The following is a 70,251-nucleotide window of genomic DNA, read 5'->3' on the forward strand; positions in this document are numbered from 1 at the left end:
GACTGAGTAAAAGGGAGCCCTGTGTCCCCAAGATTCCCTGCTTCATGTGGCCTCCCAATGGCTGCGGGCAGAGGAGGGTCAGGGACAGCTGCTGGGTGCCCCTGCCTGCCCCAAACATCCTTTTCCATGTGGGAACCTGCCCCTGGTTGGCATTGAGGCCTGTCTGAGCCCTGCACCCTGACCCGTCACGCAGGGTCTGCCGCAGAAGAAGCGGGGTTAGACCAAGAGGAAGTGGAGGTGGGGGTCCCCTCTTTCCCAGGACTGGGAGAGAGAGTCCTTTTCTCCCTCCTCCCCACTCTCCAGGCTAGTGATCGGGACACTTCTAGCTCAGCTTTGGGAGGGTGGTGGTTCAGCTGAGACCCGGTCTCTCACTGAGGGTGGGTGGATAGGCTTCCATCTAAAGGGGGCCCTTCAGCCTGTCATGAAGCGTGGCTACAGGTTGCCAAGTGGAGAGCTGACCATGTGGGGTAACTTGAGATCATCCCCACCCCACCCCACGCCTGCATCCCTGACCTCCTTGGCCTTGGTAGACAGCGCAGTCCCTGTGCTGGGGGATGGGGCCAGGCTGGGGTCTCAGCTTCCCGTCATTGCAGGCAGGCCTGGCAGCTGCCCGGTTGCAGATGGCTCTCCCGCCAGTCTGGCGGCCAGTATAAATACCTTACAGCTGTACCTCTATCAACTTGCCCGCAGAGCCCAGAGGTGGGGGGTGGTCTGGGAGCCACATGGAGGCAGGGGACAGGCCAACACAGCTGCCCGGCTAAGCCAGGTCGCTGAAAGAATGGGTGACAAGGAAAGCTGATGCTCTGAGAAAACTGCCTAGCTTACAAGGGGTTGGAGTGGGGGCCTCCTGAAGCAGGCTGGTCCGGTGGGGGCAGGGTGCTGCCGGGAAAGGCTGGGAATAGGGGTGCCTGTACGAGAGCGTGTGTTCTCTCTCTCTCTTTCTCTCTCACACACACGCACACACACGCACACACATGCACACACACGCACACACACGCACACACACGCACACGCACCCCGGGGCCTGGGCTGTAGGCAGAGCCAGAAACTTCTCAGCTTAAGCAGCAGCAGCAGGCAGGAGGCAAGCCTAGCTGAGTTCCCTACCCGGGGGAAACTGGATCCTACTGCTCAGGAAATGCACTGAATTTTCCAGGAACATGGAAGGCTAGTTGGACAATAGAGGTTGTTTTTTTTTTTTTTTTTCTTTCCCCTCATCACATAAAAAAAAGAAGAGGGAGAAAACAAAACAAAACAACCATTTGCCTTTGGCTGAGCTGTTTCCCAATTTCTCAGCCTCTGTTCAAGGCTTCTCATTGAAATGACATGTGACTGTTCAGTGACCCTGGCCTGAGAGGCCAGCCCTGCAAGGGGTCAGGCCAGGCCAACCCAGAGCCCAGAGCTCCCAGGTCCTTGACTACCCCCACCCCCAAAGCCTTCAGGGGTCCTTCCCAGAGGCAAGGCCCTCTCTGGCCGCCCCGCAGGGAGGAGCAGGGGTGGTGGTGGTGGAAGCTACAGACCCTCCCCACAAAGGGATTGCAAATTTAGGAGCCAGTGATTCCTAAATCCCAGGCAACTCGCCCAGAAGGGTTTATAAGAATATGTAAACTGCGGCCTGAAAAATGTCCTCATTAGCAGTATTATTATTGTGAGTCGGTGTGTGTGTGTGTGTGTGTGTGTGTGTGTTTCCCCAGAGTGTGGGGAGCTTGCCTTTAAAATGCAACTGGGCCTTGTAAACCCCATGCCAGAGGGTGCCCAGGCTGTGGGCGGGCTCTGAAGACTCCAGCGGTGGTCTCTTGAGGGACTCTGACTGGGCAGGGGAGGGAGGGAGAGAGAGCTCTGTTCAAAGTGGAGGGAGGGGGCTGAGAAGAGGTTGCCAGCAGGCTGAGAGGTTCTGGAGTAGAGGCAGGAAGCCCGGCAGGGTTCAGGCTGGAGTGGCTCTGACTGGGCAGGGTGTGTGTCCAGGGAGGGAAGGGCTGACTCTCAAGGAGGGCCGGACTGGGAAAGAATTGCACATCCTCCCCTCCAGCCCACCCACTGCACAGATGGGAACACCAAGGCCTGGATGAGTCTGTGTATCCCTGAATTGAAGAGGCACACAGCAAACCCGGGGCAGATGCAGACTGAAACTCAGTGCCCTGCTCCTAACCCAACACCCACCTCTCTTTATGTGGGTGGGGTGGCGGAGGTCCTTCAGCTGCCAGAAAGGTAGAGCTATGGAAGGGAGGGTGCTTTCTGGGCAGAAGAGCCCTGCTGAGCTGAGGGGCTGGGGCTCTTCCCAGTGAGCACCACACCCCCCAGGTTGGGTGACCTTCCCTTTGGGAGACAGGGGACTGAGGAAGCCAGCAGACCCTGGCATCTATCTCCACACATCCTGGCTTAGGGACCTGCCATCTAATGCCTTGAATTTGCCGACGTAGGGCTTGCAGCCTGGCTGTGCCCATCTCCAGCTTTCTCACTGGGTTGCGCTCCAGTCCGATGGCCTTTGCACGGAATCCCATTTGCCCCTCCTCTCCACAAGGCTGGATCCTCTTCACCCCTCAAGCCTCAGACCCTCAGCGGCCTCCTCTGAGAGCCCCTCCCCTGACTTTTCTGTCACACCTGCTTGTTGCCTGAATTATATTTCTCATCATCAGTTAAAGTACCCACAGGCTCCATGCCTCTCATGTAATTCCAGGTGAGTCCTCCGAGGCCCTGGGCACTGAGTAGGTGTTTGCTGACTGACCGCATGTGAATGTAAAAGGCGCCAGGAAGCAGCTGGGGGGAAGCAGTCCTTGGTGGGTGTTAGGACCTAAGGCTTCTCTCCCGGTACTGCTTTTCTCCTCTCTGTGCTGGAGGACCCCTGCTGGCATCGTGGTTACATGTTGTCTGGCTAACCCGCAAGGTTAGCAGTTGAAAACCACCAGCCGCTCCTTGAGAAAAAAAAGGTAGTTTATTTATTTATTTATGAACACCTTAAAGAGTGAGAGTCTTAGAAACCCACTGGGGAAGTTCCACCCTGTCCCATAGGGTCCCCATGAGTCGGCCTCAACTCCAGGGCAGGGAGTTGAGTTGTGGTGTTGTCTTGGCCCTGCAGGGCCTGAAGGAAGGCCTCTGGGCCAGTGGTTCTCAAACGTCCTCATGCCACGACCTCATGTGGTAGTGACCCCCCCCAACCAGAAAATGATTTTCGTTGCTACTGCATCACTGTCATTTGGCTACTGCTATGAATCGGGCGACCCCTGTGAATGGGTCGTTCGACCCCAAAGGGGTTACGACCCACAGGTTGAGCGCTGCTTCTCTGGGGGATCTCAGAACTTGGATGCCCTCTCTCTGTCTGTCTTTCTGCAGTTCCATGGCTCGGCTCCTATTCTCTAGCTGGGGTCTCTTGCCCTGGGGCACGTTCTGTTCCCAGCCACACCTCCCCCTTTGCCTTCCCTCTCCTCCGAGTTATTCCATCTGCTGAACAGCTGGGTTTTCTCAAGCCAGGACTCACCACTCAGTGCTGGGTGGCCAGGGCCCCCAGGCTAGACTCCTAGTGTGCGCTGCACTGCCCACAGCAGCAGAATCCTCTGAGATTTGGAAGTGGACCTCTGCCACAGAGCCCATGCTGCCCAGCTTTGGGGAGGAGGGGGAGCGGGGGCAGGCCGTGAGTGAGGTCACAGTGGGAGCTAGCGCTTGGGGCACTGTCAGGGATCTCCAAGCAGATGGCCTGAGCCCCACTCACTTCCCAGGAGGGCAAAGCGGGTGTTGGTTTCACTTCTCCTTCGCCTCCACTGGTTTCCAGTTCAGCACTTTGGAGGGAGACGGACTCCTGGCCCTTTCCGGGTAGAGGATCACAGCGAGGGTCCCTGAGACTCCTGCCCGCACAGGGGAGGGCGAAGGCTGAAGGGTGGGATGTAGGGAGGGCAGAGAGGCGGGGTCTGGACTGGAACTCAGATTGTCATCCTCTCATCCTCACCCCAAGCCTGGGGTCCTCCGTGACCTCGCCCACTTCAGGAAGCGGCTTCACCATCCATGGGCCTGGGGGGCACAGGCCAGAAACCTGGGGCTCCTTTTGGGAATCCCCTTTCCCTCCCTCCTCACACCACTCCACCACCAAGCCCAGTAGATTCTCATGCTAGGTATCTCTCCGCTCACCCACCTCCACCGAAGGCCCCCATGGGCGGGCCTCAGCTTTCACCTTCACCTTGCCTCCCCGGGGTTCTTCTCACAAGAGCACTGAGCTCACCATCGTTCCTGCCTGGCCTGACCCCCACGGGCCTTGCCAGTCTATCTTGCCCCCCAGGTCTCCTGGATCTTTGTGACTGCCAGCCAGAGTCCTTCACGCTCTTGCCTGACCTCTGCTCAGTTCCTACCACAGGGCCTTTGCACCTCTCTTCCCTCTCTCCACAGAGCCCCCATGGGAGTGCTCCCACTGCTCCTCCCTCACCTCTCAGCCCAGCCCTCCGGGTCCTCTCCGTTTAGGGCGATTCTCCCATGTAGTCACTCCCAGAGACCTTGTCCGTCCCCTCCAAACCTGAAACACACCTCCATGGAGTTGATTCTGACTCATTGTAACCCTGTAGAGGGTCTCTGAGACGCTAAGTCTGTATGGGAGACTTTTTCCCTGCAGAAGGGCTGGTGGGTTTGAACTACCAATCTCACTGTTGGCAGCCCAACCCTTAACCCATAGCCCCACCAGGGCTCCTGTGTGTCCTCTCAACACTCACAAATTTGTTGAAGTAGGTGGCCACAGTGCTGTTGTCTCCTGTCCCTTGCTTCTATAAGCCCCAGGAGGTCAGGAGCCAAGGCTGCAGCTTCAGATGGCAGCATAGGGGGTAAAGCATTTGATTGCTAACCTTAACTTTCCCGGTTCAAACCCACCGGTCTCTCTGAGAAAAGGGTGTGGCAGTCTGTAAAGATCACAGCCTCGGGTTCCTAGGGGTCAGTTCTTCTCTGTCCTGTAGGATCACTAATAGGCTGAAGCCACTGGACGGCAGCGGGCTTTAGATCTCCAGGTAGGGTTGCCCAATTAGCAAACAAAAGAAAAGGACATCCAATTGCATTTGGATGTCAGATAAACAAGGAGTAATGTTTTTAGAATATGCAACAATACGCACGTCCCCAATTTTGCACAGCACATGCAATAGCTGCCTTTGATCTGGTAACCCTGTCTCCAAGGCCAGGTACCCAGCAGGCCCTCAGAGGATGCTGGACCATTTACCAAGGGAATGCAGAAAGGACCTTCCTGGCCTGCCTTTTGCCTGGTCTTGCTGTCCATCCAAGCACTCTTCCTGGGCTCCTCCCAGGCACCTAGGGGCCTAATCTTCATTTTGGAAGAGAGAGTCAATTTCCTTGGCTGCTACTCCTGTGTTTGCAGTCTGTTCTGTTTCTGGGTCTCCCCACTTTCTTGTCTGCCTCCCCTCCTGATCTTTTCCTCAGAGCTTGTCAATCCCTGTGATCTTTCATTTCCTCTCCATCTGTTTCCCCACCTTGCCTTCCCTCTGTCCCATCTGCCTGTAAGTAGCTGGAGGCTTTCCTGGGGTTCCCCCATCTTTCCTGTGAAGGCTTCTCAGGTCCCGAAAGGGGCCTTCCAGGAAGAGAATTCTTCCCTGCAAGGGGTGGGCTGCGGGCACTTTGGAAGAAAGTGATTTGCTTGGATCTTTGGTTCTGATCTGATGGAGGCTTCTGGGTAGAAGGTTACAGGGGAAGACGGTGTCAACTTCCAAGAGGAAAGAAGGAAGGGGTCACTTTTCCCACTGCCGGAGCCTCCCGGTGCTTAGGGAGCTGCTCTCTGAGAGGGATAGAGGAGTTTGGCTGAGTCCCCCGACTGGAGACTGAAGGCCCAATCCTGGTGTGCTGAAGGCAGAGGATTTTGCTGTTAAGAATATGAAGGAGCCCCGGTAGTGTAGTGGTTATGCCTTGGGTTCTTGGGTTATGCCTTGCGATCTGCATGGTCGGCAGTTCAAAACCACCATTAGCTCTGTGGGAGAAAGACTGGAACTCACAGGCAGCCTCGACTGGATGACAGTGAAGAATATGCGTAACTCCACCCTTCCTACAGGTACAACACTCGACCCTTCCTGTCCTCCCTGAGTTGTTCAAGGCGTGGTGGTGTAGCGGGTAATTCTTTGGGCTGCTGACTACAAGGTTAGCAGTTCAAGGCCATCAGCTGCTCTGTGGATGAGAGAAGAGGCTTTCTGCTCCCGTAAAGATGCACAGCTTTGGGGCAGCTCTGAGTCAGTCCTCCTCCATTAGCATAAATGCAATGTTCCTTAAGGTTCTAATCTAATGTTTTGAGTTGCTGGTGGACTAGTGTTTATGAGTTTGCCTGCTAATTGCCAGGTTAGCAGTTCAAAAGCACCAGCTGCTTCTTGAGAGAAAGAGGAGGCTTTCTATTCTTGTAAAGAGTCACAGTCTCAGAAGCCCACAGGGGCAGTTCTTGTCTGTCCTATAGGCTTCCTATGAGTTAGCATTGACTTGATGGCAGTGAGTCTGGTTTTGGGTTATTTTTTTGTCGATTGGATGGATCCATGGTTCACCTCTGTACATGTGTTTTATACACAAATCAGGTCAGCAGTTCTACTCAACCAGTAGAACTCTGGGAGAAAGACGGGACTTTGTGTTTCCATAAGGAGGTACAACTTCAGAGGCTACAGAGGCAGCTCGGCTCTGTCCTCGAGGGTCCTCACGAATCAGAGTGGACTTGATGGCAGCGGTGGACCTAGTCTGAGAATGCTGGGAAATCGATTGGGCATGAATTTGGATTCCTGAAGTTGCTCTTCCATCAATGAACTCTGGGAATGTGCGCAAGCCACTGCGCCTCGGTTTTCTAATCTTTAAAATGGGATAAAACTTAGATGAGGGGTAACCAAAAAACCCTGGAATTTTTATTTTCAACGCTTTGTATTTAAATTTTTATTTTTATAAAACAACCTTCTCACCTTCAAAGTACTCTCCATGACGCTAATACATTCGTCAGATCTGCGATTCCACTCTTGGAAACATTTTTCAAACTCATCTGTTTGGATGGCTGATAGCACCTCCCTTGTTTTTTTTTTCTTTCCTTCACCTCATCTACCTTCTCAAATCGCTGACCTTTCATGTCCCTCTTCATTAGTGGAAGCAAAAAGAAGTCGCACAGAAAGAGGTCAGGTAGTAAGGTGTATGGGGCAAGAGAAGCATGTTGTTTTTTGCCAAAAACTGGCACACTGAAATAGCTGCCTGAGCAGGTACATTGTCGTGGTGGCAAAACCAGTGCCCTGCCTGCCACAAATCAGGCCTTTTTTTTGCCACATACTGTTACACAATCTTTTCAGAACCTCTAAATAGAAAGCTGGATTAACAGTCTGAGCCGGTGGAATGAACTCCAAATGCACTATCCCTCTCAAGTCACATCTGGTTTTTTGGGGGTACCCCCTTGTATGATGTTCCTCACTTTGAACTTTGTATACAGGGACTCTCAAAGTTGATTTATTCTCCTGTTTACCTGTCGAACTCCTACTCATTCTTAAAAACCCAGGTCAAATATTACCTTCTCGGTCACATTCGCTCCAAAAGCCTCCGGATTCTATCTTTCCTGCCAGTCCTGCACGGGGCTTACAATTCTGCTCACCCATGTTGTGTTTGTCTGGCTCTCACGTGCAAGCATGCAGCCAGATAACATTTGTTGCACACACCCAGGCACCAGCTTCTGGGCTGGAAGCCTGGACTTCTCACCCCTTCCCTACACGCATCGGCCACACCAGAGCCTTAAGGAAAGAGGCAGTCACAGAGGTGAGCAGCCTCTGCCTCACTGGGAAAAGGAGGTGGGGCCATGGTACGGGTGCTTTTCAGCCAGAGAGAAGGCAGGGTTTGGGGGTCTGCAGTAAGGGGAGGTGCCCTCATCAACTCCACCAGCAGCTGGAGTTTGCTGTGGGCCCAGCCACGTGCGTTCGAAACCAAAAACCACCCAACCAAACTTACTGCCACGGAGTCCTTCCTGACTCAGCATCCTTAGGACAGAGCGGAACGATCTATGTGGGTTCCTGAGACTAACTCCTCACAGGAGTAGAAAGCTTCCACCTGCTGAGAGGCTAGTGGTTTCAAACTGTTGGACTTGCAGTTAGCAGCCCAGTGGTCACCCAGTCGCCCACTATGTGTCTGGGCCAAAGGATGCAGCAAGCCACTGGGTGAAAGAGCAGGAGGTCGGGCAGGCAGGTGTCCCTGCAAGAGTGAGAAGGAAAATTTGGGGGTTGTGGGCAGAGGGAGGCAGGAGAGTGGGGAGGTGTGGGGGGTGAGTGGGAGAAGGCAGATGGATGGTACCTGTAGACGTAGAGGAGGGCAGAGATGGGGAGGGATGAGAATTGGGGAGACAGAAGGAAGGGCACATGGGAAGGAGGGGAAAACCACAAGGTTTCTTGGAGCCCAAACTCCCAGGGCGCATCTGGATGGGAGGCCCCTCTCCTCTTGACTCCAGCCCTGGGGGCTGCCTTTCCTCCCCTCCACCCCTCCCACCCATGGCTAGGCTGGCTGCTCAGCCCTTGGCACAAGTCCAAGGCAAATTCTCTGCTGAGTTTCAGCTGAAGGCAGCCCCTGAGCTGGAGTTCATTCGCTGACTTCCTCTATGGCTCAGTCGAGGGGCCAGGTGGGGGCTGAGGACTCCAGCCTGGAAGGGCTTGAGCAGTGGGAGGGGGAAGCAGGGGACACTTGATGGTGGTTCAGGGCAGGAGGAAGGTCTCTGCAGTCCCTCTAGGCAGCCCCTGCTCTGGAGCTCAGGGCTGGGCCCCAGCGGGAGGGCCTACCTTTCCTAAGGCTCTGTAGGAAAGACCCCCAGTTGCAGGGGTCTGGAGCAGATCTGGGCATTGTTCCAGGACCCATGCCAGGAGGCAGCAACCAGGTGAGAACTCACCAGGCCTGGGGAGGGATGAAGGGGCTCCTGCCTGGTTCTTTGGGAGCATTCTGGCTCAGGAAGTCTGCTGGAGTCCCTGAGTGGCCTATGCTTCATTTGACTCCCTTCTCTGCTCTGGAAGGCCGATTGTGACCACGAATTTCCCTGAGACAGACAGACAGACAGACAGACAGACAGACACACACACACACACACACACACACACACACACACACACACCGCCCCCTGCAGAGTGGGACAGAGGGGAAACCTTAACCCTTCCAATTTTCCGAGGAGGGAAGCCAGAGAGAGGGGTTTTGAAGAAGGAAAACACGGGAGTGTTGGGCATGAGGTGACAGGGAGGGGTTTCACCAGTGCTGCTTTAAGAAGTGGGAGCCAGGTGTTGGGCCCACGGGCGGGCTGGGGTGGGCAAGAGTGTGGCACGTTGTCTGGCCCCCTTCTCCCGCTCAGCCTCTTCCCCTAAGGGGCGGCCCTGAGCATTTTTCAGAACCTGTGGTCATGGGGAAACAGCCGTTGTTTGTTTTCGTGCGGGGGCGGGGGGGGGGGAGCCCACAGCTCCCACGAGTTTCAGGCACGGTGACCTTGGGAGCCTCATCTAGCATTCTGCAGAGCCCTCGAGGTGGGGGCAGGGCCTGACCGCAGGCTGGGTGGGCTGCACTGGCTCAGCCTGGCCCGCCAGCCCAGGGCCTCTCCAGTCTGGTTAGGTTTCCTGGATTGAAATTATAACCTGTCAGACCCAACCTTGGCCAAGGAAAATGATGCTCGGGCTGGGCCCCAGCCAGGAGGGAACAGGCCCTTGTGGAAGCATGAGTAGGCTCCTTCCCTGAGTCTCGCCCTCCACCCCCAGGTGTGGGTCCCCTAGGACCCCAGGTCTGCTGGAGGAACATAGCCAGTCTCTAGGGGGTTGGATGCAGAAAAGGCCTCCCCACTCTCCAAGCATCTTGGGGGTGGTGGCCGGTGCATTCTTGACTCTCTGCTGCCTCCCTGTGGCTGTGGGGCCAGTGGCAGCCACACAGTTGTTCCGGAGTGGTGGTGGGGTATGCAGCAGGGCTGGGGCTGAGGCAGAACACGGAGTGGATTCTACCTGCCCTCAGGCCCATCCCTCAGATGTGGGTGCTCCAAGAACATTGGGTCGGCCGTGATGCCCCAGGTATTGACTTAAAAAAAAAAAAAAGGGTGGTGGGTCCTCATTTATAAGGAGGCTAGACAGCAGGAATGCAAGGCACAGTTGGGGTTGTCACCCACACAGGGTGGTGAGTCCCATTCATACGGAGATTCCCCAACAGCCACAGCGGGGTTGGCCCACAGAATCCTGGGGCCCAGCTATATCCCGGGAATAGCTGCCCAAGGGGCCTCCAGGAAGTGGGAAGGAGGGGGTAGGTAGCATCCACCAAGGCTGGCTTGAGGGTCCCCACAGTCTGCCCTGGCCCAGGTCCAGGCCCAGCTAGCCTCAGTGGTCAAGTGTCCAGGCTGAGGATCCTCAGGGGCTCCTGGCATCCAAGTTTCTCAGAAGTGGGGGTGCCTCAGGACCTTCAAGGTTTGACAGGAAGAGACAGTGCCTTTCCCAGGGCAGGAACGGCAGGCCCTGCCCCGAAGCCCTGGAGGAAGGTCACAGTGGGTCCTTGGGCTTCAGCTGGGCCCTGCTCTCTCCCTCTGGCTCAGCAGACGGGTCTGTAAGCATGGCCGCAAGGCCCCCAATTGGAGGTGAGGGTGGGCTGCCGGGAAAGCGCACAAGCAGCCCCTATGCCGACGTCCTGTCCGCGTCCTGCAGCAGAGCGCCCACCACCTGGATGACCTGGGAAGCCGGCCGCGCAGCGTCGTACTCCGCAAACAAGTGGCACACGTTCTCCTGCGCCTCCGTCTGACTCTTGGCCACGAACCCAAAGATCCTGGTGGGGGACGGTGGGACCCAGGCTCAGGGGATGTGGGGCGATGAGCAGGAGCGCCATTTCCTGCCCTCCCCCAGCCCCCTCCTCTAACTCCCTCTTCTTGTTGGGCAGGGGACCCCCATTACAGCAATGGAGTGGACGGGACATAGCCTGGTGGGGGAGGCCTTACCAAGAGGGCTTGCAATACTTCTGCCACCTGTGGGAAAAGAAAGGGAGCAGGTCCAGCCACCAGGTTTCGCTCTGCTGTGGGGGACAGCCTCTCTCACTGCCTCCCCCTCCCTCCCCAAGCCTGCCCCCATCTTTCACCCTGAACCCCTTAGTGTCCAAGGCTCTCTCTGTGACTTCCACCCCAAAGCCGGTCATCCTGCAGGAAAGCTAGGTGGGACTGTGTGGCCCGTACTTGAACTTGAACTTACTTCCGTTGCTCAGGGTCCATGCCACAGAAGCGGAGGGTGGTGAGGGGGTAATGACGCCGGAAAAACACCCTGGGAGGGGGTGAGAGTCTGTCTCAGTGTCCTGCCCATCTTCCCACCCTCCACCCCCATGTGTCTCTGACGCTCACTCCACCCTGTCTTCCAGAAAGTCTCCCATCTGACCCCCGTCAGCCTGCGGGGACCTTCCCCATGCCGGGCCTCTGACACACCGGGCAGCTCTGCCTCTCACCTGCACCAGAAGGAATCCTGCCAGCTGTGGTTTGAGTCACCAGGCAGGAAGGGAGTGTGGGGATGGGGCGACCACAGTTGGAGGTCAACCCCAGGGACTTTGGGGATTTCAGTTTCTCAGGGCACGAAGAGTGTGGGGGTCACCTCGCTCCTGCTGTCAAGTGCTCAGCCGGGGCCAGACTCCTGCCAGGGCGAGCCCCTGCGCCCTGATCACCCGGCTCACGCTGCCTCTGTGGCCTTGCAAGGGTGTTATGGTCAGGGCAGAGGCCACCTGTGCCCAGTGATCACTGACTGAGTTTCCTCTCCATCAGTCACAATCAAATGGGGGGGGGGGTGAGTCTTCTGAACCAGGCCATTGAACTAAGGTCCAGAGAAGGCAAGGGGCTTACCAGAGTCACCCAGCACGTGGCTGACCAAGTTGGGTTTAGGACCCCATGTCTTCCTCTAGCAAGGCCATCCCCTCTGGCTCCACCCTGCCCAGCCCTGCAGCCCGGGGAAGGCCTTACTTTCTCTGGACATCCGTCAGGGTGATGCCCTGCTCGGTGACTTTGAAGTGGACCACCGTGGGCGTGGGGAGGACATCCCTCTCAAAGGTGGCCGAGATGGCCTTCTGCACTGCCATGGCTCCAGTCAGGGTCTCCACGCCCACAGAGCTCAGGAACAGCACGTGGCAGCCTGTGGGGTGGAAGGCTGTGCTGGGGCTGTGGCCATGCTCTGAGGGGGAGTGCACTCCTCCTTAGGAATCCTACAGGGCTCCCTTTACAGCCCCGTGGCAGGGGGCCAACCCCAGGGGCCTTGCGGGGGAATGGGGTGTCCATAGCTTTCATTGCCCCTGCCCTGATCAGGAGAGGATGGTGGCCTGTGTAGAAGGGCAGAGCTTCCTTCTGTCCTGGCCTTGTACCTCCCTGCCAGGGCTCTGACTGGCTGCGGAGGGCACGGAGCAAAGACAGTAGGCCCGCTCCCTGGGAAGGGCGCTCATCTGTGGCCAGCCTCTCAGGGCACTGGGAAGGGGGACGTTTCCCAGTGAGAAGCCCCCAGGACTCAGACCTGACACCTCCCAGAAGACTAGATGGTGACCACATCCAGGGCAGATGTCTCAGGCCCCAGGAAGTCCCCGCCCCTAGCACGATCCTTTGTGTGCAGGATGGGCTGTCTCCTCAAGCCCCAGCCTCTCCCAGAACAGCCCTGCGGCCTTTCATCTCCCGCTTATGGGGAGGGAAAGGAGAGTGGCACCTTGTTAAAGATGCAGCACTGAACGGGGAGGGGACACACGTGAGCCTGGTGTGTGATGTGCGCAGTGCCAGGCGCCTGCTCGCCCACTCACCCACAGCTGTCTTCAGGCCAGAGGCCAGGCTGTCTGTAGCGAGGTCCAGGGCAGAGGCTCCACCTCCTAGTTCTGAAGCAAAGGGAAGGAAGAGCGCCCCAGGGCGGGGTGGGGTGAGTGGGGCCCTCTCCTGGGACGGGCCTCGTGAATCTCTTGGAACATCCCTGGGTCTGCTCTGCCTCTGGGAAGCATCTGGTCTGAGAAACCAGCTGCGAGGGAAGTAGGGGGCACTCTGGGCTCCCCCCAAACCAGGTTTGAAAGCCTTTGATCCCCTCCCTCTACTTCCCCAGGCCTGACTTACTTACGACCTTCTCTCCTTGGGTCCTGACCTTCCCACTTCTTTCAGAGCCCACCCCAACCTCAGTCCTGCCTTGGCAGAACGTAGGGAGGGTCCCCACATCACTCCCCTGCTCTCGACTACCTTTCCCACACTAGCGCCCTGCGTCTCAGCCCACCCCAGAAATGATCTGCTCTATCTGGGAGCAGGGGTCCTGGGTTGCCCAGCCTGCCTTCCTGGTTTGGCTTTGACCCGCGCTGGGTGTGTGCACCTTTGGGCGAGCAACCTCAAGCTTGAAGCCATTCTTTGCCTGTCTGGAATGAGCACAGTTGTCACAAGCTGGAGTGAGGCAGGAAGGTCCCACCCAGGAGGTTCCTGGGCTCAGGATGTCTTTAAGATAGACGTGTGTGTAAGGTGGGGCAGGTTCAGAAAGAGCCCGGTGGTGCTGTGGTTTAAGTATTGGGTGGCTAGCTGCAAGGTTGACAGTTCAAATCCACCAGTTGCTCTGAGTGAGACAGATGAGGCAGTCTACTTCCAAAAAGTCCAAGCCTTGGAGCCTCTGGGGGCAGCACACCCGGTCTTTACAGGTGCAGTGTGAGTCGGAAGCCACTAGGAGGCAGTAGGTTTGTTTGGGGAGGGCTTGGTTCCAAGCTTCCAAGAGAGGGCACTTTGATATTAACAGGAAAGGGCAATTACGAGTTGTCGGTAAACAGGGACGCTCCGAACCCAGGGACTTTGAGGAAGAGCTGGGCATGGAGAAAAACCAACCAACCAACACAAGCCAATTCATTTCCATCAAATTGGAAGCCACGAGTGGTGCCCACCCCATGTGTCCGAGCTGCAGTGTGCCTCACAGGGTGTTCCTGTGGCTGTGACCAACCACTCAGTTGGAAGTCAGTGCTTAATCCTTTGTGCCACCCAGGGACTCCTGGGGGTGGAGGGCGGGGAGCCCGTGTTCCTTTCATCTTTTTAAACCAAACGGAACACGCTTCCACGGAGTTCATTCTAACTCCTAGCCATCCTGCGAGTTCCCGAGGCCGGACTGTTTACAGGAGCAGATAGCCCCGCCTTTTCTCACATGGGGTGGCTGGTGGGTTTGAACGGCTGACCTTGTGCCAGGTGAACAGCTCAACCTGAAACCGGGGAGGCCTGGCGGCTCTAGGAGACGGTACATCTGGATGGGAGCAGAAAGCCTCATCTTTCTCCAGAGAGAGACTGCTGACCTTGGGGTTAGCAGCCCAATGCAGAGGCACCAGGCCACCTGGGCTCCTAAGGGGCTATCAGACAGCCGCACCCGTGATGGATCATTCCACAGAGAGGAGACTGAGGCTCAGAGCGGCTAACCTCAGAGCCTCACAGCGGGGGAGTGGAGCCACTGACATGCGGCTCAGGCTCACCTTTCTGCGGGATGGTGAGCTTGCAGGGCAGGGCCAGGGCCAGGATGGTGTGCTGGCACACAAAGGCGGAGAGGCTCCCTGCAAGGAGTTGGGGCAGCCCTGCGTCAGCCACTGGGGCGTCCCTCGCCCACCCTCACCGCTCAGACGGGGGTACCCACTCACCAAAGTAGGGCTCCTCCTCTGCTCCTTTGAGATGCACCCCTTTGGCGGAGGACTCGATGAGGAAGTGCCGGATGACGTCACTACTGTCCTCGCCTGGACCCAGAAGGAGGGAAGAGTGGACGGACACGGAGTTAATTAGACATCGGCCACTTCACTCTCTGACTCCCTTCCTTGGGGGGTAATCCTGAGGTGATTATGTCCCTCCCCCTGCCTCTGAGTGGGACTCAGGTGAATCCTATCTTCAAGGCCTCCCACAAAGCCAGCGCTTTGCTCAAAGGCTTCTGGGTCCAAAGCGTCTCCGCCTGCAGACCTTTCCTTAGCCTCAAGAGCTATCGCTACCATGGTCTAAGAGTACCGGGTCCTGATTAGCTTTCCATCCACTTGCACCGCTTACCTCTAATTGCTCTCTCCTTCAGTGACCCACCTCATCCGAGGCTCCTCATTCAACGCCAGCTCCTTTCTGCTGGAGCCAGGCTGGTCCCTGGGACGGGAGCGGTGCCCGGCTGGCTCCCTCTCCCCCAGCCCCTAGCGTCCTCCTTGTTGAGCTCAGTGCCTTAGTAACCAGCCTGCCTCTGAGGTATTTCCCCCTTAGACCGAGAGGCAGTAAGAACCGGGGATGGGGCTTTCTGTCTTCACCATCACGTGCTGCGCTGGGAATTCATTAACTGTGCCTGGGGACTCAGTTACCTCATTGGCCAAGTCGGCGGCACAATCTTTGGGGGTTTAAGCGAGGGACTATATTACCCAGGTCTCTTGTACAGCAACTGTGTGTTACCCTAAGGGGGCTGCACAAAGTTCATGGAAAAAAGCAATGAAAGAGAATAGTCAAGCAGCGGTGGGAATCCCCATTCGATTCTTTTCCGTATCCCTGGTGCCTGATATGGTGTCTGGTACATGGTGGACGTGCCGTGCATGTGTGTCGGGGCACCAAACGAATGTGTGGCCACAGGACAGATAGTGTCCACAGCAGGGTGTTAGGGGGACTCTGGAAGGCAGAGGCAGCTCGGGGTGGTCAAGGGCGCTGCCCCCAGGACCTCCCTGCTGCAGGGTCACTGGGGGAGCTCTGAGCAGGGCCTACCACTGAGGAGTCACTGGAAGACTGGCTCCAGGCAGCCCAGTGAGCTGGGGGCAGAGGCGTGCCTAGAACCCACTACATCCCACTGCCTTGGGGAGCCTTGGGCGAGCAGAGACGGGTGCATACCTGGTCGGGTCTGGGCAGATGCAGGGCCCTCTGGTACCTTCAAGGCAAGGCCGAAGGAACCTCGGTATGAAGAACTGTCCCTCACGACGAAAGTCCCCGGCTCCTCTTTCCTCAGCAGCTCGATTGCTGGAACGATGCTCACGTGAGAGGCAGACCTGCCCCGTTACCTAAGCCAGGTGTCCTCACAGAACAGATGCTAAGGAATCACCCTGTGTTTGCAGGAAGTCCTTCCTACTGTCTAACTGCCACCACAGTTGCTGTCGTTCTTATTTCCTTGGGTCATCAGGCCCGCAGCACACCTCCCCTGCGGGACCCCCATGTCCCAGTCTCTTCTCTACCATGACCCAGGCCCTGCCGGCCTGACACCGAGCACAAAGCCCGTATCGGATTCCTGGTCACTTGTCCGCAGAAACACGGCGCTTCTCTTTACCTTGCTCTCTGCTGATGCTGGGCTTGAACCAGTACTTGGATGTGTCCATCACAAACTTCATGGTGGGCTGCATGTCCCTGGAGGAACCTGAAGACAAACAGAGGGACTTGAAAGGGGCCACCTGAAAAGGCCAGAAACCCTCCCCTCCTCTGCCTGGGGATCCCACCACCCACCTCTCCACCCCGGGCCCCATGAGATCTCAAAGTGGTTACCAGCACCGTCCCACAGGGTTTCAGGACTTGGTGCGCTAGGCTTGCGTGCAAGGTCGTGAATGAGAAATGCCTTCTTGAATCTAGTGGTATCTGGTGGGGACTGAAATGAGGGAACTTCAGACCTCACCATTGCTGCTGGAGTTCACCCTTCCCTCGCCCTTAATATTCCCAAGAATTCCTCACAGAGTATATTCTATTTGGGACTAAAAAGGAAGAACAATAAGGTGGAGGAAAAGAAAACCGTAGATGTGGGCAGGAACTTGGAACCCAGGAGACTGGCTGTTTGACTTGACTCTGATCTGGGCCACTGGTTTCAGATCCTGAACAGCCCCCAACCCAACCCAACCCAACTCAACCCAACCCAACCCAACCGACACCAAGTTGGCTCTGATTCGTGGGGGCCTGTGTGTCTCAGAGTGGAATTGCCAAACCTTTCCCTTTATCCTGAGACACCCCTCCGCCAATCTCACTGCCATTACTCATAGTGACCCTGTAGGGCAGGGCTGAATTGCCCCTGTGGGTTTCTGAGACTAACTCCACCGCCCCCCCCTCACCCCCACCGCTGAGATGAACTCTTTACGGGAGTAGAAAGCCTCGCCTTCTCCTGCAGAGCAGCTGGTGGTTCTGAACTGCTGACCTCGTGGTTGGCAGCCCATCGTAAGCACTGCACCACTAGGGCTCTTAGAGATGCCCACACGCCTTTCCTGGGTCTCAAAGGCCAAGAGCAGTGGGTCTCAGTTTTGGCATCTTGACAAGGTGTGCTGTGGCCAGTTGGGGGAGCAATAATATACCATTTGTACAGAGACGGAGAAATGATTTGTCCAAGGAAAACTATCAGGGAGCTCCACTCCAAGAGCGTCCTCGTTGGGTGTGTGGTTTTCTCTTGCTTGCATTGACGCAGTGGGAGAGGGCGGCACGCCAGAGATGCACTCCTGATGCATCTCGTGATGGGGGCCGTGGTGGTCTGGGTGGGTCACAGCCCAGGGAGGCCTGAGAAGCCTGAGGATGGAGGTGCCTCTGCAGGGTCCCCAGGGAGCCCTGCTCACAAGAGGCACGCGCTGCTGGGTGCCAGGTTAGCCTAGGCTTCCTGGATGCCTGTAGTCACAGACTCTGGGAAGGAGGGTGTTTCCTGTTCTGTGGTTTTAACTGTTGGGAATGGAGTGCATTGTCCCCCGGAGCCTGTCCGCCCCCGCTGGCCAGCTCGTCATCCGTGAGCGTCAGCTGTGCGTACTCTCCCTCTCCCTGGTGAGTCATCGGGGGCCGCTGCTTCTGCACCCCGCAAGTCTCCTGGCTCCATCTTCTCCCCCCACCCCCACTGCCCGGCCCTGGTTCCGGCCCTCATTATGGCTCACTTGGATCTCTTCATGATGAAGACGAGCACAATTAAAACTGCCCAGCCCAGGCCCCTGCCATCCATCTGTTCCACAGCTGCCGGAGGGCTCTATTGAACACGTACCTCCAACCCCACAATTCCCTGCCTGGCCTGAGACTTTCCATTGCCTAAAGGGCAAACTTTGCTCTTCAGCTTGGCGGCCAAGGCCTTTCATAATATGGCCCCAGGTCCTTGGGCTGGTGTCACTCCACACCCAGGACTGTAGTCATCTCCTACATGTGCCGCGCGTTTCCACAGCCTCGTGACTGGGGATTCACTCTTCCCTCTGCACAGAGGGCTCTCCCTCCCTTCGGCCCCAAACCCCGCCCCACGCTCCAGTTCCAGCTCGGAAGGGGATCCATCTCCTTCCAAAGACTCACTGGAAGACCCCTGGAGACCTAGGATGTCTCTTTACCGCTGCGTTTATTCAATTCTACCGGGAGGATTGGGTTTTTGTGATTCCCTAGACTGTGTCCATCTGTGAGTCCCCACTTCCTGGCATAGACACACACACGGTAGGGACTCAGGACCGCCCCACTGGGCTTTGTCTCTTCCCCTCACCTAAGCCTTACGATGCTTGAGGTATTGGTTTCCAACGTACCTTCCAGGGTTGTGGAGAGAGAGACATCTGGCAGGATCGGGCTGGGGTTCTCGGCAGCTGGGCAGGGGTAGTTGGAAAATGCAGCCCCGAGTCGCACAGAGCTCTGGGGTCCTGGGGCTGTCCACTGGGTTGGGGGAGACCCTGGTTCTGGGCAGCCGTTGATCAGCACGATGGGTATGTCCACCATGGAGTTGGTGATGGATGGTGGGCAGCTGCTGGCATGCTGCTTGGCCAGTGATGGGGAGTGGGTTGCCCTGGGTTGGCCCACACTTAGGGTGGGGTTACTGGGGAGGTGGAAGTCGCTGGGTCTCGCACACAGGGATGCCGGGCCGAGGTTGTGAAGGCTGGAGGAGGAACTGGCTGGGCTTTCTAAGGACTGACAAGAGGACTGAAGACTGGCGATGCTGGAGTGGAGGAGGGACTGACTGCTGCAGGAGGAGAGAGCCCCAGAGACGATGTTAGTGCATCAGGGATGGACCGACATTTCGGGGTTGGAGCCAGGCTCTAGAACCTGGCGAGTTGAGTGTCCATAAAACCACACTGCCCCCAAACACAAACAAGCAAACAAAACATACTGCCATCAAGTAGACTCCAATGCATGACCTTGGATCAATAGAAAACTACCTTCCCATTCCCCAGAGTGCAGAGCAAAGGCTTCCCCTTGATCTCTAAGCATGCTGAAGGATACAGGAATGTCCCTGGGCAGTAGGGTCTCAGTTTGTTAAGTCAGTGGGCGAATCTCTTTGGGCCAGGGGGGCTTGTCTGAGAGGATCCCTTCTGCTTTCCCATCCAGGCAGATCGGATACAGCAGGCCTTCTGGTTCTTCCCTATTTATATCCCCCCCAGCCCCCAATCCCCTGCACCCTCATGCGCCTGTAGTCAGGCTGGACTTGAACCTAGGCGGGACCTAGACCTGGGATAGACTGTGTCCACAGCTGCCCCAGCAGGCATTCTCCAGCTGGAGGCGGCCAGCTCCTGTATCCAGTAAGACCGTTCCCTGAGCCCAGAGGCTGTGCCAACGGGCATGGCAGGGGAGTCACCAGCCCCCTTGCCAGGGACGGCCTTGGCACTGCAGCTCTGGGATTGATTTTGGGGGCAGAGGGCATGATTTGGTCTTCTGAGGCAGGGGGGGTGGTGGTGCGTGCGAGGCTTGTAGAGAACTGAGCAGAGCCAGTTATAAATGAAGCTAAGGCAGGCCCTCCTTTCCACTGCGATTCTGCCAGCAGCCAAGGGGAAGGAGGCTGTTTTGTTCATTCCTAAATGGGCCATCTCAGGCCCTAACATGCCACTGACTTGCAGTGTCTCGAGATCTTAAAACAAAAACAAAACCCAACCAACCTCCTTGAGATAGTGGTTGTGGACCGGGAAGGGCACAGGTGAACCTCATTAAAGCAAACCGCACCCCCTGCGGGGGGGGGGTACAACAGAAACCATGGGGGAAGGGAGAAAGCAGTTGGGTGTAAGATATAAAAATAACAATAATTTATAATTTATCAAGGGGTCATGAGGGCGGGGGAGGAGCCGATACCAAGGGTTCAAATGTTTAGAAAATGATGATGGCAACCTATGTACAAATATGCTTGATATAATGGATATATGGATTGTTGTAAGAGCTGTAAGAGCCCCGAAATAAATGATCTTAAAATAAATAAAAAATAGAAACAAAAGGAACAATTTAAAAAACGAATGAAAAAAAAGAAAAGCTTCTTTTCCCAAAGAGGTGGCTGTAACTCAAGATGTGTGTGGGCTTAATCATGTTCCAAATGCTTACTCAGTGGTTCTCAACTGTGGGTCGCGACCCCTTTGGGGGGTGGTGTCTAATGACCGTTTCACAGGGGCCTCCCCATTCATTACAGTAACAAAATGACAGTGATGAAGTAGCAACGACAATGATTGTATGGTTGGGGGTCACCACAGCATGAGGAACTGTATGAGAACCCTGGCTTTAGACAAGCTTGAGACCCACGTGGTTGCCGTGCCCCCTTTACTTTTGGGGTGCCCTCAGACTGCGCTGAGCAAGGCTTTGCTCTGCGAGGTTTAGGCTCCGCGTGTGTGTTTGTGGTCGCCGGCAGTGCCAGAAGCAATGGTGGGAGCGACTTACCTTCCCAACAGGTAGCTGACGTCAGACCCGGGGCTGGCTGACAGCATCGAGGCCCCGCTGCCCCGCTGTGGGCTTGGGCCCCGGTGACCCTTCTCCAGGCCTGGGAAAGCCTCCAGCGGTGAGCCCAAGCCCCGAGGGCCCAGGGCCTTGCTCCCCTGGCAAGGGATGGAGGTGCTAGGGGGATGCGAGGGATGAGGAGACGGAGCCCCAGAGGGAGGACGGGGACGCTGGTATCCCCTGCCCTGGCTCCCGGAGAAGATGAGGCTCTCGCTGCTGCTCCGGGTCTCGCGGGGAACGTCTCTGGAAAGGAGGAGGCCGCCGTTGCGTGGGGAGCCGAAGGGCGGGGTGGCGGATGGGCTGGAGCAGCGCTGGGGACCCTCATGGCACTTCGATCTGCTGGAAGTCACCTCGATGTACTTTATATCTTTGGAGAGGGAGGGAAGCAGAGCGCTGCTGAAGCGGAAGAGCCGGCTCCACCTCAGGAAGCTGAGGCCCGGAGGAGCAGCTTGCTGGAATCGGATGGGCACCCAGTTGCATATTCAGGGTCCAGTCCCCATGTCACCCCCTCTGGGAGTCCTCCCTTGAACAGGGACGGGCGGCGGAGTGAGCACAGGTCGTGCACTCAGGCAGACTGGCCCTGCCCCTGTTTGAACCACTTCAGCCAATGATTTTGCCGCCCAGAACCTCAGTTTCCATGCCTACATCCCCGGGCAACCATTCCCAGGGTCTTGGTGCTACCGTAGAGGAGGTATGGGACAAATGTAAGCAGTCTGGCACCATGCCTGGCACCCAGTAGGTACTTGGTAGTGGAGATGCACCTCGTCTTGGTCTGGGCCCCATTCCCGGGGTGAAATGGCTGCTTCGTTGAGCCCCCGGGGATTACCCCAAGACACCTCTCTTTTGCTCAGGCTGTGAACGCAGCTCCTGCTTCTGCACCTCCCACGAAGGCCAGGGCCCTGCCCCTTGGTGGCACAGGCATCTCCGAGGCTGTACTGATGCCAGTTACATGGGAAGCTCTGGGGGGGGGGGTGGCAGCGGGTGGGGTAAGGGGGGCGGGGGACGTGTGTGGACCCAGGCCTCTGTGTTTTGTTTTTCTCGGTTTGTTCCGTTTCCTGGGTGATGCCAACCTGCAGCCAAGATGGGAAACCCCCCTCTGGAGCCTCAGTGATGTCGCCCCTGACCCCCAGCACCCTTGCCAGAATCTTGGGCACCCCCCCAGGTGGACCGGGCCAGGATCAGCTCTTCTGTGACTCCCTGGGCATCCTGGGGGTCCCTCCACAGTTGAGAAGCTCAGCTTTAGGGTGAGGGCGCCCTGAGGGCAAGACTGGAGCTGGGCTCAGCGGGGGGCCTGGCTGGTGGGTACCGCCTGACTCTCACCCCTGGCTTCTTTCCACTCCATCCCAGGACCCCTCCTCCCTGGAGTGGGGTGCCCTGGGGTTCTCTCCTCTCCACGGTGCAGATCAACACCCCTCCTCCCATCCTGGTGCTGTTCTGGGAGACAGTGGGGCCCCTGAACTGTCGGAGGACAGAAATGGGCAGAGCCACACCCTCATCTCCTGGGCTTCCGCCCACCTCCCCCTCTGGCCCCATCCCTCTGCTGGCCCTGGAGCCTCATCCTGTCCCAGCTTGCACCCAGGGAGGGCCTGCTCATGCACCTGGTCTCTGTCTGAGCCTGCGTGGACCGTGAGGGGTGGTGATAGGTTACATCCCAAGGGGGTAGGGGCAGGCCTGGCTTTGCAGGTGACAAATCTGGGTGTGAGTCTTGCCTTGGCCCCTTTCCAGCCCAGAGGCACGTTGCGAACCTCTCTGAGCCTCAGTTTCCTCACCTGTGAAGCGGGGCCACCTCAAACTTTGCGAGGCTGTAGTGAGGGTGAAAGATGGTCTGCCTGCCTGCCCGTTGCTCTGGGGTGCTGTTGGCCAAATGGTGAAGGTAGGGAACCCTCTGTCGAGGATGAGGGTCAGAGGAGAATATTTGGGGTCAAGGATTGTGGGCTTTGGAGGGGAGTCTTTTCTTGGAAGTGGGGGGGCCGGCCAGGGCAGCTTCTCTTTTTATAGCACGTGCAAGTGTCTGCATCCATCGCCCCCTTGAAACTCACCACAGGCAGGGCGGGTATTGGTTCTCGAGCGGAGGAAACTGAGGCCCAGAGACCAGAGACCCCCACCATGTGCCTGGCTTTGCGCTGGGTGGTTCATCTTTAGCTCAAGCCTATTTGCAGAATCACCCCCATTTAAATACACCCATTTTAAAACACCAAACTCCCTGACTTCGAGTTGAGGCCGAGTCACAGTGACCCTGTAGGACAGGGTGGAACTGCCCCAAGGGGTTTCTGAGACTGTAATCTTTTTGTTTTTGTAGTTAGTTCAAGGACTGTTTGTTGGCCTTTAGGAGTGTTTTCCAGTCCAGTCTATTGGGATACCATGCCCTGGCCCCAAAGTCCACCTTCAGCATTCCCTGGGGACCTTGCCGCTCCATTCCCTTGCCGTTCTGTTGCACCCCCTTAGTGTTTTGCCTCGGGGTGACGGGATCGGATTGGGTGCAATTCCCACACTGTGTCTCAGGTGCTGTCCCCTGTAGGGCCATGGGTGAGTGGGGGGGGGGCATGTCTCATAGTGGGACTGGTCATGTGGTCCTTTCTGTGGACTGGTTGCTTTAATTGGGAACATCGTCCTCAAGGCCTGGTGGGCCAGGATGTGCTCCACTTTCTCCTCCTGAGACTGTAACGTTTTATGGGAGTAGAAAGCCCCGTCTTTTTCCCGCGGAGCCGGAGAAAGTACTTTCGAACTGTCATTTCGAGATGGAGAAAGCAGTTTGAATGGTAGATGGCAGTCTGATTCAAAACCACTACACCAGGGGGCTCGCTGTACTTACTGGGTGGCCTGGGCTGACACCACCCCGACACATTTCCTCTAGTAGCTCCTTGAGCCCCCACCACGGTCTACAGAAGTAGATGTTTGTGCCTCTCAACCATCAGCGGTCCGAGGCACAGAGGTTCCCTGGGCTACCCAGAGTCACACAGCCGGGGGACTGAGGGACAACATGGGACTCCAGCTCCAGGGTGCTTAGGGGCCTGCCTCTTCCTTCTTGCTCTGGTGAAGGTGCTTGGTTGCTGCTCTTGGGGGCTGATTTCCACCTGGTAAAGGTCTAGGTCCCGCCACTCACTGCCTTATCTCAAGACCCAGGGCAGCATGGGGGAGGGTGGAGGCCTGAGCCGTGAGTGAGTCACCCCCACTCCTGAAATGTCTTGAGGTGGATGTGACTGGGGAGGTAGAGGCCCCCGCCCTGTTACCTGGGTGAGGCCACCCGTTTACAGGCCTGTGGGGCAAGTCTGAGCAGCACTGGGTGGATGCAGGCACCGGCAGAGGGAAGGCAGAGGGGTGGAGGGGTTCGCGGGTGGGGGAGCAGGGAGGCAGTTATTAAGCCCTCTTCAGTTTGAATTGGCAAACTGCCTTGCTTGGCAGATATTGCTGGAAAAATTAATGTGGGGCCAGTCCCATAGACTGAGGGGTGGAATAAGGAAAGGGAGAGAGTTTATCCTAGAAGACCCTCCTAGCATCTAAGCAAGGCCCACCCGAGAGCAGGGGCCTGAGCCCAGGGGAAGGGCAGGTGCCTTGGGGAGGCCAAGTCTCCGCCAGCTGCAGACAGACTGACTCTCCACGCCACCACTGCAGGGCCGGTGTTGGGATCATGAATTCCTTGAAGGACTTCAGATAATCTATCTATCTGTCTGTCTGCCTGCTGCCTGCCTGCCTGTCGGCCTGCCTGCAGGAGCCCTGGTGGGATCATGGTTATGCTTTGGGCTGTGATCCACAAGGTCGGCAGTTCAAAGCCACCAGCTGCTCTGAGGGAGAAAGATGAGGCATTCTCCGCCCCCAGGGAATTACAGTCTTGGAAACCCAGGAGGGTAGTTCCAGCCTGCCCGGAAGGGTCATCATGACTGGGTCTCGACTCGATGGCAGCGAGCTCGGCTTTGGTTTTTGGATTCCGGCTTGAGAAATCAACATGTTGCCCAGAGTTTAATTCTGGGTGTTGCCGAGTTAGGCATCAAAGAAACAGTCAACATCGGCTGCCACAGAAATGATGAGGGAATGGATTCCTTCTGACACCCCAAAGTAGGAAAGGATGAGACTGCAAAATAGCCTGGGGAGGGGTGTCCCCCACCAGTATGGTTGCTGTCAGTGTTAATCGAGTAAGATTCTGACTCAGGATGGCTCTGGGTGTGCAGAGTAGAACTGTCCCAGGGGTGTCCAGGCTGGACCCCTGGGAAGCAGATGGCCAGGCTTGTCTGGTGACGTGCCTTTTCGGCTGGTAAACGGGTGCTTTATGGCTTGCAGCACCCGGGGACCCCAGAATATACTTAGCTAGATGAACCCCGCCCCCCCAAGGTGCCCAGAGCTCACTGCATGACTCCACCGTCACCAGGAGCAGATGGAAGAGGACACAGCCGCCGCCTGTCCCCTGCTAGCACTGCGTGAACAGTAGCAGCTTCGTAGTTGCAGGACAGAGCTTCCTAGCGGGGCACCTCACTGGCTGGCTGTCTCAGGAGGCAGTGAGCTTCCAGCACCGTCCGTGTCCACATGGAAGTTATAGGAGAGTAAACAAATAAAGCCAGCACCACTTTTTCCTAAGGGTCTAGGGCAGAGCTGGCCAGTCTCTCCAGCCCCCCCACCCCCACCTCATGTTCCTTGGTGGACAGGTCCTTACAATGGCAGGGTGTGCTCGGGTATCTGAGAACACAGACCATTGCCCTGCGGTCCCTTGGAGGAAAGGTTAGGTCGGCCCCACTTCAGCCTTGGGCACCCTCCCTGCTGGGACTGGTCTGGCCCCCACTGGCTCTGAGTGTTTGAACCCCTTTCCTTGGGCTTTGAACTTAAAGCCAGGGTAATTAGGCTCCAGGCACGCTTCCTGCAGGGATGCGCCCATGATTGGCCCTAAGAAGCAGGAAAGATTCTTGAGGGCTGGAGGTGGTTCCTAAATGGGCTTGGCAGGCAACCTCGGTTGGAGGAGGGAGAGCAATCTGGGGCGCCAGAGAACCTGGGTGCTGGGCTCACCTTCACCCCAGAGCCCAGAGCTACCCTGGGGTGGGCCCTAAACTCAACCCCACTGTTTAACAGCAATCGCCACCATTCATAGTGACTTACACGCGTGCCAGCACGCATGAGAAGCAGCCAGCCAATCTTATTACTTTTAATTCTGTTCAGCGGCCTTTCAAGTAAGAAGTCTTCACTGTCTTTATTTTATAGATGTGGGTGAAGCAAGCAGCTTGTGTAAGATCTGCCTGCCTCCAAGCTCAGATCTTCACCCTGGGGGTGGGTTTAGTGAACTGTAGGCCCCTTCCTCCTATCTATAAAATGCCTAGTCCATCTGGCACCTTGGCTCTGGGGCTCAGGACTGCGGGGCTGTTGCTCCCTGAGCTGCATCCTCAGAGAAGACTGCAGCTCCTTGCTTGGCAAACGGAAGCTGCATGCAGGGATGCTTAGGTACCCTTGGGGGCAGGGGCATGCTGGAACTCGCTTGGGCCAGCTTGTGAGAGCCAGCTGTTGAGTTGTCAGGATTTTTGTCCAGTTGGTGGCTAAGCTCAGCTACGATCACGTTTCTATAACCTTCCTATGACATAACTTACTACTAAAACAAAAGTAGCAGATACTTAAAAGCCAGCGCACGCTAAGTGTTGCATGGCATTTTGTCAGTTGCAGCTGTGCAGTAGAAATACAGAGACGGGCCCTGCTACACCTGCGCATCCGTCTAGCTGTACACGTGGTGGCAGCCTGAAATCAGCCATGGTGAGAGAATTTACACCACGGACATTGGCAAGCACTTCAAATCAGGGCTTCTCTTCCCTCCCCTCCTCTTGTCCTCCTCAGCAAGCCGGCTGTCAACACTCGATAGGAAAGCAACAGAATTCCTGCCCTCAGAGACTGAGTTCTGTGTCTCCAACACCACTGCCTCCACCTTGGGCCCCTCCAGAGGGAGACTGCTCCACAGACACAAGGACTCAGGCCTTGAAATCCCACAAGAATTTCAGGGGTCTAGGTGAGGAGCTACAGATACTGCAGGGTAGTGGAGTCCAGGGCCCCCACTTTTATTGGGCCCTTAAGAGCAGACTTCAGAAAGTTTGTAAAAAAAAAAAAAAAGGGAATGAACAGATACTTTTGGAAGCCGTACAGATGGTGCTGGATAGAATACTTACAGGCCTTAGCTTGTTTAAATTCTCATGAATCCCAAACCCAGGAACCAAACAGAATTGGCTAGTGAGGGAAAGTTGCATCCACCTCTGTTTTACATCCATCAGAGAGGCTACGTTGTTTTTTGAGGGTTGCCCCCAAAACAGTGTCCCCTGCTCCTCTGATTTCATAGGAAAGCCTGTCTTCTCCACGAGCTCTGGTGCCTAGGCCCCCCTCTTGGCCCCGTGCCCCGGCTCCTTACCTAAGACTTCAGGCTCCTCCCTTTTTCTCAAGGCTGTGCTCTGGGCAGGCTCAGCCTGGGGCCCAGCTGCCCGTGGTGGAAGCAGCTGGAAGGTGGGGTCCAGTTCCAGGATCATCTGGTGGAGGCTCTCCAGCGAGAAGTCAATACAGGAGGCAAGATCCTCTGGGTCCCCAGAAGTTTGCAGCCCAGGGGCCTGCAGGAGGTCGTCTGTCTTGCCCCCGGCCTGTGGGGCCGGTTGAGGACTGCTGGGGGGCCCCTTGCAGGGCAGGGGAGCCATTAAAGCCTGGGCTCCCCAGCCTTCCGTGGTGTAGTAAGGGCACTGAGGCGGCAGGCCACGGCTGGGGGCTGGGTGCAGGGTCCTGCGGGGTTCCTCGTGGGGAGCCATGCGGACTGCATGGGCTCCCGCCAGCAGGGGGCTGGACATCACCTGTGACATGGTGGCGGTGAAGACCCCCGGGGTTTACCTCTGCCTTCTAGCCAGCCTCAAGAACATTCCAGCAGTCTTGCTGCCAAAAAGGGGCTCCCAGGACCTGAAAGAACCCGGGAGGCGGGGATGAGTAAGCTCGGCAGTGAAAGCAGGGCCTTCCCACAGACAAAGGCACACATATATTCACTGTCTCAAAAGCAGGGCTTCTCCAGTCAGATTGACCGGATGAGCCTCCTGGTCCGTAGTAGCTATGTACCCTGAGCAAGTGAATTCCGTTTCCCGAGTCTCGCTGACCACCAGTAGTGGAGTTTCTGATGGCTAATGTTCAGCACCAGCTCATGATGATGAGGCTTCCATCATGGGTGACCGGCGTCCAGAATCATAGCAACCTGGAGGTCACCACCATGCGACCTCCTGCCAGACGGGTGGGGGGTGCCCAGGAGCCCTCGCTTCCCTCCCTCTCCTTCCTATCACCAACTAGCTAGCTCACCCACCTTGGTGTGTTGGAGTCCACGCAGACCCATCGTGACTCTATAGGCCGGGTGGCTCGTGGGCTTCTGAGACTGTAACATTTTGTGGGACTAGAAAGCCCTGCCTTTCTCCTGCTATCGATCCCAGAGTTCACTTATAAAAAACCAGCTCCCACCGCGTTGAGGTTTGCTCATGGTGACCCAGTATGTGTGAGAGTGGAAACTGTGTTCTGCAGGTGCCCGTGGCTGACTGCTGGGGTGGATCACTGGGCCCTGCTTCAAGGGACCTCTCTCGGTGGACCCAAGCTTCTCCCCTTTCAGTCAGCAGCCAAGCCTGTTGGCTCTTTGTACCAACCTGGGATTACGAAGCATGTTGGCACTGCTAGTGATACACAAAACTGTTTAAAAATCCTTATAATTGTTTTTTTTCCTTTCACAGGAAAAAAAATACATAAAAATCAAAACAAAACAAAACCAGCAACACAACCCAAAGCGCGCACACACACACACACACAAAACACAACAAAAACCAAACAACTAAAAATCCCTCTCCATATTCCTTACCCTGCAGATCTGAATATTGGTCTGAGAGGCCAAGGAAGGAGGAGAATTAAAATGGAAATGCATTTGGAGTCTTCAGTGACGTACAAGTTCATGTCAGATACATGAAAAAAAATCCTTATAATAACTCTGGGAACTAGGTATTAGCATTATCCCGTTTTACAAGAGAACTTGAGACTTGGAGAGGCAAGTTAACTTTGCTCAAGGGTCACATGGCCAGCAACTGTCAGAGCATCCTTGACCTCAGGCTGCCTGGTGTGGGGTCATGCACTTCACTGCTGCTCCACCTGGTCCTGTCGGTGAAACGGACAAGTCAAGTGCGGAGCGACCATGCAGCGAAGAGGGGCAGTGGAGGGACTCTGGAGGCACTGATAGGGTGGTCAGGGAAGACTTCCTGGAGGAAGGGACAGGTTAAGGGAAACGAGAAGGAGAAACAGGACTAGCTGAGCAGGGCAGGTTAGGGTGGGGATGCAGGCGAGTTCCCAGTAGGGGGTACAGTGTGTGTGTGCAGGCAATGGGGTAATCTAGAGGCATAACAGCCTCCAAGAACAGAGTGCTGAGGGGTTTGGAGCCAGCTGGTGGAGCTTAGGGGTGTGGACTCAACTCAAGGGTGATGTGAGCCTTAGCACAGCACCCTCAGATGATATTTACTCCCCGAGGGTTCGTCCCAACTGTCTCATTTCCCTTACTGTGGAAAGTTCTGCTCATTGTCTAACCTGAAGGCCAGGTGCTGGTTGCTCATAGTGGGGCTAGGAAAGAGGTGTTGCCTGTGCCATCTTAATGTTCTCCACCTCTGCTTCTCCCCTTCCCCAAGACGTCTCCACCAAGACCTGCATCTGATGCAGAGCTCGGTGCTGGAAAAGGCAGTTGAGAGTCACTGCGGGTGGCGGTGGAGGGGGGCAAGTGAGGGACTGAAACTCTGGCATGTGGACCCTTAAACTGTAACCCGGGCTCAAACCGTCTCTTACCATGGGCCTCTGCCCCTCTGTAACCTCACCTACGAGACGGGAAGATGGACTTCTGCCTCCTGCCCTCCCAGAGAGAGGCGCAGAACCAAGGAGACAGTCTTGTGAAAGCAATTGAGCATCTTTCAGCACTACTTAGAAGACTTAAGGAATCTAACACACCCCCATGGCAGGGAGGCTGGTCGGGGCTTAACAATGGAGAAGATCCCCATTTGCTGAGCACTCACTGTGTGCAGACAGCTTCATGGATGGGCTCGAATGGCATCCCCCACATATGTGTCCGCTTGGCTGAGCTGGGATTCCCAGAGCCCTGAGGTTCTGCTCCGTGCTGTGATGGGCTGTAATCCTCACCTCTGCCCCCAGTAAGGAGTCAGTCCGGATTGGATTACTTTGTGTGATAGAGGATTAGGTTGTTTGCTATGCTAATGGGGCAGGACTGGGGTGAGCTGCACATCACCCTTAGTACAGTCACCACCTTTACATGGATCATGGCCTTAGTGCTGTGTAAGGGGAGCTCCCCTGGGCGTGGTCTGCAGCACCCTTTTCTTACAAGTGAGAAACGGAAAGAGGGAGAGGGAGGGAGTTCAGTACCACCGAGAAAGAACAGAGTGGTGGGCCACCTTTGGAGGTGGGGGTCCCTGTGCTGAGAACCTCCTAGACCCAGAGGAAGACTGATGACAAGAGACAGGCGTATCTCTGAGGGATGCTGGGAGACAAAGACCTTGGTCCAGATCTGAGAGAAGGATAAAGGCCTTCCCCTGGAGCTGGCACCTGTACTTCCAGGCCTGTACACTGTGGGGGGTAGATTTCTGTTTCCTAAAGCCTTCCACTGTGAGCTAGATAAGGCAGACCTATGGCATCTCATTGAATTCCTTCACAACCCTAGGGGCTGCTGACCCTCTGTTTTCAGTCTATGTTACAGACAAAGATACTAAGACTCGGGTTTAAGAAACCTGTGCCAGCCACACAGTGAGCAAAATGGTGGAGCTGGGATTCAAACCCATGCTGTGGGGCTTTGGACCACGGAATTCAATACGGAGGGACACCTGAAGCCCAGAGAGGGGATGGGAGTCGACCAAGGCCACACAGTAAGCTAAGTCGGCCCCCTCCACCCCCCACCAAAGCTTCTGGAGGCCTGCTGCCAGGCTTCTCCCTGCAGGTCCCAGGGAAGGAGGAGCATCCTGGGCATCAAGGAGCTTGCCTATAAATGGCCGTGGAAGGGAGCTGGGCTTCCCCCTCGCTGCTCCTCCCCCTGGGGCAGTTGAGGATAGCAACTTTCCCCCACAGGCTCCAAGGGGACGGGTGAGTGGGGACAGGACCTTGGCAGGGCTTTCTGGGGAAGCGAGAGTTACTGATACTGACTTCACAGCCGCTTTCTGTTTTAGCGGCTGTTTCTGTGCTGCCCTTGGCAAGGGTCCTGGCCTCTCTGGGCCTCAGTTTCCCCATCTTTATAATGGGGGCATAGTGACAGCACTCAGTATTCGGGATTTCGTTTTCTCAACAGACCGGTGCGGTAGGTAAGGTTACTCTGGGCCTAGGGATTTGCCCAAGTTCAGACACACAGCAGGCAGAGGAAGCAGAACTTGACCCCACAGTCTTGCCTTCCTCTTCCCAGGATCTTCTTACCCTATGCTGCTACTTCAGAGGTTCAGACCCCTCACACCCCTGCCTCTCCTCGGACCCTGGAATGGAGTGGGGGCTGCGCAGACTGAGCTGTGGGCTCTTCTTTAAACTCTTCTCCCTTTGAACACCCCTGAACCGCAACTGGCTGACCTCTGGCTCACTCCTTCAGCCCTGGACCCTCCTTTCCCCCTGCTCTCAGCGGTAGGGGAGACTCAGGACTGAGAGTGAGTTGAGGGGGAACCCGCTATTTCCTATTTGCAGGTTCCTCTCACCCACTACCTTCACATTCACCCCCTTCAGATCCCAACTCACCCCCCCTCTTTTGTTCCCAAAGCCACTTCCAGAGGCAGTAAGCCCCCCACTCGCAAATCCCCTCCTCTGCCTCTTCCTTCAACCTCTTCTTCCCATTTGCTGTCTCCCTCAGACAAGCCCAGGTCCTGGAGGCAGGAGAGGAGTGGGTAAGCCTGAACCCACCCATCCCCCACCAACACTTTGCTCAATAGCCAAATCACTCCTACCCCAGGAGTGAGTGACCTAGGAGTGGCCTCAAACTGCTCCCTCCCTCCCCCCCAGGACTAGCCAGCAGGCCCAGGGGCAGCAGAAGCCAGGTGGGGACCCTGACCCTTTAGAGGTGGGTGTGGGGGGGTCAGGTTTAGTGTTCTAGGAATGCTCATTGTCCCTTCCTCCCCACATCCCTGGGTCCAGGCTTCCTCCTCCCCCAACCCCCCACCCAGGAATAGTTTTCTTAGAAGGCTTGATGCGGGGTGGGGGTCATCTCTCTCAGCCAATGACCTCCTTCCCATTTCCCTCTGTCTGCGCAGACCCCAGGGAGCTGTGCAGAAGTGGGGACCAAGGGTTAAATGAGTCAGAGCTCAGGAGGGGGTGACAGGTCTCCCAACGCCTGCCCTCCTCCTTAAAGAACGGAGAAACCTACCTGGTCACTTCCAGTTCCAGGGACCAGTCTGCTCAGAGCCCAGGTGAGGAGTGAGCGCTCACCTCCACACCTACTTGAAGAGTAGTCTTAGGTCCCTCCCAGCTCCTCCTTCCTCCTCCCCCCCCCCTCAGGCTCCCCACGTGGCAGAACAGGCCGCCTGCAGGCCCCGCCTCTCCCGCAGCCAGCATTCCTGACTAGCTCAGGTAAGGCTGGTTCAGGCAGGAGAGGACCGCCCACGTGTCCTGTGTGGGTACGGGGCACGTGGACAGGGGAGCCTTGGGTCGACTGGGTGTTGCTTGAGCCAAGGTGTCCTTGGGGCATCCCGAATGGCAGCCAGGGGGGGGGGCGGGCTTGCCCCAGGCAAGCTGGAGGCCAGTGGGCAGGAGACCCTTCCCATGCCTCTTCTGAGACAGCTAGGCTGGCTCAGGCCCTGGGCAGCGTGGGGGGCGGGAGGTGGGGGAGGGACACCGGAACTGCTGAGCTCCTCTGTTTTGGAAGGGGGCTCCTCTCCTGCTGATGTGGAGGCCTGGGGAGGTCAGGCACTCCCTCTCCATAGCTCCAGCTCCCTCCCGGTTGGTTCTGTGTCAGGGGTCCCCCACATATCCCCAGGGGTCTCCAGCCGCTGGGTCACAGTGGGGGAGGGGCCCTGGTGTTGGAGGCCAGCTGGTCTGGGCTGGTTGGTTTGAAGTGAGGGAGCTAGCAAAGCACCCACCCAGGGCTCAGTTTGACAGCCTTTGGAGGGAACAGGGGGAAAGGGGGGGTGTCCAGTGCTTTCCTGCTTGGAGCCTTAAAGTTTTGGACACCACTGGATCCCCAGAGGCCTGGTAAGCTTGAGTTGTAGGTGGCCAGTGGGCAATGGTTTACAAAATTTCCCCAGGCAGTCAGTCCCTATAGTGACGCATGGAAGATGTCTACATCTGTCTGTCCAGGCAGTTCGGCTGGCTTGGGGTGGCAATTTCTTTTCTGAGCTAAGAAAATGGCGCCCTGTCCTGGGGGGAGAGGGGAGAGGCAGCCCCAAGTACAGCTGTACTATAGGGACGCTGCTGCTCAGGGTGGTGGGAGGGCCAACAGCGGAGGTTTCTTGGGTGGGAAGGGACTGGGGGCCTGCAGATGGAGTATCCAGGCTCCCGTGAAGGTGGCCACTCTGCTCTGACCCTTGCCACCTCCAGGAGGCAGTACTAAGAATGGCCTTTGCCTTGGTTCTCAGGGCTGGACTGGAGGGGCCAGGTCTTGGCCCTTTTAGTTCACCTCCTGGCCACTTTCTTTAGGTCCAGCCCCAGAAAAACGCCAACTTCAGCCTCAGTTGCCTCCTGGGCCCTGCCTGGTGACTCCTACCTCTGGTACCACCAGTTCCCACAGGTGAGGCAACTTTCTTTCAAGCTTCAAAACACACCATTTCTCTGATTGAAGTGGCCACCTTGCCCTAAGCTTGCCTCCAGGAGAAGAGACTCTAGGTGACCGTCCCCTCCCCTCAGCACCCAAACCCTCCCGATGGTATTTCTCTCACTAAAGGAAACCCATCAACCAAACAAAAAACTCACCCGAGAGTGTGCCTTTGTGGGGTGGGAGGCGTAGAGAACCTCAGGACTCCATCTTCCAGAAGCCCTTTCAGGAGCACCTGCGTATTCAGGGGCTGGGGTAGAGCTGCGCATGGGGCCAGGTCCTTGCCCAAGGAGCACAGGGTCAGTGGGTAGACTGGGAGCCATTGCTTGAGGCTGTTCTTCCAGCATGGAATTACCCACATGGAATTCCTTTCCTCTTGAATTGGCGAGCAGGGTGACTGGTGCAGGTGTGTTGCGGCTCCCGGGGAGGGGCCTTGGCAGCTGGAATTTCCTGGGCAATGGAGACACAGCAGGCTTTCGTTTCTTAAGGCTGCATTATGATAGCCCACCAATGGGTTGGCGTTAAATGACGAAACCACGTGGCTCGCACTGTCCTGGGTGCTTGAAGTCCAAATAGACATGTGAAGAGGGTGCTGCTCCAGCAAGGTCTCAGTCCGGGGAAAGGTCCTTGCTCTGGGGGACTCCAAGGAACTGTCAGCTTAGAAATACATGCTTAGTTCATGGTCCTTCTGTCTCTTTCTGACTTCTTTTTTTTTAAAAAACAAAAACAAAAATAAGGACACCATTTGTGACCCAGTTGAATTAGTTGGTAGAGCTCTTTTATACATAGTCTTTTTAACTCTCAGCAGAAGACTGGGTGAGAGCAAATAAGATGTGTGAAACTAATGTGGGGATTGGTCAGTTTTGTCACTTCAATGGTTATGAAGCAGGAGGAGAGAATCTCATGACCATCAGGGTGGAAGAGCCGTGAGCAGAGTGCATCTTTGGGACCCTAAGATCTTTGTGTGAAGAACTGGTGGCAACGGCTGAGGCAGCAGCAGAGACCATGAGACAGAGCGCTGGGTTTCCTGGTACATCGAACCAGCCCATCTGAGTACCTGTGAGCAGGAGGCTGGCTTGCAGAGTGGGCTGGGTACCTGACATTTAGTGGTGACATTTATCAGCCCTCTATGAGCTTTGGAACACTTGCCCAAGGCACTATGTGACTGAGAAGAGACTCTATGGACCAAAGAACTGTATTCTTAACATTTCTGAGCCTAACCTACAACCTGTTCACCTCCCTAATAAGTCTCCATAAATCACGAGTGTTGTCTGAGTTCTGTGTATCCATTGCAGCAAAGCAACTGTGTCATGGGAGGGACATGCGATGTCAGAACAGGGTAAAGAAGGTTAGAGGCTGGAGGTCAGGCTGGTCTCACAGGAATCCTCCTGAGGCATATGTGGAGCTGGATTTTCCTTCCCCTTGTGAAGTCAGAGGAGGGCAGACATAGCTTCCACGACATTCCCTCACCGGTCATGTTGGATGAGAACCCACCCTATCCTGGTATGATTTCATATTCACCGAATAGCATCTCCAAAGACTTGTAAACAGCACCAAATTCACAGGTACCGGAGGTTATAACATCAACCTATTTATTAATTTATCTTTTGGTGGGAGACACAATTCAACGTACAGCACAGGGACGCTTTTAAGCAGGGCAGAGTAGCCGGAAACATCTGTGTCTCAGAGCAATCATTTTGCTTCAGGGAGCTGCTGAACCCCCTGAATGGGAAGCAAAGCTGCAGCCATGGGTTTCTCTGGAACCCAGTCTTTGGGTGCCCAAAGATGCTCTTTCCTGTGATGCAGCAGAGAACGGACCTGTCTTTAGTCTTTAGCTTCCTGATCAGTCTACACTTTAGTCACAGCATGTACGACTGAATCCGAAGCAGGAAGGACCTCCCACAGAGATGGCAACCCCAAGCCACACCATCCCTCAAGGTCCACAGGAAGCAGAGCAGGGAAACAGCGCAGAGTAGGTACGCCGCATACTTGCACTTGCCCTCTGGCTCCATCGCCCATTTACGACGAGATTCCAGGAAAGATGGTGAACCTCTCAGGGCCTCTGAGTTCTCTTCTGAGCTGGAGGGAAGTCACCCTTCTCTGTTGCCAAGGGCAGGTGGAGGAGGAGAGTCCTGTCTAGTGCAGGGAAGGGATTCCATGGAATAGGAGGGGGTCGCGCTGCCGAGTCTCAGTCCTCACCTTCCTCTGACTCCCTGCCTAGAGAATCCACGCCTGAAACTCGGAGGACCCCTTGCCCCTCCAGGGCAGGCAAGGGTCACGTGAGGAGCATCTTCCTTATCCACGGCCTCACCCAGGACGTAGGATGCCACAGCTGGAGGGGTCCTCAGACCCACCCTCAAGCTCAAACTTTATTTTTAAAAGATTTTTATGAAAATAAAATTTTACATCATTTTATTGGGAACGCTTACAGATATCATAACGATCCACAGTTCAATCACATCAAGCAGGATTGTACAGTTGCTACCACAATGCATTTCAATACATTTTCTTTCTTCTCGATCTCCTTGATATCAGCTCCCCTTTATCCCCTCCCTCTCCCACTCCACCCCCTCCTCCCCAGAAGCTTAAACGTTATTGTCCACGCTCCCATCATTTGAGCAGGCACCTCCACCATCTATTTTTTTTAATGAATGACATGCATAGAACGCTATATCCAACATATAGAACCTGATGAATGTAGATTATAAAACCATAGGTGTACAAGTGTACACGACATACGTAACCATAGAGACGCGACACAGAATGTGACATCATTACGTTATGGTTGCCATAAAACTAAATCAGTAGACATGAAACAAGGGGAATCTATTAGCTATAAAAGAACATTTTTAGGCATTTCATTAACTGATGGTTCAAAATGCCTTTTCTGTCCTCACTGTGAGAACAATGGGACCAGTATGCTTTGTTTTAGTTTTGAAAATTGTGGTTTAACACTTTATGCAGCAGTGATCTGAAGGCCTGGCTCTAAACTCGGTGGATTTCCATATTCAGTTTCCATGGCTGTCACAAGCTGAAAAGGCTGCCTTGCCTAGACCCTGGGTGCGGGGAGCGAGGGGCCCGCGGGCTCAGCTGATTAAAACCAAGGTGCTCCATTTCTCAGTTCTTCCACCCATTATACAAATTTGGCTCATAAATTTACATCTTCTGTCACGTCAATCCGTTATGCTTGCAAAGAAACTGGAGTCTGTTGCATTTTAAATACTTTCAGCAAATGGATCGCAAACCCACGCAAGACCCTTCACTTGGGAGATGTTAGGTAGGCTGAGCACTTCTTTTCTTTCTTTGATGGTGGTGTGAAAGACCGTTTTACAGGGAATGCATAAGTTTTCAGTATAAAAAAAATCATCTGACAATTGAGACAACTTTTACACTTCATATCTGAGTACTTTAGTATGTCCCTCTCCACCCAAATGCTACATTCACCCAACGTTGACCCTGATGGAAAGACATGTCATGTTCAGGAATCTTGATTATCCACATTTGCCGTCTGTGGTCCATCTGACAAAAGGGTGTCCTTGGGTTTGGGGTGGGAGCCTGGTAGTGTATTGTTTAAACCTTCAGCTGCTCACTGAAGGGCCAGTGGTTCGAGCCTGTCCCCTGTTCTGCGATAGGAAGATGTGGCGGTCTGCTTCACTAAAGACTTCAGTCTTGGAGATGGTACGGACAGTCTACTTTATCTGATAATAAGGTTGTTATGAGTTGGAGCTGAGTCCACAGTGCTGATTTTTTTTTAAGGACTTGGGGAGACTCTTTTTTTTCCCCTTGCTATTTCTGTAGACTAGTTTCAGACCACGTGTCCTTTGTACAGGAGGGTGCATTACGTTGACATGAGATGCTCTAATCAATTCCTGGAAACCAGCTGTCTTCTGTCTTGCTGGGTTCACCCATTCTGGTGCTTTTGTTGTTGCAGTTTTAAAAGGTCTTGCTCTGGCTCTGTTTATCCACGGGATCACACGTGGCCTTCCGAAACGGTGTGTGTCACTCAGCGTCTTGTCTTCCAGGCTCGTTCTGGTGGCAGCATCAGGCCATTCTTCTTTTTCAGGGCTGCGTAATATTCTGCCTGTTTGCAGTGGCCTTTCTTGCCGGGATCTAAGGTGGCATTGGACTGAGGGCTGAGAGGGTGGGGCAGAGGGAAGTCGGCTGGAGGCTCTGTCTCTTTGGATCTGACTCTCTAGAGTGTGTCACTCAGTCTGGAGCCCCAGAGAGACGGCGAGTCTCACCACATCCCCTGGTCTTTGTAACTTGATCCTGAAATTCATCCACCAGTGGCATCAGACATAGTGGGTGTGTACTGGCCCAGGAGGATGCTCCAGTTTCCGGGTTCTCCACTATCTCCGGTCAGGGTGCGTGAGCCGAGTCTGGGAAAAACTGGACTCAATCTCTGGGCCCTTGAAGTCCAGGGGAGGGGAGGGGTGCATGGCCTCGAGAGGTAAGATTGCTCAACCACCGAGCCTGGAAGGCAGAGGGCGTCCAGCCTGGCACCAGGAGGAGCGGTGGGCTCTGTGCCTAAAGAGACGCTTAGATCTCCACTTGTGGAGCCTGTTTTCCAGAGAAATTTAATTCCACATTGTTTGCTTTCTGCTCCAGCCGAGGAAACCACGAGAATCTCATTTGAAGAGGAATTTGCTCTCCGGAGCCCCCTCCCCACTTCTCGTGGGAGGGTGCCAAGACTTCAGCGGCTGCCACCACCCCAGCAAACCCCAAACCACAGGAATGCAGTGGGGTCACCTGGGGACAAAGGGAGGGTGACCAGGCATGAGCAGTGAGCCCATGAGGTGGTCCGCTGGTGTGACAGGAGCATTGGGTGTGCGGTCCCCAGACTATACTCAGAATCCAGGTTCTGCCTCTCTGGTGGTAGGGTCGTGGGTGGCTACTTTCGTGGCACCTAGGTGACGACACTCACCTGGCCATTCCAGCCCTGGGCCACACTCAGATGGGTCACCAGCAAGCCTCAGACCAGTCCCCTGGCAGGATGCAGTGGGGAGGCACTGAATCTACCGGCCGATTTTGGGATCAGGGCGAGGGAGTCACATCTACGCGTGCAGCAAACACGGGGCAAGTCCTGCTCAGCTGCTTGGCACACCAGTGGCGTGTTCTTCCCAGAGCATCCTCTGGGATGGCGGTGTTATTCCCCTAAGGCAGCGGTTCTCCACCTTCCTCATGCCGCGGCCCTTTCATACAGTTCCCCACGTGGTGGTGAACCCCCAACCATAACATTATTCTCGTTGCTACTTCATCACTGTCATTTTACTACTGTGATGAGTCGGGCGACCCCTGTCAAAGGGTCCTTCGACCCCCAAAGGTCGAGAACCGCTGCTTTAGTTGCAGATGAGGAAACTGAGGAAAGAGAAGGGACTACTAAGGACAGAGAGTAGGGGACAGCAGCCCTCCCGTGTGATGCTCTCTCCACAACATGCCGCGGCGCCCCTGTCTGGTTTCTTGGTGGGATTACAGTTGGAACCAGGATGTTTTTGAGCCATTTCACAGATGTGGAAACGGAGGCCCAGAGAGCTGAAGGGTTCTCTCCAGAGTCACTGCGCCTAGCCTCAGTGCCCAGGGCACCCATCTCCTTGCCCTGTTGGTCTGATCCTGCCGCTGGTCCCCAGAGAGGGGGAATGACGGCCGCACCCTGTCCCCCCTGCTAGAACAACTCCAGGGGTGCGGAGCACCCCACTGGCAGATGACAGGATGCGCTCAGATGTCTCTCCTCAGTAATAGGCACGCACCCCCAGCATGGAGTGACTCCCACAAGAGAGAGGGAAAGAGCCCACCTCCCTGGGTCAGCACAGCCGCTGTCTCCCAGGGTTCCTTCTGTCTGACCACTGCATCAGGTTGGCTCCTGCCGGTGGGCGGTTTCCTGAGAACAATGTATGGGGCTGGAGCTAGGGAAACAGTAATGTCGCTGCTCCCCAGGAGCTCGCAGTGCAGTGGGGAGGCTGATCTGCAGTTCAGCGCTGACAAGCTCTCGATGCCCTTGCTCCACAGGAGAATGTGAACAAGACACTGGGCTGAGACTGGGGGAGATCGGGACAGGCTTCCCAAGGGAAGGGAGGATCTTGTGAAACTGCGGTGGGGCAATGTCTGACCTCCACTAACTTTACGAGGGCGGAGAGAGGCTCGCAAGGAGGCAGAGGCCAGACATACCTCCTCTCCAACTGGGTACGAATCCGAGCATGAACCAGTCCTCCCATAGCGCTCTCGGCCTCTCTGCCGACCCTGACAATACATGGCAATGGTCACATAAAATTCACAGAGAATGCTTATGGGTTTGAGGTTTCTTAGGGAAATACCAAAACTCAGTGTCATCGAGTCAACTTGAGTCATAGGGACCTGAAAGGTCAGGGCAGACACGCCCTACGGGTGTTTAGGACTGTCAGGCTTGACCGCAGCAGAAAGCTTCATCTTTCTCCTGCGGGGCTTCTGGTGATTTGAACTGTGGATCTTTCTCTTCGCAGCCCCACACCAGGCCACCAGGGATCCTTTATAAACCCCAGACCACACTCACGACTCACAGTGACCCTCCAGGGAAGGGTAGACTTCTTCCTCTGGGCTTACAAGATTGAAACTCTTTATGGGAGTAGAAAGCCCCATCTTTCTCCCGAGCTGTGGCTGGTGGTTTTGAACTGCTGACCTTGCAGGTCACAGCCCAACTCATAACCACTACCCTACTATGCTCCTGGGTTTCTGTAGGCAGGTTCCAATTCAGGTTCAGGATGTAGTTCTTCAGTTCAGACAGCCTCTTCTCAGCAGTGCTGCAGTCAGGCTTCTCCCTGGCCCTTGGGGTCCCCCCTCCCGGGGACTTCTTGGGGCCACCCAGCCTCTTTCTTGCTAGGTCAAGTGTTACCAAGCTTTCCTAGCTTTGCTTCGATCCACCATGAACCTGGATCCAAAAGTTTTCAGCCCTAGCCTTGTGGATCCACACAGCTAGCTTCATGAACAGGTGCCCAGAGGCACCCACTCTGCCAGGAAGCCTCAGTCTGAAGGTGCTCTGGTCTAGTGACATGGGTGGGCAAACCTAGGTACCTGGCTCTGCCAGCAAGCCTTCTGCCCAAAGGGGTTCACCGTCTTCTCCCGAGGGGCCACCGTTTCCCCTGATCTCCTAGGTGTGCTGCCTCTGCTGTGACCATTTCCCACCATCTCTCCAGGTTACATCTCTCCGTCTCGTGGGTGTAGGAGGCTCCCCATACAGGCACTCTGGATTCAAAGGACACAGTCTGCTCCTGACTCTCCTCTTTGCTCTGGGATTGGCCCTCTTTTGAGCCAATCAGGATGGCAAAACTGACTGATTTTTCTCCTTAGGGTTCTATGCACCTTATTTGCATGGCCCCCCTCCCACAGAGACGCTGTATACCTTGTTTACACTATTGGCAGACTGTCCAATCCCTTTGGTGGGTCCCAGCACCTCAATTGCATAGTCCTACCCTGCGGTCCTTTAGTGGGCGTTAGGAAGGCTATTGTTAGAAGGGCCATATTGGTCACCGCCTGGCTCTTCTAAACACTGGTCCTTTCATACTTGAAGAATTGACTCCCCCCTCCCCAGTGATTTTTACAATTCAACACCGTCATTCATAATTAGTCCTTCAGCAGGGCAAAGTGCCCCAAGGGTGAGGCTACTGAGGTACCAGTCAGGTCTGGTACCTGAATGCAGGTGTCCAACTGAGCGGGTCAGGTGCTCCAAAAGTCTACTTCATCTTCACCCTTTCTGGCCTCTGACAGATGATTTTCTTGTTCTGAGCCTCACGAGGCATTAATGTTGCAGAACCTTGAAGGATATTAGGCTCAGCCACTGTCCTCCAGCAGGGCTCCCCCCGAGTCCACTCTGACTTTTATAGTCACATTAGCCCTGTTAACAAGCATTCCTCGCAGCTGGGTCATAGAATCATATCAGCATCTTCCTCCACCTTCTCTTCCCCAGTGGAAGAGGAAACTGTCAGTGGGGGTCCTTCTGTGTCTCCCTCATTTTGAGACGAAGCACACCCAGGAAAGCGGGTAAGCAGCCACGTCATGCCTTGGTCTCCCATTTTAGTCAACCAGTGTTTAACTAGCCTCTCCCTATAGCCTTGAGGAGCCCTGGCAAGGCGTTGGGATTTAAGCATTGGGCTGCCAATCAACAGGCCAGAGGTTCAAGTCCACCAGCTGCTCTCCCAGAGAACAATGAGGCAGTCTATTTCCATAAAGATTTACACCTTGGAAATTCTATGGGACAGCTCTATATTCTCCCACAGGGTCACTACGAGCAACAATCAACTCGATGACAGCAAATCTATAGGGTTTGAAGCATACTTCTTGATGAAGATCATAGACTACAGCCTTCAGTGTGGATTACATCTCAACATAAAGAAAACACATTTTCGGGAATCCAGGATAGATAAACCCCTCAGGGCCAAAGGAGGGTAGAGCTACCAGGAGGATTAGGGGAGGATGGGTTGAGAAAGGGGGAATCAATCACAAGGATCAATCAATAACTCCCTCCCAGGGGGATGAATAACGGAAAGGTGGGTGAGGGGCGACAGAGGATGATATAAGATATGGAAAAAATAAGCTATAACTTATCAAGGTTCGTGAAGGAGGGTAGATGGGGGAGGGAGGGGGAAGGAATGGGGAGCTGATATCAGGGGCTCAAGTGGGAAGAGAATGCTTTGAAAATGATGATGGCGGCATATGTGTAAATATGCTTGATACATTGGAGGAATGTATGGATTGTGCTAAGAGATGTAAGAGCCCCCAGTAAAAGTATTTTAAAAAAAAGAAAGAAAACAAATTCTCACAACTGAACTGACCAACATCATCATAATAAACAGAGAAGATATTGAAATTGTAGGATTTCATTTGATGTAGATCCATACCCAACACCCATAGAAGCAGAAATCAAGAAGTCAAACAGTGTATTGCATTGAGAAAAGCTACGGAGAAAGATCTCTTAAAAGTATTAAAAGCAATTTAAAGACTAAGGTATGTTTACCGCAGTATTTTCAGTTGCCTCATCTGCATATGAAAAATGGGCGTCAACAAAGGAAGACTAAAGAAGAGCTAATGCCCTGAGTGATGTCGTCAAAGAATATTGACCACACCATGGACTGCCTGAAGAACAAACAGATCTGTCTTGGAAGAAGTACAGCCAGAATGCTCTTCAGAAGCGAGGTTGGCGAGACTTTACCTTTCTGTGTCTGGAGAAGAACAATTAAGCTTGGTAGAGGGTCCGTGAGAAGGGCTGATGGAGGGCCGTCGAAAGAGGAAGAGCGCAGAGATTCGGGATCTCTGACTGAGGGGTGGAAGCCGAGGCCAGAGGCGCCAGAAACTGCAGCGCACAGAGGACGGGACATAGCCAAGGAGAGGCCAGAGGCCAAGGCAAAGAAACCCGAGACTGTGGGACTAGTTCTCCGCCTCAACTTGTGAGCTACACCACCTGCGGCACAAGCCAACCGCGGGTCCTGTCCTTAGAGCTCGCGGTTCCTTCGAGAGCTGCTTCAACACGCTGCTGGTGTGGACATCGCTTGAGCTTGAGGCTGGGGGATCCTCCTGTCTTCTTGCATTGCTTGAGTTCAAACTGGGCCTGTTTCGCTTAGCTCCTGAGGCTGTTGGTGGCCCACCGTGCTGTTTGCTGTCTGTGGGCAGACTGCCCGCATTGCCCGAGGAAAGACTCAGCCATCTGCTTCCTTGACCTTGGACCCAGCAGCCCTCGTGAGTTGAAGGACTTCCAGTAGATTAACTGTTCCACAGAATTGAGTTTAACTGAGCCCTCTGTACTGCTGTGTGGACTAATTAGCTTTTACAGTCCTTCGTGCTGTATAAACCTATGTACACACACACACACACACACACACACACACACACACATACACATAAGTGTCCTGGTTTTGTTCTTCTCAAGAACCCTCTCTAACGCACACTCTCTCTCTTTCCCCTAGCCTCGATGGTCTGGGTCAACAGACACCGTCTGTAGGCTCAGAAGGCCACACAAAGGTGTTGTTCCTCTGTCTGTCTGCTGGGGCTAAGGCTTCTAGCGCAGAGGCCTAGGGTCCGAAGGGCATACTCCCCTCCTGACTCTTCTTTCTTGATGCACCTGAGGTTTCCCTCTCTGCTCTGGAATTCGTTCTCTCTGAAGTCTAGAGGGATGGCCAAACTGACCAATTACCTTGTTAAGGCTCCTAACACCTTGTTTGCCTGGTCTCATCCCCACAAGGATACTGTGCACCATAGTTACATTATTAGCAAGTTATGCAATCCCCGGTGGGCCATAAACACCTTATTTGCATAGTCCTACCCAGTCATTTAGTGGGATTTACAAAGATAATAGCTAGAAGAGCCACAGGAAGTAATGGGCTATACTCAAAGTCTGTTTTCCAGGCGGACAAAGTAGAGGTCATTGAGTTTAGAAAGTGAGTTAAGTGAAAAATGGGTGTGTGTATGAGGGGAAACTTTAAGTAGTGGGAGTATTCCACGTGGGCTGACAGTAATAGTGGCCTAGGGATTCAGAGGGGCCAGGAGGGGAGGCCAGATGTGAAGACGGGCTTGGAGGGGAGGCCAGATGCGAACGCCTTATGCCACACAGAGGTGTTTGGACTTCATCATCAGGGAGTAGGGAAGATGACAGGATTTCAGTCGGGTCCATATGTAGACAGCTCACCTGGTCTGCCCCAAGGATGGGGTGAGAAGGGCAAGCAGGGAGTAGATTTAGGGGTGGGAGTGGGAGGGGATGCTGCCCTAAGACTGAACAGTCAGGGAGAGGAGGGCAGAGGTGTGGCCGGCTAGTTACTTATGGGTGTTGAGCTTTCTGGCTTCAGTGGATTGGGGGTACTGCTCACCCCCACAGGGAAGCAGCTGGTGTCAGTTTGATAGTGAGGACGAGGCTTAGTGTGAACGAAGCTTGGGGCCTTCATCTCACGTGCTGTTGGCTCACGGCAACTCGCTGCCGTAGAATAAACCGTAGCCTGGTCCTGGACTGTGTGGAGGGCCGTTGGCATGGCCATTGCTGCAGCCACTTTCCGAGGGCCTTTGGACCTTGAGGGCTTATCTTTCAATACGAGGCAGCCCACAGAGTTTTCACTGGCTGAGTTTTAAAAGCAGACCCTCACCAAGGCCTTCCTTGTCTGTCGTGGTCTGGAAGCTCTGCTGAAATCTACCAGCCAGGGGTGAGCCCACCCGTACCTGAAATTGTTCTCGCTGTCAGGTGGCACCATGTCGGTTCTGCCCAACAGAACGAAACCGTGCCTGGTCCCTGCCTTCCTCACAATCGTTCCTGTGTCTGAGCCCGTGGTTGCAGCCACTGTGCCCATCTATCTCTCTGAGGCTCTTTCTCTCCTTGGCTGACCCCCTCCGTTACCAAATAGGATGTCCTTCTCCGGGGACTGGTCTCTCCTGACAACAAGTCTAAAGTATGTAAGACGAAGTCTCTCCATCTTTGCCTAGAGGATATCTGAAATATTGGTGGCTCATCTTCCAACATCCTAGCAATGTGCAAATTATCATCGCAGTAGAACAAACTGATAGACGGGTGGTCAGTCACTTGTCTCCTTCTGTCTGCTTCATGCTCCCTTATAACGGATTTCACTTACACGTTTGTGGAATTATTTACATACCGTTTAGACAACCCCCTCTCTCTCTGTTTCCTTCAAACCCGTTTTGTTTTTTTTCAAACCTGTTTTTATTGTGATCTCATAGTAAGAAATGCATTTTATGTCGGGATCCAGTTCACAGAATGCATATAATGTTGAAACAAGGCTGTGGGGTACATTGAGATTTTCTATTTTCTCTCCCCCTTCTTCCCCCCATATTTCATTTTTTAAAGTGCTGCTTGTGACTCACTCCTTGGGCTGCAGGCCGACAGCACTGGGCTGGAGTTGTGCGCTGTGATAACCTGTGAACTCAGGAGAGTAGGGACGTGGTCTGCTTGTACTCACCACGGACTCTCCTCTTAGGAAGGAGCTTAGTTAATATTTGTCGAATGACCATATGGGCACATGTGAATAAGTGAATGAATTGCCTGCTCCACCCACACATGAAAGTACGGCTTTGATCAGATTCTTCCATTGCTGGAAAATCCAGCCCACTTCCTGTTGCTTTGATCTGCATGCGGCCTTGGGTTGTCAGCTGCCTGGCTGTGGAGCCCAGCCATTCCCAGCAGTTCATTTCCTGCTTTCTGGTCACCTTATCTCAGATGTTCCTTGGCTTTCCCTTTCCAGGTGAGCATGTGCCCGGCTGCCCCTGAGCGCTCCCGCCTGATATCTTTGGCACAGAGTGGCACTGAACTATGGGACCAAGTCCTGCCCAAATCTCTGCTCCCAGGGGAGCAGGGCATTTCTGGGTCAGCCGTGTCCTCCTGCTCCAGTTTCCTGGGGGAGGGGTGCTAAGGCTGGCCTTGGGCAGCGGTCTGTGTCCTGGTCCGTGGGGCACCTTGAGGGGGCGCTCTCGCAGAAGCACTAGTTCAGCTTGAGGCAGAAGAGCAGTCAGGCCCGTGGCAGAGGAATTCATTAGGACCATGGTTCTCTACCTGTGGGAGGTCCAACGACCCTCTCACGGGGGTTGCCTAGGACCATCAGAAAACACGTTTCTGATGGTCTTAGGAACCGAGACACGGATCCTCTATCCGTCTCCAGGCTGGTCCTCCCACGTATGAGTACTTGGTGTGAAGACTGTTACCCACGCTACACCGTGCTTCAAGACACAATTTCATTTATTTGTCATTAGTAAGGTGATCAGATTTTCACATTGGTAAAGCGGGACACCATCGATAAAACTCATATCCTGGCGAAATAGCCACATGGCAGCCGAAAACCGTCTACCCTAGCTTGTGCATTCTTTCCAAAAATCGGGACTTTTTAAAAATGCCGTGGGATGTGGGAAAATTTGTTTAAAATTAGGACTGTCCCACCAAAAGCGGGACATCTGGTCACCTTAGTCATTAGAAATCAATATTTCACAATATATAATGATGAATCACTATGCTTTAATTTTGTTCGATTTGTAACCATGAACATACATCCTGTATTTCAGATGTTTACATGATGACTCATCACAGCAGCAAAATGACAGTGACAAAGTAGCAACGAAAATAATGTTATGATTGGGTGTCACCACCACATGAGGCACTGTAGGAGAGGGTCGCGGCATGAGGAGGGTTGAGAACCAGTGCATTAGGATCCACCTCCCTTTTACTGAAAGCATTTGCAAGGGCTCTTGGACTCCGGCATCTTCCCTAAACCCCACTGTGAGGGTCAATCTTCCCCCTGACTAAGCCCCTGTCACCCTCCACCCCCACCCCAGGAGTGGAGCCTGAGGGGACACAGGTGTTGAGGTTGAGGCCACCTCCCCACCCCAGTGCTTGGGTGCAAAGAAGCCTACCAGCCTGATGCCTGCAGGGCTTAATCTTCCTGCCTCTGACTCACCTTCCGTGGAGAACCTGCAAGCCTCCACCCTCCACACACAGGCCTTCCTCCTGGTGGGCCCCCACCCCGTCCTGGACTGGTTGCAACTTGAGGGTGAATCTGAACCTTGTTCAGTGCCTGGGACTTCGCCGAGGGCAGGGACGTGAGTTTCTTTGTTTTGAGGCTGGGGCGCCTACAAAGGCCTGGAGGAATACTTCCCTCCTGCAGGACTGCTCCGATCTTGTCTTTTATCTTATTGCCTGTTACTCTTTTCTCTGTCTAGCCCCACAAATGTAGCCAAACAAACTCCATTAGCACGCCAGGAGGGGTGCCTGGCAGATGGGACTGCTGCCTCTCACCCGTCTTCCCAGCACTCCTGGACTTTAAAGAAGACTGGGGCCTTAGCAGCTTCTTGGAGATGCAAAGGGAAAAGGAAGGGGCTTGGTTCAGCCTTCTAAGGGGAATCTTTGTTGTTGTTAGGGTACGACACCACAGAAAGCCGTCCTCACCCTTTGCTTGAGCACATTGCTTCAGCCACTGTGTCAGTCTATCTCGCTGTGGGTCTTTCTCTCTTTTTGCCGACTTTACCAAGTGTGATGTTCTTCCCCGGCCACCAGTCACTCCTAACAACATGTCCAAAGTTGTCAAGCAGTGTTTCTAAGGAGCACTCTGGTGCAAGACAGATCCACTCATTTCCCCCTCAAACACCACCATTCAACACATCAACTCTTCTTCAACCTTCCGGGCTCACGACCCCGCTCGCACAAGCATGTGAGGCGATTGAAAAGATTTCGCACCTGAAGTCTTCTTCAAGGTGATGTTTTGGCTTTGTGGCATTTAAACCAAGTCTTGGGTTGCAGATGTGCAATCCTGTCATTTGGTTTCTTGACCGCTTCTTCCCGCAGCATTTATCAGGAATCCAAGGAAAAAGAAGTCTTTGACTTCAGTTCTTTTCTTGGTGTACCATGATGACAATTTGCGGAAGGAGATGCTTCCAGGGGTCCCAGTGTATGCAGGTGATATAAAATAGGGCCTCCCAGGGATGGATGGGGGGCTGTGGAAAGGTCAAAGGTTCCTGTGTCTTTGGAGACCTCAGAAATATCCCACAGAAGCTCCCTTCTAGCAGGACGGAGGGAAAAAGACTCTTGGAACAACAACCAGTTGGCCAGAGCAGATCACTGAGGTTAAAAGAGGAAAGTTCGGATCGAGAGGGGTGGGGGTGGAATTGGCCTCATAGTTATTAGGGGCCGTTGAGTCACCCCTGACCCATAGCAACCCTCTGTACAACTGACCGGTCCTTCTCCATCCTCACAGTGGTTCCCAGGCTTGAGCCCATGGTCGGAGCCACTGTGTCGGTCCATCTCCTTGAGGACCTTTCTCTACTTCACCAGACATGACGTCCTTCTCCCAGGACCGGCCTCTCCTGACATGTCCAAAGTGCCTCTGAGGTATGCTCGGCCCGTACTTCTTCCAAGACAGATCGGTTTGTCCTTTCGGGGGTCCATGGCCTTTCACTGTTCTTTTCCAGCACCACATTCAGCCACATGGGTTCTCAGGTCTTTCTTATTCAATGTCCAATTTTCACATGCCTAGGAGGCAAGTGACCATACCAAGGCTTGGGTCAGGCACACCTTATTAGTCCTTAAAGTCACATCGTTGCTTTTTAACTCTGTGCAGCAGATCGACCCAATGCAATGCTGCTTCCATGAGCACTGATCGTGGATCCAAGCAAGACAAAATCCTTGACAACTCCAATGTTTTCTCCATTTTTCATGATGTTACCTCTTGGCCCAGTTGTGAGGATTTTGGTCTTCTTTACATTGAATTGTAAGCCCATATGGGAGTTCCTCCTAAATGTACAGGAAAATCTTATTATTTAAACACAGCCACAGAAAAGAATTGAGGCTAAAACCCATGCAGACAGATTCATGAGGGAGAAGGCAAGATGGCAGAGCTCTTTCTCCAAACTGAATCTTGCCGGTATGTGTAGATGCACCAAACACACAAAGCAAATCCAGTTGAAGGGTAGAGGTGGGCAATGAGAGGGACAAATGTCCCAGCTGATTAGCCCACTCTGTGCTCCTGCATCCTCTCCCCCAGCAGGGTCTGTGTAGCCGATAAATTCACAGCTCCTCCTGCGCAGTGAAGGAAAGGAAGTGCTAAGAGTGGGGGAGGCAAGCCCAGTGCCACCCAGGGGGTTGGCTTGAGGCAGAGCAGGAATAGGCCCTGGGTGGACTCCTCCTCAGTGCGTTTCCCTCTGTGAAGATGACACCTAGCACGGTCACCTTGTTAGATCTCTCAGGGGACAGATATACCTTGGCCCTTGGCTCTACACGAGAAAGAATTCATACCGTAGCCTGGTGTGTGATCCAAGTGAATTTTATGAGAGTTAGAAGAAGTTTCAGGTTTACACAGGCACCCGCAGTGCCCCTCATCCTGTGCAGCCTCCCTAGAAGCTGCTGGGAAAGTCACTTGTTAGGCTCCGGGCTCCTGCCTTTTACAATTATCCTGCGGGAGGCGGGGTGGACAACCCTGTTCGACCCCATTGGCTGAATTGAATTTACCTGGGCTAGGTGGGCCAATCCAGGTGCAGCGCCCACCCAAGTGTACCTCCCCTTCCTGGCCGGAAGTCTGAGCCTCTGAGCATGCACAGTATACCACCACTCCTCTATGGGCTGGTAGCTCGGACCTCTGGGCAGGCATAATGGACGCCCCAGTCCCTAAGCTAAACCTGTCTCTCGAAGCCCTCGCTGGCTGCTGCTACTATGGCAGTCTAGACCGGGTGACAGAAGATCTGGGTGTGAGTTCAGGTCCTGACTCCTATTCAGAAGAGATGCTTTCAGTTTTCTTCCTAACAAATTGGGCCAACATGCTCTGCCCTACCATCCCTGTGCTGGTGAACGAAGGCCCCAAGGGGGTGGCGGCCGGGAAAGCCATTTACCCTCCCCAGCAAGATGCTCCTGAGTGAACAATAATGTCATGCTGCCCCTCATATCTGCATTCTGGCTCCCAAGTCCCCTGACTCGCTCCGGTTCTAAGTGAGCCCTTAGGTCATTTCTCCCAGGTGAGGGCACCTGGTCAGCATAAAGCCCCATAACCTTCCCTGAGCTTTCTCAGGAGGCGTGACTCCGTGTGGAATGTTCTAGTTGTGAGCTGGAGGAAGTGGGGCACGGCTGACGTCAACTTCCTGGCCCTTCCCCCTCTGCTCCCCAGACCCAAGCACATTCATACCCTGAGGTACTGGAAAAGAATGTGCCACTCCTTGGGGGATGGTTCCACAAAGCATCCCCCCCACCCAGGAGTCACCCAACCCTTTCACAATAGCCTCTGGCATGGCCGCTAACGGCTATTTGTCCTTCTCGGCCAGGAATCAGCGGACAGATTTGAGCCTGGTTCTACCACCCACTGCCATTGAGTGGATGCTGCCTCACGGTGATGGTCTACAACTGAGTAGAAGTGCCCCAGTCGATGCCCAATCCTGTAACTCTTGACAGGAGAGGGAGGCCTCAGCGGGCTCATAGTGCCAACGCGGTGAGGGGCCTCTGAGGTTGACATGATGCTCTGTCCTTCCCCGGCTTTCCCTTCCCTCTGTCCACTGGAGAAAATTCTAGCTTAGTGCACTCGCCTTCTTTGCCTCCCTCCCTCTCTAAGAAGGGTCCTGACCTGTCAAAGTCGTCACTGCTGGGCAGCACGTGATCAAGAGCTGGAGGGGAGCGAGGAGGAGAAGGAGGAGTTGGGGCTGCAGGGGGAGAGAGTGGGAGAGAGAAAGGCCATTGAAGAAACAGTGCTGTGATCTGTAAACCCCTGTCGTCGGGGTTGAGAAACGCAGGTAAACAAACGGAGTTATGTCGACATTGTTCGTCTTTGGGCTGCCAGCCTGGAGGGTGACCTAGCTTTAAGACGGGTCTACCATATCCAGGATGAAGAACCCAGACCAAAGCCCTTGCCGCGGAGTGGATTTTGACTCCTGGCCACCCCGTGTGTGAAAGTAGAGCTGCTTCCAAGGGCATTCTTAGCGGGAATCACTCAGAAAGCCGAGACCAGGCCTTCCTCCCATGGTGCTGTTGGCTGGGTTTGAACTGCCAGCCTTTAGGCTAGCAGTGAAGCACAAACCCGTTAGGCCACCGGGCCCTTCCCAGTGATGCCACTGTCAAGTGCTTGGCTTCCAGTAGAGATGCAGTCGGCAGCGACAAGTGCTCTCTCTTCATTTACCTGGTTAATGGCCTGACCCTACCTGGGCAGGAGGCGAAGGTGGAGGGAGAACGAGGGGAGAGGACAGAGCCCCAAAGGTTTGCTTCTGCCAGGTGCTGCCTGAGGGGGTGAAGAATAAAACAGAACCAGCCTCTCTTCTCAGCCTCTCCCCGGCCCAGCCCCAGAGCTAAGTGTGTTATTCTTGAGAATGAAAAAAAAAAAAATCCCATCCCCACCCAGTGAGTGGATACTCAGAAATCCAGGTGAGGTCTGTCAGGCCCAATTGCCTTTCTTCCCCGGACTCTGTCTCACGGGGCTGGGCAAGGGCCAAGCCAAGTCAGGGTCTGTCTCGTGGAGATGAGTGTTTGGGAAGTGGCAGGGTTGGGGGCAGAGGTCACGATGACAGCAGCTCAGAAAATCCCCGCCAGGAAGGAACACGGTGTTTGTCTTGCGGACAAGTTAGAATCTGTCTGGATGGGCCGTAGCTTGGTCTTCAGATTTCGGCTGAGCCGCAGAGTCAGGTTGTAACGCAATTTGGCTCATAAGTGGGTGCAACCCCGTTTCATTCCATAACCATCCGAGGCCTGCTGGCAACATGATCGGGGCACTGCCTGGACGGAGCCCCTGTCTGCCGGAGGGCCGTGGCTGTATGGCTCACTGTGCCGCGGGGGCAACGGAGCTGCCAACAGGGTGTGCACAGGCGTCAGAAGAGCCTCAAAGGCAGAATCATTCGTCCTCTGCCAGGGTGGGGATGGCTTCGTAAACGTGGAGGTGTTTGCGCTGAGCCTGGCAGAATGAACAGGAACCCTAGAAACGGAGTCCTGGGCAGGGGGGAATAAAATGAACGACGTGGGGGGCATGGGCAGTAGCCCAGTGTGAAGCGGGGCGGAGGAGCGGTAATAAGCATTTACTGAGCACCATGACAGGCCAAGCAGCTGGTCACTCGGTTCTGCGCTCACTGCTTGGCCTGTATAGGCTCTCCTGGAATCCTCCCACCTATTTAAGGAGGCAGGTACTGAGGAGCGCGCTAACATTTGGAGGGCACAGATGTTTGGGCCAGAATTTGATCAGGCTTGTTGGACTCCAAATCCCATGCTTTAAAAGAAATAAATATAAATTTAAGAAACAAGCCTATGGTTCTCTGAGTGTGCTGGCATGCTATGAAACCTTCAAAGCTCTGAAGAGGTGCTCTAAGGACCTTTTAATTTCATATTTAGAATATATTTTAATCAACGGACCCTCAAAGGCCTTACATAACAACCACCAAAATGTCTCCCTACTATCTCAGTGCATCTTTCTGAATTTTTTGGAGATGTGTTGTTGACCAGCAAGACTGCAGGGAGTTCTGCAGAACCTGTGCGCGCTCAGAAACGGGAACACACGCTCATACCTGTCACCCTCTGTCTGTTGCCAGTCAGGTAGGACTTTTGCTCCGAGATGGCAGAGCAAGCCCACGTGAGCGTTACTCCGTGTCTCCCCAAAGTTTTAATGTTGTGGTCACTGTCAAATGCTCTGGAACTGGTTCTGACTCACAGCAACCTTGCCTACAAGAGGACAAAATACCACCTGGCCCTGCCCCTTCCTCTCATCCTCCTACGTTTGGGCCTACTGCTGCCGCCTTCTCTGATTTGAACATCTTGGTGCCTAGCAGCTCCTGTAACAGGCATGCTGCCCTTTTCCAGGGGCTGGTCACTCCTGAGAACATGTCCAAAGCACGCGAGTTGAAGCCGCACCATTCGGACTTCTAAGGAGCATCCTGATCGCATCGCATCTTTTCCAGGGTTGATGTGGTTTTTTTCCCGCCCCCCCCTTTGCCCCCCGAAACCAATGGTATATTCAGTATTCATTATCAACAGTCTAATTCAAATGTATCAAGTCTTCTCCTGTGTTCTTTATTCACTGGCCGACTTTCAGATGCATATGAGGTGAATGAAAATACCATGGCTGGGTCAGGAGCACCTTCAAAGAGAAATCCTTGCTCGTTGATATTCTAAAGCGGTCTCTTGCAGCGGACCCGTGCAGTGCAGTATGTCGTTTGATTCCATGCATGCTGATTAGGAATCCGAGTAAAATAAAATTCAGTCTTTTCTCTGATAAACTGATAAAATTCAGTTTATCGTGGGGCTGCTTATCTGGTCCGGTTGTGAGGATCTTTGTCTTCCTTTTCTTTCTGTTGAGTTGTAATCCATACTCCAGGTTCTTTCTCTGAAAGCGCTTCAAAGCCTCTGCATCCCCAAGCAGACTGTGTCCTTTGCATGGTGACGGTTGTTAATGACCTTTCTCCAATCCCCGTGCTGCGGTTTTCTTCATATGGTCATCTCTCCATTTGCTTTTTTCGGAATGAGTAAGTATTGTGAAATTATACAACCCCGAGGTACACTTTTCCTGATTTTAAACCCCTCACTCTGTTCCAATAACTGCCTCTTGGTCTGTGTTAGGTTCTCTATGACCACGATTTAGGGTTCTGGAGTCCCCACTTTTGCAATTATCCCATTTATCCATCGTTTTTGTTGTGATCCACACAGTCAAATGCCTTTGCGTAGTCAATGAAACACAAGTGAACATCTTCTAGTGTTCTCTGCTTTCAGTCAAGATCCATGTGACATCAGCAAGGACAGTCCTTGTTCCACACCCTCTTTAAATCCAGCTCGAATGTCTGGCAGCTCCTTGTCAGTGCAGGACGGTAACCATTTTTGGATGATCTTTAGCAACATTTGACTTGCATGTGGTGCTAGTGACATTTGTGGATATTGTCTGCCTTCTCCTGGGTCACTTTCATTTGGAATGGGCACAAATCCGGATCTGTTTTAGTTGGTTGGCCAGGTAGCTGTCTTCCAAATGTCTTGGCATTGATGAGTGAGGGCTTCCGGTGCCACCTCAGTTTGTTGAAACATGTCACCTGACATTCCCGCACTTTTCTGAGCCTGGTCTATTTTTTAACCCATCGTGTTGAGCTTGAGCTTCTTCCTGCAATGCCATTGGCTCTTGATCACACACTTACGTCTTGGAATGGTTGAGCATCAACTGATTTTAGAAACCTTAAGGTCGCAATTAATAATGGTAATAAAAACTCATGTATAAACACCCCCAAATAAAGGTAGATGGGGGAGGCATCCAATTTTAGAGCAATTTCCGCAGATTTTGGGAGGAATGGTTTGGTGAAGGAGTGGTGACTGAGTAGAAGTCAGAGGCAGCTTCGGTCTGGAATGCACATGGCTGGGTCTGCGGTCAAGGAGGGAGCAGACCTGCCCACAGAAGTCTGCAGTAGCTTGGTGTATTGGACAGGGTTCTCTAGAGAGACAAACCAGATTGCTAGTAATTACATATAAATATATTTATAAAGATAGATATATAATTCAAGAAATGAACTGTTAAATGATATACAGATAGCTAATACAAGAAATTAACAGTTAAATTATAAAGCAGTGAGACACTAGCAGTCCTTTAAGGCTTGAGAGCCGCCAGTTGCCAGTCCCCTTCTGTAGAGAGAGCTGGGCTATATGTACCCAGGCAGCAAACAGCAAGGCAGGTCCCCAACTGTCATCAACTGTCGGTCCCTAGCTCCAGAGATGAATATTCCAATCGTGTGGGCTTGAAGGGACCTCAACTTACAGCGACACAGTCCACAGGCTAGGCATCCCACAGGTAGTGTACCCCTTTAAACTGAGGCACAGAACAACCAAGGCGAGGCTCACCGAGCCATTTATCCCTCTGCCCTTCAGTTAATCCTACTTGTGTTTATCAGCCAGGCTGGCACAATAAACTGTAGCACTTGGCATGTTGCTACACTGGAAGCAAGGGAGGGTAGGAAGAGGTTGTATCAGTAAACATTAGGGGCTTAATTGGAAGTCTCTATGTGGATCATTAACCTCTCTGATATGAGTGCTCAGCTGAATGCGTGCTCTGTCCTCTGTATCTTCCCTCCCACTGAAGCACAAGGTTTCCTTTGAAGGAATTAAGCTGTCTGAGGAAGACTAGGGTAGCTGGGCTATCAGGTGGCTTCCTAGAGAACAGCACTTTCTGTATGACATTGAGGTCTCCCAAAGCACAAAGACCAGCCATTCATCTCTGATCCATGGACACAAAGCTTCCAGAAAGCTTTCTTACTACGCTTTCCTCTTAAATGTGAATGGACCATCCCAGGCCACCAGCTCTTTGAGAAAGCTTAAAATAAGGAATAGAAAGACCAAGACAAACAACCAGAAAACAGGGCCTTTGAGGCAACAGAGACAAGTCCAAGAGAGAAGGGAAATGAAAGGGAATAATTAAGAAAGGAAGAATTTTAAAAGGCCCCCTACAAGAAGTGTGCTAGGACAAGAAGAATAATCAGACGGCAACAACAAAATCCCTGGGCAGCTGAAACTATAATTAAGATTCGGTGGAAGCCTCAGAAGTCCTGGTCAAGGCAGTCACGCAGAAAATAATGCAAAAAGCAAGGAAAGTTTCATGAGAGAAAAGATAAGAAAGTCCGTGCAGGAAGTCCACGTTTGATTAGTGAGCATATCAGGGAGAGCAGAGACAGCCAGGGGAGGATCTTTCTTTCTTCTTTTGGATTTTGCAAGTAAATAATGGAACAGAATTTCTTCAGACTAACAGAGCTCAAATTCACAGCACAAAGATCACACTGACAATATTTTGAAATTTTAGAATTCCTAGGGAACTCAGGTGAACCTGAAGTTTCCGGAGAGAAAAATAGTTACTTCTAAAGGAAAGGAAATCAGAAAGACACCAGATTTCTTAGCAGCAGTACTGATGCCAACAGACGATGGGGCGCGATCTTCAAAGCGCCAAGGAAAAACAACACTCAATTTAGAATCCAATACCTGCCTAAGCTGTCTTTTAGGTGTGAAGGCAAACCAAAGGCTTCTTAGACACATAAGGACCAAGAATTTTACTTCTTACAAACTCTTTTGTTAGGAAAGGGAAAATATGGAATATTGGCTAAGAATTTGTTAGTTAGCTTGGTATGCAGTTTAAAAACCAGTCAATTAAGTTATTGTGTAATCTCTCTTTGTTAGGGTTAAGTATCAGATTTATTATATTAACTCTGAAAGATGCAGTAAAAATCTTTTTATGATCTGAAAACACAGAGAACAACCACTTCCTTGACAGTTTGCAAAAAAGCATCTAGACTTTTTTTTTTAAAGCAACTCTTTAGCAATATTGGTGCTTTCTTTCATAATCGCTTTGGTAGATTCATTGAGGACCTTTAAGGCAGATTGTTTGGCAATCCAACATTCATTTGTCTTCTTCCTCTCTGTAACAGAATCCAATTTTACTAAGTTCAAAATTAAATTTCACAGGCTCTGGCCAATGAGATATAAATATGTATTTACTGGAGGGGTTTGCAGAAAATGCTATGGCTTACCTGATTAAAAGGGACAGACTTAGCTGGCCCTTTGCCCTCTCCCTTCCTCTTGGCTGAAAGGTAGCAGGATGCTTAGGAATGCAGCCACTGCTCTGTGGACACGAGGACAAAGCTGCACGTGAAGAACGGGGGAACACAAAGGTAGAGCCAGGTTCCTGTTGTTGCCGCGGCGCTCCATGCCAACCCAGGGCCACCTGCCTTTGGATTCCTTGTCCCAAGAGAACACTGTACCCCTTATTCATCTAAGTTACAACTGCCCGCTTTTCTGCTATTTGAAGCAAATTCACTTTCAACAGATGCAGCAGCTCACCTCAGCGTGCTTCTTGCTGGAACCCAGAACCTGTTGCAAATTCCATGAAAAGATAGGGAGTGAATTGAAGCCGTCATTAAGGGGAACACTCCCTCTGCCCTGCCCCACCCCTGTTCTGTCTCTCATCTTCCCATCAAATAGGAATATAAGAGCATACATTGTCGGGGTAGCCCAGCCCCTGACAGTATCACGGGGTTTGTAGGAGCAATTGTATGGCGATAATAAATAAAGATCATAGTCAAGCCATAGGTGATAGGAGAGAAGGTAAAATAAAGGAGTCAGACACATTTCATAGTAGCATGCTCACCTCAGCCCCTCTTGGTGGTCCACGTGGAGATGGGGGAGGAGAGGAGGAGAGAGAGAATTTATTTTTGACCAAGGCTTATCTATACTTAGGGGCATGCAAGCCCACTGATTACAGGTAACCACATACGTCATAGGAAGGGGTTGTACCATAGGCAATACAGCATTAGGAGGAGGGCCATGTAGGGGTGTACACGCAGTAGGAAGTGGAGGGATTAGGGTGGATGCGACAAGATGGGTGGATCCTACATTCAATATGGCAGCCTAACCTTGATCGTCCTTGAGCTGGCTAGGCCATTTCTCTGGCTCTCCTTCAGGAAAGCAATCCACTGCCCCTAACATCAGGGAGTGAGCCCCACGTATGGCAGGACAGACAATGGGGTCTGATTGTTCTGGCTGGCTGATGCCTTCAGGGAGATAACTTGACAATCGTTATCTTGACCATCATTTACCATTCATTGCGAGCAGTATCCTAGGTCTGACATATATGTGGGGGAGACAAACTGGGGAAAAGCCTTTTTGTATCCCACACTAGATCATCTTGGAAGTATTGGGAGGAAACCAACGGACATTCTTGGGACCCCTCTGATAGTTCCTCCCCTCGAGAGGAAAGGTGATCTTTTGGGTTGGTGGGGTTGAGAAGAGCGTGCCAAGCATGCGGCGCTTCGCCTGCTCCTGGTGCTCTCTCTGGGACTGACCTGCCTGCAAGCAGTTTGTGCCCCTGCCTCCTCCAGGCAGGGAACGCCAGGGTGGGCCCAGCTCCTGCCTGGGAGAACTTCAATGGTCCAGCTGCTCCACTGTGAGTGGGTGGGTAAGTTCAACTCAGGGGAGAAAGACTAGGAGGGCCATTGGACCTTGGGTCAGTGCCACATCCTGCAGTCCATCTGGACCAACAATAAAGCTGACATTTTAATCCCTACAGGTCTCCTGTGGCCATTTATCCATTGGATTTGAACTTGGAGAAAAGAGGATGTGAGGAACTAGCACCGCAAACCCCGACATCTGTTAAGATTCTTAGCTTCCGTGGGAAAAGCCAAGGTTAGAAAGGAAAACTGGTTTCACGTTTGGGTAATCGTTGGATGGTACTTGCTTTCTCAGCTTCCCATCAGATGTGTATCACACTGTTCTTCCGAGTTTGAGTGGTGAAGGGGAGAGAGAAGATCGAGAAGGGTGAAGTTCTGTCCATCTTGGCTTTGACCGATTTGGACTCTCTGGGTGGCACACCTGGTTCAGTATTCTAGTCAAACGTGGGCAGTTCAAACCTAGTCCTCGGAGGACAGGTGACGGCGATCTGCTCCCCAAAGGTCGCGGTTTTGAAAATTCTATGGAGTAGCTTTGTGTGTGACATCTAGGGTCAGCTTATTAAAAAGGTTGGAGCGTGGAGGCACGCCTGACCTCCGCCTCATAGGCATCAGCTCTGGGCAGATGCGGCTGGTGATTCTCAGTCCTCCTCCGTGAAGTCAGTGGAGTCAGATGCTGATATAGTTAAAGTTTATCGTGCCATCCTGACCGATAAACACGTGGGGTTAATTGAGGGGCGGAGAGATAAACGGCTCGGTGAGCCTCGCCTTTCGAGTTCTTGGGTCTCTTGGTTTGTGATGGTCGGACCAGGGTGCAGCTGCCTTAGCCAGTTCCCTGCTTCAGCTGGCAAGGCTCATTTCCTGCAAGACATCCCTGAGGAGAAGCCACATGGACCTACCCTGATGCAGCCCTGGGTGCTGGAGCCCCCGTGTGGAGACCCCTGCCAGCGCTGAGATGTTTACACATTCACTGACTCAGCTTTCCTCCTGCAGTCGGCATCACTGTGTGAGATGGAGGAGGACTTTGTGGATTGGTGTTGGACATATGGGTTAATGTTGGACTTGTGGGCTTGGGCAGCACTGGGTTGGGATGTTTTCTTGATGTGCACTTTAACCTTTTTATAAAACTCTCTCTTATACATGAGGTTCTGTGGATTTGTTCCTCTAAAGGACCCAGACTCACACAGATGCCATTTTTACAGGGGGCCAGCCCAGCATGGAGGTTCTTGTATTCACTCGGCACCTTCTTCATGAGCACTTGGTATGCATGGAGGCGGGGTATAAAATGTAGAAAAGGGGGGAACTGATTATAGGAATCTACATATCGCCTCCTCCCTGGGGAGACATCAGTGTAATATATGACAAACTAATAATAATATATGAATGATGAAGGGCTCATGAGGTAGGGGGGAGTGGGGAGGGAGGGGGAAAATGAGCAGCAGATATTAAGGGCTCAAGAAGAAGGCAAATGTTTTGAGAATGATGATGGCAACAAATGTACATATGTTCTTGACACAATGTATGTCTGTATGGATTGTGATAAGAATTGTATGAGCCCCCAATAAAATAATAATAATAATAATAATAATAAATGTAGAAAAGGAACGTCTCGGAGCTTAGAAGTGAGTAGGAGAGACAGGCATCGAACATGCAAAGTGCTGTACAGGTGCACGTCTTAGCTCTTCCGAGGAGTAGCGCTTTGAGCGAGGAACTGGATTGTGCCCAGCAGCCTGGCACGTGATGCTCCTCGCCAGCCAACAGGCGCCACAGCCCCTGTGCTCAGGAAGACATAACAAAGAGGCTTACAAAAAAGGCTGACCTTTGGAACGAAAAACAAACAAGAGCACATTGAAAACAAAGTTCCAGATTCACGCTCGCCTGTGATAAAAAGTCCAACGAAACCAACCGACCCAAAACACCTTTCTTTCTCCCCTCCAACATCACCTGGAAATAGAAAGCAGGAGTGGCTCTGTACCCTTTCAGGACGCTGTCTCTTCGTCTGGAGACTTCCAGAGCGCAGAGACGGGTTGGCTGCATTCACTGCCGAAGCCCCGAAAAGAATTGTTCATGAAATTAGTCATCAGACATAAAGAGTTTTCATACATCGTTTTCCTTTTATTTAAGACTCAAAAAGGGATTACGCTACACACGTGCTTTTTATTTGTTTTCCCACTTAAAGCACCACAAGGAGCACCCCCATCACATTATTTATCCATTCATTCTTCCGTGATCCGTTCTCTGGTAGGTGTCTAGGTTGCTTCGGAGGCTGCGCTGTGACCATGCTGACCGCCATCGGTTTTCTGAGCCTCGCGTGGAGGCCTGGCTGGCTGGGTCCGAGGACTCCAGGAGTTCAATGCTCTCCCTGGGAACTCCTTGAAACTAGCCTTTCTCCAGCCTTGACGTCAGCCTCAACTCTCAACCTTGGCAGAGCTGCTTGATCGACTCCAAGACGTCTGTGATCTAATGGCTGGTACGTTTCTATATTAAAAAGTTACTCGTTGTTTATCTGGGATGCAAACGCCCATCTGATGAGCTCAGTCTGCGCTTCCTGGAGAGTGGGGCTCTGGGTAACCCATGACGTAATGGAAGAAGCCCAAGGATCCTGGTTTCTGCTTTGTGTCTGAGGAGGCTCTGGAAAATCTCTCCTTGGCCTAGACCCTTGACCCTCCCTCAGGATCCAGATTGTTCTCTACGGTGCCTGCCTCCCTGGAATCAGCGGAGCCGCCCTGTCTCCCATGTCGTAAGACATGTGTGCATCTTCTCCACTCCACCCAAGCACAGGCTGTCCATGTTCATCCCCCACCCCCGTCTGCCCTCTCCCTCTCCACTCACCCTCACTGCGCTTGGGACACTCGGGTGGAACAAGACAGCTGTGGATCTGGCCTTCAGGGGCCCACAGCAAAGAAACTAGTTAGTCATCAACTAACTAGTTAAGTGCACCAAGGGGGTCAGGAGAAGTCAAAACGCTGCGAGGGCCGGGGAGAGGGCTGGCAACGTGTCCTTCATTTGCCCTATTTAAATCACCATCAGGGGCCCGCTTGAAAATGCCACTCTTGGCCCGAATCAGAGATCTGCAGCTAAGCAGGCCCTGTAACTTAGGGGCCTGGCCTCGTCTGGAGGTGCAAGGAAGGCAAGGAAGCCAAGCCTCAATCAGGGTTTTAAGACTCAGTAGAAAGTAGGCAAGGGAAGGGGCTCTGGTGCAAGGTGAGGATTTCAGGGGGGGAAAGAACATGGGCAAATACTGTGAGAAGGGAGAGCCGGCGGGGAGGGAGGGGTGTCATCAGGGGCCAGAGAGGAGGCTCATGCGATCCGGCCAAAGAGCTAAGGGAAAGATGAGTTGAGGACATTTCAGGAATAAACAAGGCAGGCGGGAGCGGGAGGGAGCCCTAGAACTGAATGCGATCACACAACTCAGTTTAAAGGTGATTGAATCATGGTGGGTGTGTGGGGTAGGGGGGGACAAAAGAGAAAGACAACGTCCTGAAAGTGATTATTTTGACGATTGTAGAAGTCCTCTTGCCATGATGGAACGACTGAATTGTATGGTGTGGACTATGTGCCAATCACATGGAAAAAAGAACAAAGAAGGAGGCATTGAGCCTGGAGAAAGTAGGTGGGGCTACATCTGACCCTCCTGGGCCGGGTAAGAATCCCATTGTCTAACAACTATGAGAAGGTGGTGGGGCAGGAACGGTTGCCCGCGGACTAATTGAACCCTTTCCCCAAAGCCAGGCCCTCCGTGGCCCTCCTCCTCTAACCCTTCGCTTCTGGAAGTCGCCATGCTGGCCCCACCCTCCCCCAGAGTGGCAAAGAACCTCTCCCTCACTGAGCAGGGGGTGGGGGCCAGGAGACTGTGGCTTCTGAGAAACGGGCGTGGGAGTTCACAGACAGATTTAGAGAACGCTCAAATTGGAAAACAACTTTTGAAAATAGTTCTTGGTATTGAGAAGGTGCTATAAATGTCCTCGTGAGGCAGGCTAGCAAAAGAAACTCCATTTTTGCTAGTTGCTGAATGACCTGCCTCCTTCCCCTCCATCTCGGGAAGTCCCATGAGTGACTGAGTTTAGAAGGTGCTCCCTGCCGTTTCCCCGGTTCAGGACGGCAATTAGTTTAGACTAATCTTCAGTATGTCGTTTGCTTTAATATTGTTCCTGTGATGTTGTCATGGTAACCAGGATGTTATAGTCCGTTTTGGTCTTGTTTCTTTGATGATAAGGAAGGTTATCTTGTAACGTATGCTTGCGCTTCTGGAAGGTCCCGGAACGTTGTACTCAATGCTGTACCCCGTCACGCTCCCTAACCCTAGAGAAGAGTAGTGTTGATTTTGCTTTCTGCTGCTGTCCACACTTGCTGAAGTCTTAGCAAAGGATAAATGAGGTTTTTGCCTTTAAAGATGGACTGAAGTGCGGACTCAGGACTGCAATCAAAGAATCGCTTTTAGATTCCAGCAGTCGGTTCTAACCGAATAAAGACTCTTCTACATCATCAAGACATCACAATGGCTGTCGTTTATTTGAACCCATACCAGTCCGTGGAAGGCGTGCCCCGTCCCCTGTAATTCCACCCCTCAGAAGTGGGCTTGGCCTGGTGACTTGCTCCTAATGACAAAAGTGATCGGATGCCTTCGGGGACCGGGTTATAAAAGTCAATGACGTCATCTTGTTTGTACTAGCAAGAGCCACTCACCTGGGCGTCTCCCCTTGATTTGCTCTGAGCCAGGCAGCTGTGGGTGGCTGTCAGGGGGCTCACGTGGCGGGGAACCCAGGGTGGCTTCTAGACAACATCCAGTAGCACCCACTAGTCTGCGAGGCGCTGAATTGTGTCACTGACCGGGTGAATGGGTTGAGAAGGGGACCCTTCCCAGCCAACATTCCCGCTGAAGGTATGCTGCCTAGCTACCTGCAGGCTGCAGGGCTCAGCTAAGCCCAACTTAGATTCACAACCTGCTCAAACAGGGAGATTAGGTTTCTCAGGTGGGAAGCACCTCCATTCTTGGCTTTGCATGAGGAAGAATTCAGCTAACGCCTGGTTGTGATCCAAGTGGGTGTTGTCTTTTTTTTTTTCCAAGTGCGTTTTTATAAAGGGCAGAAGAAGTTTCAGGTTTTACGGTCACTGAACATGGGCAACCTTGTGGGACTGCACCCCCATCCATGGTGCATATAGGTATTTGAGGTTTATGGGTGGGAGGCATGGTCGAAGGTATTGGTTAACCTCATTGGCTGTATTAAGCCCACCTGGGCCTAGTTTGGGCCACCCAGGTGTACCGCCCACCTGGGTCAGGCTTGAATTGGCACACGCCCAGTAGTCTTTGCATGGCTGGCTAAGGGCTCGCCTGTTTCTCTTCCAACCTCCTGCAGAGGGCCTTCAGGCATGTGGAGGGCCCAACCCTCATCCCTGTTTCTTCCTATCTAACAAATACATGTGCTGTTCTCAACGCCAGGCTCTGGGGTCACTTATTTAGACGCAACAGATACTAAACACGAAGTAGAAGGATTTGGGGAAGGCCAGGCCCACTTGCCCCCACCCTACCGGGCTGCGTTATGTAAGTTGAATCTTGGTAGGCACACTGCTTTTGAAGTCTTATCATGATGCGGGTGACGTCAGGGTGCATGCCTGTCAGTCAGGGTGCAGCCAGGAATCACAAGTCACCTGGTCCCATTGTCGTTTTTTCAGGGGCCATCAAGTTGGTCTGACTCAAAGTGACCCATGTACAACAATGACCTTCGCAGGGTCAACCACTGGCATCGGGGTGCGAGGTGACAAGGTGAGAGTCGCAGTACTCAACATCGCTCTCAGAAGACCCTGTCAGCCCTGGACTCTTAAACGCCAAGAATCAGCTAGCCGTGGCGTTGTGGCGGCATTCCGCCTTGTCTGGTTTTTTTCGGGGGCGGTGGTGAGGGAGAGTCTGGGGTTCGGGAAGAGTTGGTTCTCTCCCTTTGATAAGCACGGTGAGTTGAATGAGCTAGCTGAGCGTGTCACCCCACGCAGAGCAGAGGGTTTCTGGGCCCCATCCATCACGCAGCTGTGGCTGTTGGCAGCCTGATTTTCCATTGTGCTCTTGTCCCGGCTCACCAAGCGACTTCCCTATTGTGGTTCCTAGTTTTTGACCTTTAGAGAAAAGGCTTCATCACACATGTTTATGCAGATAACATTTGGATTCTATTTGAATGATTTTTTTTTTGAGTAAGCTCCCAGCAAGCCTTCCAACCAGTTAGTTCTGGTCTGTTCACCCCACCCCCCCCAACCCCCAAATTTGTTTACTCCAGATATACTGAAGACAGGCTGAATTAGAAACTACGTGTGTGTGTGGTTTATGATGAGGTTGCTTTATAAGAATGTTTAAATGGATTATTTCACTGGGGGCTCTTACAAAGAGGCTAACAGCCCGTAAACCAGTTAGATCCAGTGAACTTGTACACCATCCTTTTCAAAAGCTTTCCTTTCTACTTGAGCCCCTTGACATCAGCTCCTTTTTAGTCCCCCCTCCCCCACCCTATCACCCTCGTGATCCCTCGATAAATTATAAATAATTATTTTGCCATATCTTACACCATCCAATGTACCCCTTCAACCACTGTTCTATTGCTCGTCCCCCCGAGGGATATGCATCCACCATTGCTATCAGTCCCCACCCTTTCAGTACCCTCATGGAACTGTTGCTTCCGTTACTGTTTGTGAGGGTTGGTCTTCCGTGGGTTCCGTGTGTTGAAAGCTCTTATCTCTGCCTGTGTACATATGGTGGTCTCGCCAGATCTGCGGGGTTCAACTGGGGCCGTGATAGTGGGGAAGGAAGCATGAAAGACCTAGAAGAATATTGTGGGTTTCATTGGTGTCATACTGCGCCCTTGACAAGTCGTCCCTTCTGGGAGGGAAGGGCCAATGAGCAACAGATAGGCTTTGGGTTTCCATTCTGACGCGTCTCCTTCACGACATAGTTGTTTGTTTTGGATCTGCTACCTGATCCCGTCGACACCTCGTGATCACAAAGGCTGGTGTGCTCCTTCCATGTGGGCTCTGCTGCTTCCCTGGAGAGCTGAATGAAGGGTGAACATGATGGTGGGGCAGGAGGAAAGTAAAAGGAAACAGGATAGAATGAGGAGGTAAAAGCTATAGAGAGTGGTATAAAAATAGACACGTATATATGTAAATATATTAATATATAAAGATAGGAGTATGTGTTAGTGTGGATAGACTAGAGAAACAAATTTACAGTACATATATGTGTATATATATACACATACATATATATGAGAAAGAGCTTTAAATACATTAAGGCAACAGCTCAGTCCAGATCAGATCAAGTCTATACGTCTGCTATTAGCATGTATGTCCAACACCAATCAATAAAGTCCTCTCCAGACTCACAAAACACATACAATGACACTGAATGCAGGAAGATCACAAGTCAGTGGGTGGGAAGTCTTGTGGATCCAGTGGCATTGTGAGCATCTCAGTGCTGGCAGGGGTCTCCACGTGGCTTCTCCAGTTCCAGGGCCACACAGTCTATTGGCATGGTGCCACGTGTCTTGTCAGTTGAGTGTCTCTCAGGGAATTGATTCATGGAAGAAAGTCTCTTCCGCCTCTAAGGAGGAAAATACAGGAGTTCCCAGAATTCTCAGGAGAAAGGCATGCCCACACAGAGGCCTCACTGGCTGTGACCCGACTGACAGACTAGACTCCACCCCTTCACTCTTAATGCTCTTAAGTCCCAAATTGACCCCAGATCATGTAACTACCACAGGGTATTGATCTATGTATATATATTTGTAGTTAAAATACTAAGGTAGCAGACAGACTTTGGGCCTCTACTTGTCTTCCCTCCAGACAAGAACACTTTGTTCTAATAACGTGGTTCTGGGTGATACCTTCCTGACAGGATCTACACTATCACTGAAGACAAATGGTTGCATAAGCAAATGTGTGAAGAAAGCTGATGGTGCCTGGATGTTACAAAATATCCCGGGGTCTTAAAGGCTTGAAGTTAAACAAGTGGCCAGCTAGCAGGGAAACAACAAAGTCCACATGAAAGCTACATTTTAACAAGACTCCTAGATGATATGTAGGGACCTGGGGATATCTAAGGATCAGTGTGTGTGTGGGGGGGGGAAGGGGGCTGTTAAAATGTAGATTCTGATTCCCCAGTCTACATGAGGTTGAAAGGCATATTCTCAGCTGGGGTCAAACAGAATGAGCCAGTTCAAAGCCTGGTTCCCAGGAATGAAATGATGGTTTTTGCCAGGAATTGCTTTATGGCTTTCCAAAAGAGCTAGCTTAACTCACCATAAACAGTTTAAAGCTTCGGGGAAATGTTGCCATTTCCACGTCTTCCAAAAAACTGCCAGAGAGGACTGAGAGACTGGGACAGTCATGTCCTCCCCAGAGAGCTCAGGAGGCTTGGCGGTCTAACGTCCAGGGAACAGAGTGAGCCGTTCCCAGCATGGCCTGGATTTGAATTCTGCCATCACCACCGAGTATCCCCCTAAGACACAAGTGTCCTCGTCTGTAAAACAGATGAAAGGAAAACCAAATGAGCTATTACACGTTACCCAGCCAGCTAACTGGTCGCTGTGGAGTTCATGGTGGCTCATGGCGATCCCACGTGTAGTGATCCATAGGGCGTGAACTTTGGGAAACAGACTGTCAGTTGGTAGCATGGACACCTCTCAAGGTGCACCAGGGACGAGTGGACGGTCCTCCCCACTGCCACCGAGTGGATTCCGTGCACGGTAAACACGCAGCCAGTGTGAAGAGCTCATGCTACTACCGAGCGACCCTGAGCTTGTTCCCCTTTCTCAGGCTGTATCTGCAGTGGCTGACCTCTCCTCCTCACAGTCGCACCCAGGCTCAGTCCCTCCCGCCTGCAGATCTCCCTGTCTCTGCGAAGCCCAAGCCAAGAAGCACTCCTGGGTTTGAAAAACCGGAGTCCGCTGGTCTTTGGGTGCCCCCTTGTGGACATCTGGTTTTCTTTTATTTTCCCCAGGGAAAGGGGAATGCCCCCCACCCCAAGCCCCAGGAAACAAAACAAAATCCACTGCCTTGGAGCCCATTCTGACTCATAGCGACCCTCTCCGACTGAGTAAAACACCACCACATGGTTTCCAAGAAAGTAAATCATTACAGTAACAGCTCCTCTCTCCTGCTGGTTTGAAAATCTGGCGTGTTTCACCGGTGCCCTGGGGAAAACCAGCCGCACATGATGAGAGAGATTGTGTGTGTCTGAGCTGGGGGTGGGCGAGGGTAACAGGATGGGGTGCATCAGAGCACGCCCTTCTCTGGCGGGGACGAGGGTGGGTCCACGGCGTCGATCTGCATGCACAGAGACACACCGGATCTCATGCGCCGTGTGCGTGCCTCGGCATCAAGAGTGGGTGGGAAGATGTCGTGGTCTACGAATTCTGTTTCCACACACGTTTTGCAGTGTTTGCAGCGCGTACACTTCCTGCCACTCTTTTTGCCACGGGGTCCCGTGGAGGAGATCGGAATTCAAAGGCCAGCGTGTGAGGCGTAATGACAGAGGTTATTTTGTTCACTTCATTTGGACGTTGAGCTCCCCAGGGAGTGATGGAGTTCCTGCCTCTGTGGCCAGGCCTCCTGAGCTCTGCAAAGGCACTAGAGCCCGAGACAGAAACGACTCCTGCCATTCCAGAGTCAAACAGGGGAGAGGCAAGTGAACCAACCTGTCGGTCCAGAGATACCCAGGTGGAGATGTGGGGGTGGGGGAGGGGGAGGCAGGAAGTCTACCTGGAGCAGGTGACACCTGAGCAACAGCCATCAGACCCCGAGTGGAGATGGGAAGCAGAGAGGTTGGTCTTAAAAGCCCAGGTCTCTCACTCCCAGCTCCATGAGCAGACCCTTTCTCTGGCTGCGATTCCTCATGGGAGGTCCAGGTTGGCACAAACAGCTAAACCCTCAGCTAGCTACCAAGTTGATGGCTCGAATCCCCTCTGAAGCGCCTTAGGAAGGAAGACCTGGAGACCCCCTTCCGAAAGGTCACGCCGTTGAAAGCCCAGGGGGAGCACAGCTTTGCTCTGACACACCTGGGGTCACTATTCCGTGGCAACTGGTAGTTTAACTCTGGTGCCTTCAGTGTCTGTCCACTCTGATGTCCTCTGATCTCTTGGTCCCTCAGCCTGAAGAAGTCTCCTTTCTTTGAGGACCCCTGGGGGTCTAGGGGCGACACATTGGACTGCTAACTGCATGGTCAGCAGTTCAAAACCTCCAACCACTCCTCCAGAGAAAGACGAGGCTTTCTTTAAAAAAAAACCAAAAACGTTTTATTAAGGGCTCACACAACTCTTATCACAATCCATACATACATCAATTGTGTACAGCGCATTTGCACATTCATTGCCCTCATCAATCTCAAAATATTTGCTCTCCACCTAAGCCCCTGGCATCAGCTCCTCATTTTCCCCTCCCTCCCCGCTCCCCCCTTCCTCATGAGCCCTTGATAATTTATAAATTATTATTTTGTCATATCTTGCCCTGTCCGTTATGTCCCTTCACCCCCTTTTCTGTTGTCTGTCCCCCAGGGTGGAGGTCACATGCAGATCCCTGTAATCAGTTCCCTCTTTCCAACCCACTCTCCCTCTACTCTCCCAGTATCGCCCCTCACACCCCTGGTCCTCAAGGTATCATTCACCCTGGATTCCCTGTGCCTCAAGCTCCCATCTGCACCAGTGTGCATCCTCTGGTCTAGCCAGACTTGCAAGGTAGAATTCGGATCATGATAGTGGGGGTGGGAGAAAGCATTTAGGAACTAGAGGGAAGCTGTATTTTTCATCGGTGCTACATCGCCCCCTGACTGACTCATCTCCTCCCCTAGACCCTTCTGCAAGGGGATCTCCAGTGACCTACAAATGGGCTTTGGGTCTCCACTCTGCACTTCCCCCTTCGTTCACTATGGTACGATTTTTTTTTGTTCTTTGATTCCTGATACCTGATCCCTTCGACACCTCGTGATCGCACCGGCTGGTGTGTTCTTCCATGTGGGCTTTGTTGCGTCTGAGCCAGATGGCCGCTTGTTTATCTTCAGAGGCTTTCTACTCCGTAAAGAGTGACAGTCTCAGAACCACAGGGCCAGCCCTGCTCCGTCTTATCAGGTCGCAGTGAGTTGGAATCGACTCGATGGCAGTGAGTTTGGTTTGTGGCTTTCCACTCTTTGGGCATGCGCCACCTGCTTCCCAGAGGAACGACACCTGGAAGGAGGGTTGGAAAGTGGTAAGCACTGCTGTGCTATGGAAGGGGTGACCATGCCCACCCCGTCACCCCAATCCCAGGACCTGTTGAAACCCCAGCTGCCTCCCGGGTCATAAGTAACCTCTGCGAGGGAAGGTCGGGATGTGGGGCCTTCCATGCTTGCCCTCTCGGTCAGAGCCCTGAGCTTTCCAGAGCAAATGCTGGCTGTCAGGATGTTTGTGCGGCCTGGAGTTGGTATTTATGAAGTGCCCGGAACCTGTGTCGGACCCAGCAGACTCTCTGGAAATAGGAATTGAAAAGAAATGGCGTTGAAAAACTCTGCTGTAGCTCAAACACTCGTTTCTGCAGGGGCAGGTGTGGCTAAGGCCCCACTGGGCCCCTCCTGGGTGACGACGATGCAGGATGGATGTGAGCCACGGACCCAGCTCACCACTGCGGCCCTGCGCTCTGCTCCTGGTAGGACCTGGCTGACCGGGTGACTGCGGCCTGACTGCTTACTCTTCTGAAGCCTCAGTTTTCTTGCTGACCAAGTGAGGCCTTAACAGTAGCTCAGGGTCGCAAGGTGTGAATGCAATATCCCGGCGTGGAGGAGGGAGCCGGTGGAGAGGTCTGGGAGGCTGGCCCCAGCACCATAAATTAAGTGGATTCCTGCCCCTCCCAGAAAAGAATTTGTTCCAAAGGACGACATTGACTCTGCAGCTCTGGGAGATGGACATATTTGATCAGAGCACACGGGAGCAGATGAAGGGGCAGGAGGAGAGAGTGGAGCACAGCCTGGCCCACCAGGCCGTGATGATGATGTTCCTGAGTAGAGCAGCCAGTCCACAGAGAGAACAACATGGCTGGCCCTACTATGAGACATGATGCCCCTCAGTGACTAAGGGCGATACAGGGGACAGCACCGGAGACACAGTGTGGGAATTGCACCTGACCTGATCCCACCACACCGAGGCAAATCACTGGGGGAGTGCAGCAGAACAGCAAGGGAATGGAGTGGCAAGGTCCCCAGGGAATGCTGAAAGTGGACTTTGGGGCCAGGGCGTGGTGCCCCAACAGACTGGACTGGAAAACGCTCCTAAGGGCCAGCAAACGATCCCTGAACTAACTACAAGCTTTTCTCTTGTGAACTGTTTTGTTCTGTTCTTTGTCAGTGGTTTGTTTTTGTTGTTTTGTTGTCTGGTTGTATACTGTTGCTTTGATTTCCTCTGTCTAGTTTTCGTGCATGTTAGTGACTCCACAGGTCTGTCTGAATAGGACAGGCTGGATGAACTATCTGGAGGAAAAACAACGGGACCGACAGTTCCGGGGGGACTTGGGGTGGGGGGGTAGTGGGGGTAAGGAAGTGGTGTTAACAAACCCAGGGACAAGGGAAAAACATGGGACCCCAAATGGTAGAGAAGGGGGAGTGGCAGGCCTGGTGGGAAATGATCAA

General features: G+C 53.2%; 1 protein-coding gene across 1 annotated transcript; it reads right to left on the minus strand.

Annotated features, from left to right (window-relative positions):
- Positions 1 to 10,123: 10,123 nt before the first annotated feature.
- On the minus strand, positions 10,124 to 27,336 carry TNS4 (tensin 4). The gene is made up of 12 exons (XM_075559331.1): positions 26,901 to 27,336; positions 20,477 to 20,900; positions 18,376 to 18,803; positions 16,191 to 16,277; positions 15,761 to 15,886; positions 14,560 to 14,652; positions 14,398 to 14,475; positions 12,724 to 12,795; positions 11,906 to 12,074; positions 11,154 to 11,222; positions 10,907 to 10,933; positions 10,124 to 10,737 (listed from the first exon to the last, which is right to left on the minus strand). The coding sequence occupies exons 1-12, from the start codon at positions 27,334 to 27,336 to the stop codon at positions 10,590 to 10,592; spliced, it is 2,157 nt and encodes a 718-aa protein (XP_075415446.1). The 3' UTR covers positions 10,124 to 10,589.
- Between the last annotated feature and the right edge of the window lie 42,915 nt (positions 27,337 to 70,251).

Source organism: Tenrec ecaudatus, chromosome 10 (assembly GCF_050624435.1).
Source record: "Tenrec ecaudatus isolate mTenEca1 chromosome 10, mTenEca1.hap1, whole genome shotgun sequence".
Lineage (NCBI taxonomy): Eukaryota > Metazoa > Chordata > Mammalia > Afrosoricida > Tenrecidae > Tenrec > Tenrec ecaudatus.

Coding starts and splice junctions, on each gene's coding strand:
- TNS4 (XM_075559331.1), bottom strand. CDS start 27,336: ATGTCACAGGTGATGTCCAGCCCCCTGCTGGCGGGAGCCCATGCAGTC. Junction 11,223..11,905: donor CTGACGGATGTCCAGAGAAA/GTAAGGCCTTCC, acceptor ACCCCCTCCCAG/GGTGTTTTTCCGGCGTCATT. Junction 10,738..10,906: donor AAGTATTGCAAGCCCTCTTG/GTAAGGCCTCCC, acceptor GTCCCCCACCAG/GATCTTTGGGTTCGTGGCCA.